Raw genomic sequence first — 70821 nt, 5'->3', positions numbered from 1 at the left:
CTTTTGGTTTGGTTCATACTTACCTAGTTGATGAAGAAACCATAATGGCAAAATGTGTGGTGATTATGTTTATATTAATTCGATGACCTGTAGAGAAACAAATTTTATATATAAGGTAGATGAAAAGGTTAAGGTGGCATTTCATGCTTCAAACGAGCAATTGAGCGTGAATCAACTAGTTAATCAAGCATCGTCGTTTTGTGGTAGACACGATTAGAGTACGCTGTTGACATGTTGCAACTCTCCATATAGAAAAAGCCTGTCAAAGTATTTAAAGTTATTGGAGTAGGATTATTGCCATACATGCGGAAAATTTGCGATGGGTTTTCCATAGAGAAAAAGCCTGTCAAAGTATTTAAAGTTTGTTTGTCATGCTCAAGATTCAAATTGCATTTCTAAAATCGGGGTCTCTTTGTTTCAGCTTTTCTGTTGTTTTCTGTGGATATAAGGAAGTAAATTATTTCAAGATTTAGAGTATTTGACGAAGTACAACAAGGTTATAGAGTTTTTAGTTTTGAAAAGCAACATTTTATATAGGTTTGCATATATAATAATATGCCTTTTGTTGTCATTTGCTCAGACTTACATGTGTGAATTTTCCAAAAGGAAAATGAGCTTTAATAAAGAATAACTCTCATGTGAAACTGTATTCTGCTTCACTTATATTTATAGTTGAGCATGCAAATTTGAATTTTTTAAAATATATATTATATACGTGTGCGTGCGTACATGTATGTATGTGTGTGTGTATGTATGTTTGTAAATTATCTAAATTCATGATTCCATCAGCTAATTATTATATTATTGTCTTTATGATGTGCTGTTTGTGGCACAGGGAATCACAAGCCTACAGTTTACCCAAAACATACATCACTTGTAATGGAGCATCAAGGAAATGAGCTACCCCTGGTGGGTAGCTCTGCTCAGATGGCATATGGTGCAAACTTATATCAAGGAAACCCAATGGCCATAACCTCTTCCCAGGTACCGACTGGTTCAACTGTGTCTGCTCAAACTGCCGGCCTTTCTCCCTCTCCGGCTCAGATGGCGCAACAACACCTTGCTTACCAGCAACTGCACCAGCAGCAGCAATTGCAACAACAACTCCAAAGTTTCTGGGCAAGCCAAATTGAAAATCTTGATCACATAACCGATTTTAAAAACCACAGCCTACCATTGGCCAGAATCAAGAAGATAATGAAAGCAGATGAAGATGTTAGAATGATATCAGCTGAAGCACCTGTACTTTTTGCTCGTGCCTGTGAGCTGTTCATACTAGAGTTGACTTTATGTGCTTGGAACCACACTGAAGAGAACAAAAGGAGAACACTGCAGAGAAATGACATTGCAGCAGCAATTACGAGGACTGACATTTTTGATTTCCTGATTGATATTGTACCAAGGGAGGACTTGAAAGATGAGGTTCTTGCGTCCATGTCCGCAGGACCTGTTCGTGTTGGAGCTCCTGCTGAAGGGGTTCCTTACTATTATATGCCGCCGGCCCCACCTGTTGGTGCTCCGGGAATGACAGTGGGGCAGCCTGTAGATCCAGCCCTTTATGGTCAACATCCTCATCCTTATATGGCTCAGCATATGTGGCCGCAGGAGCAAGCCCTGCCACCTACAGACTCCTAAGTGTTTTACCACCAAGTTTTACCAATGTGAGTGCTAGTAACTTAGTTCTGTTAGTTGATATGGTTATTTCTATAATTGGTATTTCTGAAAAAACTTAGACGTTAAAGTTTGAAACAATTTATATTTGAGATGGAGGAACAGGCTCCTTTGCGAACCTCCACTTAGTAGTCTAAACCACACCCCCAACCAATGGAAAGGTAAGCAAAAAGTTGGGTAAAAGTACTTGTTCCTTCCATTTCTAGTTTTGAGTAATAGTTGTAATACCTCGTTTTACGTTGGATTGCTGGACATCTGCTAATAAAGTTACAAGAACACTAATATGATTGTTCTGGTAACATGCGTAATTGAGGACGGATGTGAAATGGTTGCTAGCATAGGCTTATTATATGAAGTCTCGTTTGCTCAGGCTCGGGGTTTATCAATATTAACTGGTCTGGATTGCAGGCCTTTTTGTTACACCAACTGGTGACTACTGATTAATATCCTTAGACCCTATACCGTGCTTATTGTACAAGTTCTCTTTTATTCTGACAAATCACTCAGGATAAACCTTTCTCATTATTCTAACCTTGTGGGCACATGACATCCAACTTTTCTGCTATAATTGATCTTATACATGCTTCATTACATTAACTGGATCAGGAGATACACGTTAAATATCTGGTTGACGTGACAGAAAGATGCAACTCCAAGTGCCTTAGGCTTATTATTTTACGATTTACATGTTATGATTCTTGGAAGAACTGCCATTTGCAGTTGTTATTGCAGAGACTGTAGAGGAGTAAGCCAAGTTTGTGGTGAGGCAGATGCAAAGACCTAAAGTTCACAATATCATATGGAGTCTAGATCACTCCAAGGTTCAACTCCATTCTTGCGTTTACGGGTCTTGGCTCTTTTAAGATTAATATATAACTCTCATTTCTGAACTTTTATGGACAAATGAGTCTTGAGCTTAATTTTCTTTTCTTTTCTTTTATCGAACTGGAGGGATCCTGCAGACATCGACTCATATTTAACATCATGAGGAAATAGCAAAAACAAAAAAAAATGCGGTTTTTTTAATAACAGAGTAAGGGTATCGTGCTTTTTTATGTTTATAGAAGGGTAATACCTTTCTTCCAACATTTACCTTACTATCTGTCATGGAGGGAGCCACGTTAATTATGACCACCCTCAGTTCAATTTTACTACATCTATATAACTATATGAAATTTGAAAATAATGAGGAAAATTTGGGGTAAGTAAAATCAATTGGGAAATATATAACAAAATGAGCTTGGTTTCACCATAAAATTGAAATTTAATCATAATCTTATCAAGTCTGAACTTTTGTTTTGCCTTTGCTTTTCCTAAATGTTATGTTGTCAAAAAAATTTTTGTTGAAGGTCAATTTTGAAACTATCTCTAGAAATCAGCAATGGTCATGCTCACAATAAAAATATACAATATATTTTATGGAGGGGTCAAGTGTTTTTACAATTAGAATAGAATTTTCATACATGTATGTGTTAGGATCCGTTGAGTGCTTAGAAAAAGGTTGGATAAACATTCCAAATTTTTTTGCTTTCTTCTACTTCTGAAAAATGTTCTTCAAATCTTTTTAGGATTCAAAAGCTAATCCAAATATTTGAAAATGCAACGGGCTACTTAAAAGTGTGGAAACAGTCTACACCACTTGATGAAACTTAAAAACAATAGAAGATAAAATAGCATAAGATTTGTTTATGAAAGTTCGAAGGGCAAATTTTTTTTACGTCTCTCATTCTTCTGTTTCTAGAATGTATCACAAAAAGACTTTGACCAATACATATTTGTACAAACCCATTTTAATAGGACTTACCATTGTCTGCTGAAACTCTTGGTACTACAACTCAACAATTAACGAACAATGATTCTAAGAAAGATAATTTCCACATATTGCAAACACTCCCCACTTTTGAGTGGATAAATACAATGAAAGAGTGTGAACAAATGATAGCACATATGATTTTTCGAATCTGATAGAACTTTAAAGCGTGCTGGTTTTTGTGGACTTTCAGTATGATAAGCTGGAAAGTGAGAGTGACTTCGCAAGTTCACAAAAGGTCAGTTTATGTGAACGCATTATGAAGCCTTTTTTATAAACCATCTTCAACATATGAATGAGAACGACTCTTTTTTTCCATTGTGTGTTCCTAAATCCAAGAATGCTATTTGTTTTTGTACCCAAAAAGGTAGTGAACAATAAATGATCTGTACGGTTTATTTAATGGCTTAAATAAAATGTACTATTGTACGGAAGGACTACGATAAATATGAAAATCATCTGATAGATAGTACAAATCAAACTGGATGTCAATAGAGTATTCTGACATATTATCGTAAAAGACTATCTTTCTGACTATTGCTACTGGTTCTATATTATTTCTTTCTTAGTTCGGTCTACTGATATTTCTATTTAAGGGTGTGTTCTAGTTTTTCTTAATATGAATATTGTTTCTGGTTTTATTTAACTGTTTTTGGTTCTCCGTTATCCTTAAAAGTTTATCTTAAGCAGCACATCACAAGTATCATTATAATTTTCCTTTTTGTGGTGATGACAAAATCTTGAAGGCTATGAAGAAGACAACAAGATAAGAACACAAATAAGCAATGTGAGAACATCAAATAGTATAAACGATAAATGAAGTAATTGTAGAGAAAATCTTGAAAAAGATAAACAGAGAACGATAATTTTGTTGTCAGCGGTCTACTCCTCATCATCATTGATTCCTTCATCTTCACTAGCAACTGGATTTTGTTTTGGTTTTGCTCTTCTTCTTGCATCTTCTTCCCTTTTTTGGCAGCACATGTCTGTCTTAACCCAGTGAATGAATTTGAACAAGTGTCCAGAGATGCCACCAACTTTGTTATCCAATGTTTGAAGATATTGAGATTGGTCAGTCAATTTTGCATCTAAAGGTTCAACCTCGGAGTTCAAGTGTTTTAAGGGAATCAGTTTGAGCAGATGCAGAAGACGTGAGTCCGGTTTGAGCTAAAATGACGTCTGTCCGATTCTTGAGAAAACTTGATTTGAGACCAGAAAGCTGAATGAAATTCTGGCCACCTCGTTGCAAATAGATAAGATTTCTTTAGTTAGACATTCTTTAAAGAAATTAAATTCAGTTTGAGCATCAGCTTGTTCAAATAAAATGTGCTTGACCACGTCAATAATCTTGTTTCAGTTGCACTTAACTTCTTCCATCTCAATTTCTAGCACAGTTTGATGATCAGATGTAGGAGAATGGTTTGGATACGCTCTTTAAGTTCAATAAGACGAGCAACACGGTCAGATCGCTCATTTGATGTGCCAGCTTGATGTTCAGAAATGAGTATCAGAGCAGCTGATGAAGTAATAATGGGTTATAGTTTCGTGGACACTGAAATAATAGCAATAGACAGTGTTTCTCTCATTTCGTGCTGATGTTCAGAGGAGAACATTTTAAGATCAGGAAGTGCAAATACTTGGGCTGGAGAGAGAGCAGCAGTAACAGCATAGACATTTGGATCAACAATTGCAGTAGTGAGTGAGACAGTATGCAGAGTAGTAATAACTATCAGATCATCAACAGTAGATGAAATAGTGGTATGAGTGACATCTGCAACATCATATTGAACGATAGAATTAATCTTTTTCTTTACTGTGGAGAAATCACTAACAAAAAATAGTGAAGAAGATTGATGAACATTAACAACTGGGACTTGAGCTGGAGAATGTGCAGTAGTACTGGAGACTTCATCCCTGTGAGGGATGCTGGTCCTTTCCTCTACTAGCTTAACCATGAAAGGCTCTGGAATTCCAGCAAGAACATCTTCTTTTAAATTATTCTCAATGACTGAGAATATCATTTCTAAATTCTTGAGATCAGAATAAAGCTGATTAATCACTGCTTTATCATGAAAGGCAGTGTGAGTTTGATAATCATAATTGGAGTTTAGAATTGCAGTGTTTCTCGCAACTTCTTAATTTTGACTTGCAGAAGGACATAATTTTTTATGTTCATTGATTCAATGATATCTATTTTGGTGACAACAAATATCATTATTTCATTTTTTAAGGATTTTTTTTTTTGATCAGAAACAAGATTATTTAAATTATATTAAAGAAGTTTGAGTACAATATTGCGGATGAGTGATCCGCATTTATAGGAGCACTATAAAGATTTCCGGACATTCAAATCATTACAAACTTCCAATCCCTAACAATTTCATTAATCGATAAGTGATTAAATCCTTTAACACTTGAGATTGTAGTTGCCACTTTGAACTTAATGAGCTCCCATACCGCACTTGCTTCGGCCGGTGTGTCGTTGAAAATTCTGTTATTCCTCTCTAGCCATATGCTCCAAAATAAGACATGAATCAAAATGTACCATAAAATGTTAGCTCTGCTCCCCGAAGGTAAACCTGGATCGATGGTAAACAAATCTCTTGCCCTCTGTGGAAACACCCATTGGAATCGTAGCTCTGCCATGACCAAAGTCCATAAACTACGTGAGTACGAGCAGTGTAGTAGTAAATGATCCTGAGTCTCTTCATTTCCCTGACATAATGTGCACCACTGTGGACGCAAAGCACACGTTGGCCATCTTCTTTGCACCGAGTTCGCCGTAGGTAATTTTTCCAACGCCACAGTCCAAGAGAAAATCTGAACCTGAGATGTGTATAATTGTATATTTTATCAGATTTATACTTTTATACTGATATGTATAGGAGTTTGATTCCATTACCTTCCGCATTTAAAAAAAAATAGACCTTGTTTACTTAATTGATTAATTAGTCCCAATCACGATTAAGAAGATGATTAGCGTCCGGGTCCCCACATTCTTGATTCTTTTAATATTTATGTCAATAATAATTTTTATTAAAATAGAAATTTTGAAATAGTTGGTGAAACCAAACCCTATTTAAAATAAATGTCACGTTTCTTTTAAAAACTTGTAAATTATTTTTATAAAACTGTGGGGACCCGGGCTCTAACTCTTTTATTTGGGATTAAATGGATCATTAATATAAAAAGAGGGTCAAATTTTTGCTTTTCAACATTCATTCTAATGTTATATAAACAAGCACAAGTTCTTTATTTATATTACAATATACAAACATACCTTGTTCTAGTACATTCATCCAACTAGTGTTTAATACAATAAGGCAAATACAAATAGTCCAAGTCTACTAAAAATCATTAGTCATCTGCTGCGCCCGTAGTCTCCACGCTATATCAATCTCGTCTCTGTCTCGACCCAGATCCTGCCCCACCTGTTGTTATGCACACATACAGACATAACAACAGCCGGAAACTCCGGTGAGAACAAATCTCAGTATGAACATGTATACATGCATATATCAAACTAAACATGAAACATGCTATAATGAATGTCATCCATATAAACATGCAATGCAATGCGAATCAAACCATGTCTGGACTCGACTCGACTAGAACTCTAGGGATCCCGGTGTGAATAAGACGATCTATCACCTACCCTCCCAATCGAGGTGACGGTATGTCTTATTCCTAGACTTCGGCCTGATCTGTATCCACATCTACAATAGGAGAATGATCTTCCCTTAAGCTGTGATATCACCGAACATCTAGAAGTTTGACGGATCTGTCAAGACTCCTTATCTTAAATGCAATGCATAACAATCTGTAACAATGCATAATCATCTCAAAAGATTGGAATACAAGTCCATAAACAAATCACAATCATAATTCATGATACACAATAAATCTAGTATGTGATTTTGGTTGGGAAACTCAAATGAGATCTCATTTGAGTTGTATCTCCCCAAACAAAACATGTATTATACATTTCGTTGCACAACTCGGTCGTAGTCAAAGTCTCGAAGACGAATCTTACCGATATCAATCTGAAATGGCAATATTGATACATATTCTATCAATCTCTAACTCAACCAAGACATTTATACCATCTATATCTAGTCTTGATACAAGTTGACGGCATAACAACGTGTTCCCGTGATACTAACAAATTCGAATCTCAACATATAGCAACACATTATCAATCTAAACTCATCAACTTATAATCATCATTAGAAGCATATGATATTACTCAAAATCTGAATATCTTACTTCTAAAAATGCTAGAAAATAGCAACAATAGCATATGACATCCGTTCTTTGATCCGTTTGCGAATATATCATGTTCAATACATCAAGAACACAATATAACTATCATATTACAATTTCCCCCAACATCTCAATCTCAAATCATATAGAAACTGAGTAAAACTTACATCACCTTGTAGCTAATACAGAGGGGAGTTCAAAACTGAAATCGGAACTAAATTTGGGTGGCTAAATCTTGTACAAACCCAATTATGAGATGAAAGAAAGATTGAAGCTTTTTCTCTGGAAATCTCTCGGTTATCAGCTGAATAGGAGGGAAATGAAGACCTTCTATATATATATTGCATGATCTAGGACAAATGGCTTGTTCTTTGAAGTACACGTCTCGCGCATATGCGCGGCATCACTCGCGCATATGCGCGAGACCCACGGGTCTCGGCCATGCAGAATTTAACACTTCGCGCATATGCGCCACTTTTCTCGCGCATATGCGCCATTGTCACTGGAGGTGTCGCGCATATGCGCCGCTTCTTTCCGCGCATATGCGCCGATGCTACTGTAGGTGTCGCGCATATGCGCCAATGCTACTGGAATTGTCGCGCATATGCGCCACTTATCTTCGCGCATATGCGCCAACTGTTCTATCCTAATTTGAAGATTTTCTCCTCTTGTCCATGTATTTCCTATTCTCATCTCAATTAACACTCCTCATTATATATATATGCATACTCATATATTCCGAGTATTATGTTAATGAGAACTAATAATCTCGAGCCTTACAAAAATAGTATTATTTTCTGACAAAAACTTGTGTGAGACAGTCTCACGGGTCTTATTTTGTGAAACAGATATTTATTTAGGTCATCCATGAAAAATTGTTATTTTTTATGCTAACAATATTATTTTTTATTGTAAATATCAGTAAGGTTGACTCGTCTCACACTTAAAGATTTGTGAGACCGTCTCACAAGATATCTACTTTTATTTTCTTACATGGATTCATTATATGTAGGTTTATCTTATTATCATGTATTTTATAAAAGAAAATAATTCAATTTTATATTACTATTCATTAAATATATGGCCAAGAACTATTTTGAAATCAAATATAGTTTATATAAAAAAGCTCATATTTTTTCAAATCTAATATAATATTACTGACCTAAATAAAACTGTATAAGTTTTCCATTAAACAAAATATATATATTCCGAATTATAAATTCATTTATCTAAAACATTAGAAATTCATTTCATTTTCCAAAGTAAATCATATTTCTGTGATTTTTCCAAATTATTCGTACTGTTTATACCAAATTTAACACGTCAATTTGAAATTATAAACCAAAAAAATGGATATTCAGTGTAACGCTGCTTCGAATGATTAAAAAAATTTGTATCAAAATTATAATATATACTAGCAAAAGATGAACACGCGTTGCATGTGTTATTATTATTATTTTAATTTGATCAAATAATATTAAATAATTAACACAAAATTATTTTCAATTTATAAGAATTGTTCGACTTAAAAAGAAAAGTTTTGTTTAGATTTTTTTCGATGTAAAAAATGGAGTGACTTGACGAGATTTTTAATATCGTAAGAAAGGTAATTATGCAATTAAATATGTTAGTGTATTCTAAAATAGTTAATCTAAGGGTCTCACATTTATATATATATATAAATATATATATATATAATATAAATATATATATATATATATATATATATATATATATATATATATATATATGTCATCGATCCCAAATATATAGATTTTATTTTAGTTTGTTTTTATTTCAAATATATATTTTAATTTTAATATTTAATATCGTATTTTTTTGTTATTAATATACTATGTTAACTAAATTTTTGAAAAAACGTGAAATCATTTTTAGTATATTAAAAGTGGAATAAAAAACAAAAAAATTATATATTTGAGATATAAGTAACACACTTCAAAACAAAATGAAGTCGAGGACATCACGGTGCATTTAAGAAGAGGAAGATGAGAACCAACCATAACCATATATCTAACTTTCAATAATTTCATTCACAATATTTTTTCTACTTTTTCTTTCTATTGAAATAAAGAAAAGAAAAGGATATGCATTTATTAAAAAGAAATATTTGGTTTTAAAAAATCCATGATCCTAATTTTTAGCAGATTTTTTGTGAGACGATTTCACATATATGTATCCGTGAGAAGAGCCAACTACGTTCGTATTTACAATAATAAGTTATACTTTTGACATAAAAATTAATATTTTTTCATAGATTACCAAATAAAAGATCTGTCTCACAAAGTGACTCATGACACCGTCTCCCAACTACTGAGATTATTAATGAATATGAACATACCAAACTTATCTGTGTGGTTGTTTATGGAAATAGTAAAAGAAATATCTTGGTTTTTTTGTTATCTCCCAAAAGTAACAAATCTAAATTAGAGTTTAAAATTAAATTATTATTTTAATTTAGGAATTTCTTGGGCAAACTTAAATTATTAATTAAGGGTATTCGAACGATATTTAAAATAAATGTAAGAAATGTACATTTACGTCTTAAGATTTGCAGCAAATTTTAAAAACTATTTATACCTTTTTTGAGATTTTGTACCAATCTTACATTTAATATCATTAACTTAAATGTAATTTTTAAAGTAAAAAAATGAAAGGAAAAAAAAAAAGAAAAAAGAAAAAAGGGAAATCAATGGATTACAAGATGCAAGGTTTCCCTTTGAGTCTACGACGAAAGAAACATGGACTAAACTTGAAAATAAATTGAACTGATTAGAAAAAAATTAGTGCATTGTCTCAAACAATATTTATAAAAGAGACAATAATTTTAGTGGGGTGTATTCAATTCAGAGTTTTGATGACTTTTAATGACTTTTTTAAATGATAGATTTTTATGGATTTGATAAATTTTTATTGACTTTTATGGAATCTCACAGATTTATAAACAGATTTATGTGGATTTATGTAGACTTTTTTGCAAGATTTTTATAGACTTTTGTAGATTTTTTTTTATAGAATTTTGTAAATTTTGTACTTAACTATAACATGTGCTTTTTTATTAATTTCTTTGAACCAATAATTAATTGACATATATAACATATTCAATTTGAAATTATTTTTAATATTTATATTAATAAATAAATTTACTTATTTAAAAGTTAAATCGTTTAATCCTTACATGTATATATATGTGGGTTTATATGCATGTTTGTAAATTTTTTAAAATACATCAATTGATTAACATGTAATCTTATTTTTAAATTGATAATATAAATGTAAAAATAATATTATTTATTATTGTGTGAATATAATTTTGTATAAAAATATCATAGCTTACATATTAATTAAAAATACGAAAATGAATTTAAAAAATCATTGTTGTTAGGAAACTATTCAATTATTAAGAATTAAACAACATTTTTTTGATCATATTTTATTATTATTGAATATTACATTAATTTGTATAAATCATAAATTAAAAATCACAAAATCAATTCTATAATTCAAAATTTCCCTGTGTTATTAAAATAAAAAATTATTAAATGAACAATCAGCCAAAAAATGAAAAATTTGAAAAAGAAAGATGAAAATATATATAGAGATACACTTCGAAAATTTAAGAGAGCAATAGAAATAGATGAGAGGAGAGAATATATGAAGATATGTGATGTGAAGCGACAGAGAGAGAGTTAGAAGTTTTAAAAATCCATTCAAATCTTTGGGGTGAACCAAATACAATTTTTTACAATTTGTTGTTGTACCTTAGGCTTTAATGTTTGTATGTCAATGAATTCCATGGAGTTATTAAAAGTCCATGGATAATTTGAATACCTGTAGACTTTTATAGAGTTTATAAAAGTCAATGTTGAATGCCACTTGACTTTTTAAAACTCCATGAAAGTCTATTTTGAATACTACAAGACTTCTATAGAGTATGCAAAAGTCTTGATTGAATACTTTTAGATTTTTAAAATCTACAAAAGTCATTAAAAGTCAATAAATTTCCCACGTTGAATACACCCCCTTAAAGTCTTCAAACATAAAAAAAAAATCTTCAAATGATAAAATAAATTTAAACTCTTAATCCTCAACTCTTATAATCCAACAAGCCGTGAAATCATTTGGTTCGAATCCATGTAATTAAAACTCTTAATCTTCTATCTCGAAAAGTTTTGATAGAGTTAAATTTCAATATTATTTTTTAGGGAAAAAAACAGCAATATGCATCTGAATTTAGAGATAAGAAAATAATTAACTAAAAATGTAAATAACTTCCAGAGTGCATATTAGTTAGTGAATAGTTATAAAAAAATTGATATTATAATAAAAAAAATATTCGATTTAAATAAATCATAATTGAATTAAAATAATTGAGTTTATATTCATTTATTGAAATTCAAACATAAAGTTATAATATATAATTTGATGTATTAAGTACGTCATTCAAATACAATTTGAGCTATCATTATGTAAAGTACACTACTATCAATTTATAAAAAAAAAATACAATGGTTTATAAAATCATACATAAATTTATATAATAATATATACTTAACCCGTTACAAATATATATCGTAGGATCGAGCGTTTACCGATTTATCAAAAGTTATAATTAGTAGTAACAACGCAACTCAAATATTTTAAATTGTACAACAATTCAAACAACACACGTTTCGATTATTCTATAAAGCACGAACAATTATTGTATTCAGTAACCTACTTTTTAATAATTGGCGAACAATGAGAATCGAATCCGTGATAAAATATTAGTAAGGATTTTTTTTTATATTTAATCCATTATAAATTTGTTCTAACACCACTCGTCCATGATCCCATCATTACATATACCCACTCACACCCCTCAATTCGGTTCTTTCATTAACGGTAGTGTATGCCTTGCTTTTGCCACACATTTCTCTTCCCTTTTGTAATTAATGACTCTTGCAGAAGAAAAGAAAAAGTTTAACCAATTTTTTTTTTTATGAAGGCCGGCCATTACTCATTCAACAAGTAAAGAAGCCAAGCAAGAACAACCAAAAAGAAACCACACGCACTTCACTCTCAACTCTCGAACCGAACTTGTTATGATGATTTCAGTGGTTGTTTTGCTTGTATCCTACAGTTCTTGAGTCTGTCTGTCTTTAAATGTCGATGTATGCGTGGATGAGATGAAAAAGATTGAATCTTGGTTTATTTTTTATCTTCTCTTTTGAAATGTGGAGTAACCCATCTGGAGAACGCTCGGGAACGATGAATTTTATGGATTTTTTCAAGAAAGTGAAGCGTTTTAGAATGTTTGAACCGTCTGTTGGGTTTCTTGGGTTCTTTCTTGTTACGGTTCTTGTGATCTTTTGTTTCTTTTGGCTGGATTATGGAAGTTTAGGAGATGGGCTGTGGTTCCCTTCAAAGAACGAGAGGTTTTTGTGGTTGAGAATGGATGGTGAAAGTGGTGAGAGTAAAAGCATGGGGAAAAGGGCGGATTTTCTGAGTGAAAATATTGGTGGGTGTGATGTGTTTGAAGGTGATTGGGTGTGGGATGAGAATTATCCTTTGTATCAATCCAGGGATTGCAGGTTCTTGGATGAAGGATTCAGGTGTTCTGAAAATGGGAGGCCAGATTTTTTCTATACAAAATGGAGGTGGCAGCCTAAAAAGTGCGACTTGCCCAGGTCAATTTTTTTTTTTTTGGGTTATTTTCTTCTCCATTTTTATTGTTCAAGATCAGAAAAATTTGTCCTTGTCTATTTTCTTAAATTTTTGAAGAAAGACGTCAGATTGATATCTCGGAGGTTAAAAATTTGAAAAATCAATGAGAAAACTGTGAAATTGGTCTATTCTTTTTTATGTTTTTCATTGAAGAAAAGTTAATATTTTGAGCTAATGTTTGTATGTATTTGATTGCCTTTGGCTTCATCTTCTGTTTATTCCTCTTGTTTGCCGTGCTATTTTGTTGGACAGATTTGAATACTTAGCATATTCCATCCTCTCTCTTATTTTTGAAGCGTTAGTTTTTGTTGTTTATGAGTATATCACCATCACACTAGCTGTAACCAGCAAGTTATTGTTATTTTCTTGATTGCTTTCCATTGGACTTTGGATTGACAATTTTGATAGTGGCTTTTGTCATTAAGTATTTGTTCGTGCTGAAACATATATTTATTAATTGTGTTTTCATTTATGTATGTTTAATTCACAGATATCTGTTGTAATGAATCAGGATTCTGATTTACTGGGGACGAACGTATTCTACATGTAAAAATAATCCGACTGTTTTATAAATTACATGAATGGACGGTTTTGAGTGGTTATGTAATGTGTGATTTTGTATGTCATTAGGATGAAAGAAACCTTCACTCGACCTGATACAGTGCAGATCAAAGTTCTTCGTGCCGATATATTTTGGAGTTTGTTATTCAAATGAACTGGTTGATTATATTTCAAGTAGCACTTGTGTTGTTTGTGTAATGCTTTATCTATTAAAAACAGATTTGATGGTAGAATAATGCTAGAGAAACTGCGAAACAAACGTGTAGTGTTTGCTGGAGACTCAATTGGGAGAAACCAATGGGAATCTCTTCTCTGCATGCTATCTTCTGTGATATCTGAGAAGGGTTCGATATATGAAGTAAATGGGAATCCCATTACAAAGCACAAAGGATTCTTAGTCTTCAAGTTTAAAGATTATAACTGCTCAGTCGAGTACTACAGAGCGCCATTTCTTGTCCTGCAAAGTCGCCCCCCTGCCAATGTTTCATCGAAGGTTAAAACGACATTAAAGTTGGATCAAATGGATTGGACATCTCGCAAATGGAAAGATTCTGATTTGCTCGTTTTGAACACGGGACATTGGTGGAATTATGAGAAGACAGAAAGAGGGTAATATCATGCAGACCAATAGCCTCTTGAATGCTTAGTTTGGCCTAATTACTATTCATGCTTGGTTAACATTTTGAAGTTCCTAATCAATTATATATGTTGGATTTCAGAGGTTGTTACTTTCAAGAAGGTTCGGAGGTCAAGATGGATATGAAAGTTGAGAGTGCGTTCCGGAGGTCCTTAGAAACAGTCATGGAATGGATACGTCATGAAGTGGATTCTGCAAAGACACAAGTGTTTTTTCGGACATATGCTCCTGTACATTTCAGGTATCACTATAGCCCTTTTTAGGTGAGCCTGTACAATATCGGGAGTTTTAGTAGATTTGTATAATATGATCGGCCGATCATCTAACTGCAAAATTAGAAAGTATTGATGTATCTCACTTTGTTTTTATTTTCATGTAAGATGATTGGCCGATTATCTTTTACAAAACAAAAACCGAGATATCTATTCTTGGTATAGCAATAGCATAGATTCACCCACCTTTTTTTGCCATTTTCCATCTCATCGCCTTTATATTGTCACATGTGCATCAAGTTATTCTTGTTCAACTTGTAGTTAGTTGTCTTTGGAATGTCTGGTCTTGAATTTTCATGCACTTCCACGATGCTTGCACTCATAATCCGCCACTTTTACTGCCCCTGCCATCACCCACCCTGCTGTCGCTTCAACCACATTTCCATGCATTTTTACATCCCTTCATTTAAAACCGTCTTTTCAAATCCTCAGGGGCGGAGACTGGAGAAGCGGAGGATCATGTCACATGGAAACGCTCCCCGAGCTTGATTCATCACTAGTGCCCTCACACATCTGGACAAAATACAACATTTTCTCCCGATTAACATCTACGCAGCCGAACATATCAGCATTAACCATACTCAACATTACTCATCTGTCGTCCGGAAGGAAAGATGGGCACTCGTCTCTGTATTACTTGGGCCCAACTTTAAGTCCTGCACCTTTACATAGGCAAGATTGTAGCCATTGGTGTCTGCCTGGAGTGCCGGATACGTGGAACGAATTACTCTACGCTCTCTTCTTAAAGCACGAAGCCGTTAAAACGCCATCAACGCCAATAGCTCTCATTCAGTGGTATAATCCAGTTTCGTGCTCGTGTATATAGTTTATAGGGGAGTTGGTTACAATAATTTAGTTTTGACCGGAGTACATACTTCATTTGTAAAAAGAAACGCTGAGTTAAATTGAAACTGGGCAGTCTATTCATGCAAGAAACATTCTTGACATGCACACAAAATAAATTATTTTTCCCTCTCCTATTATGTTCTCTCTTTTTTATATATATATATATATATTTTATTAAATTAAAGCGTCAATTTTTAAACTATTAGGTAACGTTTGGTTGGGGTGATTGGGTAGGATAGATAATTTTATCCTACTCTATTCGACGTTTGGTTGGGGTGATTATTTAACCAAGTCAATCCCTCCTATGAATGATTAGGTTATATTAAGTAGGTTAAAATAATACCTCCTCACCCCCTATGATTATTTATCCCACTCTTAATACCTCCTATTTTTTCAATTTTACCCTTCTCCTAAATTCAAACTCACCACCACTTCCCGCATAAAATCAAACTTACCACCACTTCCCGCCACCGACTGCCGCCTCCACAACCGCCGCCGGCCGACCACCGGTCGACCGCCGACGGACCGCCAACCGCGGCCGAGCAAGACAGCTGTTTAGCGACGGTTTGTAAAAAACCGTCGCAAATAGCGACGGTTTTTTTTCAAACGGTCGCTAAATGTCAAATTTTTTAGTAACTAAAATAATTCAAAACCAGATCGGCGACGGTTTCTCAAAAACCGTCGCTAATAGCGACGGTTTTTAAAATCCGTCGCTAATTTAGGGGAAGGGCAATTTCGTCTTTTCATCCAAAAATTCAAAATTATCCTACACTTAAAAATCTTACCAAACATAATATTATTTTACACCATATATTACAATCCTACCAAAATCATTTTCTTTATCATTTACGTACTAATCATTAGTTTATCCTATCCTTCCAACCAAACGCAGCCTTACTGATAAAAAAAAATATGCTAAATATTCTATTTTGAACCCAAACGTATACAACTCTAAACAAATTAGGCAAAAACTTGTGTGAGATTGTCTCACGGGTTATATTTTGTGAGACGTGTCTTTTATTTGAGTAATCTATCAAAAATATTACTTTTTATGGTAAGAATATTATTTTTTATTGTGAATATCGGTAAGATTGACCTATCTCACAGATAAAGATTCATAAGAGCGTCTCACAGGGACGTACTCAACAAATTAATGTAATTTTTTTTAAAACGAGACGATCGATCGTGCTTGCTCGCTTCGGTTGCTCGAGTTTTATTACAAAATAAAAATAAAAAAACCTAAATTTTGTTTAAAGGTTTCTTGGAGTTTGATTACCAAAATGTTGCATTAAATAACCTCTATTTATGCCCAAACCATTATACTTTGATTATACACCCAAGCTCAAGGGACCAGACAGACGAGTCAATCCTTATTTCATATTTTATTTGGTGATTTCACAACTAACTCAGCTAAACCTGCAATGAATAAGGCAATAATGGAATACACGTCTTTGTTTCATCCAATTTTTGATTCAAATTTTACAAATGATTTGAGATTACACCGCATTTTTCTTCCTTAAAGTTTTGGTGTTTTTTGGATTAGTTCCCTTGTTTGTTAGATGCCAAAATAGTTCCTCAATATACATAATTTGACATGATAAATTCCTTGACATTACTGAAACGAGAGAAATTCGGTTTGGTAGACGCTGTGACAAGTGTGTTGAATGATGAATCATAGTCACTCGTTTATAGATCATAATTGAATGAATGACTATGATATATCCATTCAGCGCATGTGTCATGTGTTGAACATGTGGATAGCATGAACAAAACTTATACTGGATTAGAGCACATATTCACGGGGCAATTTTTTTTTTCTTTCTCCTAATCGGGGGCAATTTTTTTTTTCTTTCTCCTAATCGGTATATCCCTTGCCCAATTTTATTCTCTTCGTCTAAATTTTCCTCTTTCCCTCATTTTTTTGCAGCATGATCAAAGTAAAACAATGAAAGGAGAAAGTTCGATGTTAGCAATCGGGTACGATCGGGAAGCCAGCTTTCATATATAGGTCTTCTGACTACTCATGTGCTTGCATCGAACTAGTTAATGAAATCAGGCCAGATAATTCAACCAAACTGTCTCTAATAAAACTGAAACTGCATATTATCCGCGAGCATGCATAATATATGTTCAAGAATTAGTTGAGAAAAGATTAAGTTTATTTTGGATAAAAACTTGTGTGAGATGGTCTCACGGGTCGTATTTTGTGAGACGAGTCTCTTATTTGGGTCATTTATGAAAAATTATTACTTTTTATTGTGAATATCGATAGGGTTGACCCATCTCACAGATAAATATTCATTAGACCGTCTCACAAAATATCTACTATTATTTTGGTGTATAGGTTAAATTATTATGCATCCTCCTATTATTCAAAACTTTTTAAATATTAATTTTCAAATATATTTCATCTCAATTTCATATTAATCAAATCATTTGTATTAAATTTCAGTTTCCGAAATAAATTAGTTAGTATATTACACTATAATCTCACATATGATAATTTAAATTTTGAATTAAAAACACAAAATTGATTGACCATGTAAGATTGATGTTTGCATATTCTAGCATAATATAAACATAAACAAATTTACACCTTATTATTTTATGATTTTATCTCCAAAGTAGTACTCTATAAAATAAGATACATTACAATATTTCGTCTAAAATAATAATAATTACAAAGCATCATATATATATTTTTAAAAAATTTATTCTATGAATATATGTAATATTTTAAAGTAGTGTTTGCAAAAGTTTATTTTAAGTTGTTACAATCTTTTAATGAAATGTTTAAAAATTGTATGTACAAGCCAATAATCACTCGAAATAAGCTACTGTAAACACTGTATCATCAACTATCAATAATTATTATGAAAGTCATCTTTTAAATTCTAAATTTTGATATAAGTATTTGAATCACACAATATTGTCTTGACACAAAAATGATAATAATAAATATTTATTTATTAGGAAACGAAGTGTGCATGAGATTATTATTTATTAGTTCTAAATAACATTTGGGTGAAATCAAATATAAAAAAATAACATTATTTCATTGATAAGTTAAGGAGATATAATTATGCTTCATTTTGTATTATCTATATTATACTTCACGTATAAAATATATGTCAAATTAATTTACAAACGAAGTCCAAATAACAAAAAAATAGAGCGTAAATATCAATTCTCGATCAAGACAAAAACTTATCTGAGACGGTCTCACGGGTCGTATTTGTGAGACAGATCTCTTATTTGGATCACTCATACAAAAATATTACTTTTTATGCTAAGAGTATTATTTTTTATTGTGAATATGGGTAGGGTTGATCCGTATAACAGATTATGATCCGTGAGACGGTCTCACATAAAACCTACACTTCGATCAATTATTAAGTAAGTTTTTTGACAAATTTGAAAAGGAGAATATGCGCTCAGGTTTGTGCATGTTATTTATAATAATAGGATTATTATTATTATTATTATTATTATATTACAAATCACAACGGCTACTTTCTCAAAGCTTTCAAACATCTAGTGAGAATAAATTCCTGTTCACCATTGGTTTATTTTCGAATCTTGTTCACTTAGCACCCTCTTCTTCTCAGTTTTCACTCGAATGAACACACCCTGGACACTGTTACCAATCTCGGGAATCCCTGATTTGTAAAGTACGCTACAGAAACGTCAAAGATGAAAGATTTCATAGGCTCCTTACGCGGATCCCTGGTTTTCAAACCATCGGATGAGGAAACCGTTATATTTGGTGGGTTAGCGGAGAAATTCGGGTCGAGCATACGAAAATCGAGAATTGGGTTGTTTGGGAAGCCTCCAGTTCATGCACTGCCACCAATTTCGATGCCTCGAAGAAAGGTCTCGAGGGCGGCGCTGATGGAGGAGGAGATGGCACTGCCGCCGATGGAAGGATCCACGATGGAGTCTCCTCGAGTGAATAAAGTCAGGGAAGCTTCTCTAATGAAAGAAAAAGGTAAAAAATGTGAAGGCTCGGTGGTGAAGAAGAAGGATGTTGAACAGCCGCCGCAGATCCGTTGGAGGAAAGGGGAGTTGATTGGTTGCGGTGCATTTGGGAGGGTATACATGGGGATGAATATTGCTTCTGGCGAATTGCTCGCTGTTAAAGAGGTATTTTTGTTGCAATCAACTCAATGAGTTTTTTCCATGAGTTTGTTGATGGTTTTTACTCTATAGATGCGAGTATAGTGCACCAAATTGTGGGTTTCTTTAATTGTTCTTTTGTTGCTTGGATGCAGGTTGCAATTGGGACTAACAGTGCTTCGGAGAAAACTCAAGTAAGGGCATAGGTTTGAGCTGATTTGTCTCTATTCAATATGTGATACTAATAGTGCTTGAAGAAAACATAAAAAAAATTCATAATTTTCATGATTTACAAACATCTATCTCACCACCTATAAGGTGAGGTTTAGTCTATGACTGTTTCATCACCAGAACATAATGTCGTATAGACATTTGACAGTTTCATGGTGTGTTGCATTTGGCAGGAATATATTATGGAGGAGCTTGAGAAAGAGGTTGATCTATTGAAAAATCTCTCTCATCCAAACATTGTTGTGAGTACAGTGAAATTTCCTGTTGTTTGATACACCAAATTTGGTGTCAAATATTTACTACTAGCACTATTTTTATCATGTTGTTCAGAGATACTTGGGAACTGCTAGAGAGGAGGATTCTCTGAATATTTTATTGGAATTTGTGCCTGGTGGATCCATATCATCTCTGTTGGGAAAGTTTGGTTCTTTCCCAGAATCTGTGAGTGATTACTTTAATCTTATTCAGAAAGTGGAGATGGATAAAACTTCCTTGACATTGTCATCGAGTCCTTGAAGCTGAAAGTCTCCAATTCTTTAAGATGTTAATCTCTGAGAAATGGATCTTTTTGGGGTTTGGATATTGGAGCTTCTTGAAAGCCACTAATTTAACAAATGGACTGAACAGAAATGGGGCTATGAAAACTCAACTTTGATCTGGAATAGCATATTGATATTTAGACTTTTTAACTTGCATTCGAATTTGCCTTCCAGGTTATTAGAATGTACACAAAACAATTGTTGCTAGGACTAGAGTATCTTCACAAGAATAAAATTATGCACCGGGACATCAAGGTATTTATTATTTCTTCCTATTATTCTCATGATTTCCAATCATCATTTAATGATAATTTGGATTCTTCGTAGGGTGCAAATATTCTTGTTGATAATAAGGGGTGCATTAAACTTGCTGATTTTGGAGCATCCAAGAAAGTTGAAGCATTGGTATGTTTCTCGTTGCATTTTTAGCACTTTCCTTGATTCCTTCAACGAACACTGCCTCACAACAGTAATGGAAATCTGCAGCAGGCTACTGTAACTGGTTTCAAATCAATGAAGGGTACTCCATATTGGATGGCTCCTGAAGTAATTATGCAAAGTGGTCATAGCTAGTGAGTCGCGCAGCTTAGTTCTTTTACCCAGTATAGTTTAAATCTGTTTACTTGCTTACTTGCTAGATGAAGTTATTTATGCAACAAAATCCATTGTTACTTTTATCTATCCTTCTGCATTTATTTATGTTTTCTACTACTTCTCCAGTATCTAGTAAGTTCCAAAAAGTGTCATCCAAAACACTATTTTTTCTCAGATTGTTTTGATTTCATCAAGTCAATCTAGATAATATTTCTGTTAGCAACTTATTAACTCATGGCACTGGATAGGTATATATACGCTCCACTTCGACCACATCAGCACCAATAAGGTTTGTGATAAAAATCAAAGTATACTTGTCCATGCTAAATCAATGTTGATTAAAAGTATTTTTCTCGTAATAAGTTGAAGTTATTGAACTGTATTCGTCAATTTCTTTGTTCCCTTTAAAGTACTTTTCCCCCTTTAACATGTTGAACTGCAATATTCAATTTCTAGTCCTGGTTCTCTAAGTATCTCTACCCCATTACAAAAAAGAAACATATGTATTTTACTTTTCAGTCATGTGCTTCCCCACGTGAACTCAACCAATATTCTTGCGACTTTCTTTTTCTGATACAAAATCAACAGCTCTGTGGATATTTGGAGTGTTGGATGCACAGTCATTGAAATGGCTACCGGCAAGGCTCCCTGGAGTCAGCAGTATACGGAGGAGGTACTCGATTTAAATATCTTTATGAATTTGCTAGTTTCAGGATCGACTATTTTTAGTTTTTAATCATCATCATTAATTAATTTTGGTTGGCTTCATTTTAGGCTGCTGCTCTTTTTTACGTTGGGAGTACAAAATCACATCCACCAATACCAGAGCATCTTTCCACTGAGGCAAAAGCCTTCTTGTTAAAATGTTTACAAAAGTATGTTCTCTCTTATATCTGCATTTATTTGCCTGATATTATATTTGATCTGAGTGCTTAAAGTAGCTATATACACAGTAAGCTCTTCAAAGAAAACCCTTCGAATGCTTCTATATGTCTCTCTTCACCTCTCTCTCAGCCAACAAATTTGACTTCATGAAACTGTTGCAGGGAGCCTGACTTGAGATCTACTGCATCGGAGTTGTTAAAGGTGGTGCAAACTGTTCTCTCTTATTTGTTATAGCATAAAGGACTATTATATGGAATAACTGCGTTTGATGCTGTCTTGCTACAGTGTTTTCATATTTCGTCGGCGAGTTTCGATGTTTCTATGTTTTTTAGCAGAGATACGCTTTGCACTTTACTTGTGTTGTATCTTGTCATTGCTTCTTATCTTCAGCATCCATTTGTTACTGGAGAATGCCGAGAGTCCCATCTTGTTCTACGCACTTCAATTATGGTAAGCAAAGACATTTTTAGTGATCTATGTTTCTCAGTTTTACAGGCAGTATCTTTACCAAATTAAATAATCTGGACCAGGATGGAATGCGGATGGGAGCAAATGGGGTTGGCATTAAAAAGTCGTAAGCAATGAATGGATTTCAATATCTTTTGGCAATCTGATTGAATCAGTTATTTCGAATCTGGAGATTTTATTCATGCTGCAGAATGAGCCTCGAGGGAAAAATGTCCCGCAACGGACTGAAGGATATTGGTGACTTGGGTGGCAGCGTCAGATGCCCAGTTGTTCATTCCTATCAGTTCTCAGATAGAGGATCCCTTTGGCAACCAGCAAACTTTGATGATGGCATCTGTAGAATTGCAGATGAAGATGATGTCGCACTTGGTGCACCAACAAAATTCACATCTACATTGCTTTCTCACGACTGTAATCAGGTGAGGAGTAGACTGCATGGTCTTTGCAAATCTCATTGTCGTCCTTAAATATATCATCTTCGATCTCAGGATCTCAGCCAAAGGAATAATATTTATTCGAAGTTTTTCACTGTCATTGTTATCCAGAGTTTCAATCCTATGTGTGAGCCCAATGACGATTGGCAATGCAAGTTTGATGAAAGTTCAGAATTGAATAAAAGTGGAGCAGGGTTGTTTTCCCGTCAAATAGCTGAGCCTGTAAATAGATCTTTAGCTTCGGGTGTGGCGGATTATGGCTTTACATTCCCAGGGCATAGAGGAGCTGAAGATGAGGACGAAGTGACTGAATCAAAGATTAGAGAATTCCTTCATGTAAAGGTAGACTCAATGTCTCTTTTTTTGTTTGTGTCCGACAAGCATCATCCCGGTTTTAGAATTTTATGCATCTTTTTTCGCAAAGAATTCATCTTTCCACAGAAAAAAAGTTTCATCTCTTAGTCCTCTATTCTTTCCGTTGTATTTATGTAATATTTCACTAATTTTTTTAGGCTATTGAACTGACAAAGCTGCAAACGCCTCTTTATGAATTCTATAAATCCTTGAACGTTGCTGGTCCTCCAAGTCCAGTTGGGGTAGGGAACAAGGAAAATGTTTCAAATAATTACAATCTTCCACCTAAAAGTAGGTCACCAAGTAGACTCGGTAGCAGAAGACTTTCTACTGCCATCGATTTCGAGTGCAGCTCAAGTCCTGGGAGTTGTTCCAGACGCGTATCAAATGTTGTTGATTTAAACTTTCAAGCTTCTCAGGATGTTAAGGAGCTTCTTGATTCTCAGCGACAGCCACTTAGTCCAGGGTATGTAATTATCCTTGCATCATTATATGTTGGATGAGAAGACCTCCATTAAGTGAAACTGATCTTTTTTGCCCGTAGCTGTGATACTGAGACACAGAGGAAATGGAAAGAAGAACTTGTTGAAGAGCTCGAAAGGAACAGAGGTAAGTTTTATGAATTTTAGTATGTACAATTTGGATCTGTGTGACTGGGGCATATGATTTGTCTTTCCTTGGGCCATCCATATATTAGTTAGTGAAGCAATGGCCTCAAAATGAGAAGCAGTTTTTTCTTACTAAAGTAACTTTTTATTGGACCCGGGTTTAATCATGCTTAACATAACCGATTTATATATATATATTTTTGAATGAGTTCTCTCGTGTTCACTTAAAGCCTTCAAGGATATTTCACGTAAAGCCTTCAAGGCCTTTATCGTGCTTTTGGATGCAAGTATGCTACTTCAGAAAAAACAAGAAGCTGTTTAGAAGGCAACAAATCTAGTAACAAAGTAATGTTGAAAATGCATCCTTTTATGATGCATTATTTTATAAAAGTTAAATCATAAAGTAAATAGGGTAAAACAAAGGCCAGAGATTGAGAATCAGAATATCTCTTCTTCGTTGGAGCAGCAGCGAGAGGCATTTTTCAAGCAGACACATGCACATGTAGTTACTGAGTAACTCGTCGTCACCATGTAATTTTGGAGAATTCAAAGCTGCTGTTTCGGCATCTACTTGTATGTCAGATGCCATGGTTTGAACAGTCTTATTCGTCTTCGTCTTGATAGTTTGATGAGTTTCATTTAGGACGAATGGCTTTTTACATCAGGATTTTGTAATGAAAGGCTGTATAATTTATCTATTTCAGAGCTCAAGCGTCAGGCAGGGGTTGCAAAAACATCATCCCCAAAGGATCAAATTTTGAATCGAACAAGATTTCCTCCAACTCTAGGGAGATAAAGCAAGTATTTTACAGCTTCTCAAATGATCCAGAGGATTGATCCCTGTTGACATGAGTTAAAATTTACCAAGTGGAAGTATCATGCCTGTAAGTATAAATCAACATATTATTGTAATGCTTCAGGGGAGATATATCCATCCCGTTTTGTCATTTGAGTTGTGTATAGATCAGGTCTTGTTCAAAATTCTACTTTCATTTCAATATTCTAAGTGTGGCTACGAGGCAATATATGATGTATGAACGCAGCAACCACATATATACTGTTGTTGTTATTTACCTAAGATTGATATAAAACATTGTACTTCTAGACACTTCGCTCATATGAACCCACGTATTTTGAGCATTTTAAACCCTAATTTAATTTATTGTGTGATTTTAAGATTTTAAGCTTTTCAAACACCAATTTGAAAATTTGGAGATTTTAAACTTGAAACTTGATACTCAATTATTTTATTTAATCTTTGAGTAGTATTGAATAATTAAAGTAGTATAATTTTTATTACTAATTATTTAATTAAGCATTTTTAGCCCCTAATTATTAATTAATTAAGCAATTTTTTCACCTAAATCTACACTAACACACGCGCACACACACAACGTTTCGAGCAAGAATTTTGTAGCAAGCGTCCCCGGTCATCTCCCGTATTCCACCGCGCCGGTATTCGTCATTTTCGAGCGTCTAGACGCAAAGGCATGTATAATCTTTTATTCAATGCATCGATCTTGTAATAATAGATATTTTGATGTATGTTATGTGTGAAGATTCGGTTATTATGTGCAAAGTTTGAGCAAATACGTTTTGAAACGATTTCGAACAAATTTTTTATCTCAAAAATCATTTTTGCTATCATTTCGAGTATTGTGTAATTTCGATTGGTTTTCTGAAAATATTTTCAACACAAAAATTGTATTACGTTGCATTATTTTCGATTTGACAGTAAATTCGTAATTTTTGGACAAGAAACGAGTGAGATATGGTCTTTTTTCTGTGACTGCTCAAGGAAGATTTTTTTTTTTTAGAACGCAAGACAGTTGTTTGCTGTTAATTCGAGTGCTACGACTTTTTGGTCAATTTTCTAGAAATTCTTTCAACATATGAATTGTAGTACATCATGTTATCTTCGTTTGACACTAAATTCATATTTTTCTGATAAGAAATGAGGGAAATATGATTTTTATTGTGACATCGCTCAAGGAAAGATTTGTTTTTACATCACTGAACCGTGTTTGCTGTCAATTCAAGTACTGAGACTTTTCCGTCGATTTTCTGAACATACTTTCAACACGTGAATTGTAGTACATTGTGTTATCTTCGATTTGACAGTAAATTCGTATTTTTCTGATAAGAAATGAGGGAGATATGATTTTTATTGTGACATCGCTCAAGGAAAGATTTGTTTTTACATCACAGAATCGTGTTTGCTATCAATTCAAACACTGCGACTTTTTTGCCAGCTTTCTGAACATACTTTCAACATATGAACTGTATTACGTCGTGTTATCTTCGATTTGACAGTAAATTCGTATTTTTCTGGTAAGAAATGAAGGAGATATGATTTTTACCGTGATATCGTTCAAGCTTTGAAAATTTGTACATGTTTTTCACGTTTTCTCAAGTTTTGGTTGCAGGCTTCGTTGGGATCTTCTGAATCTTTGCTGTTGTGGTTAGGCAACAGTCCAGAGCATTGCAACGAATTCCTCGATGTTTTTAAGTATGTTCGACGTGCAAAAAAATATTTTTATGCTTTTGAGGTATGCTAATTGTCTTGTGACCAATTATGATCGGGTTTGGAAGTCGGTGAACGTGGCCGAGGACCTCTCCACCTCGGTAAAGCATGACCGAGTTTAGATCAGGATTGGAAATCGGTAAAGCATGGCCAGAGACCAATCCACCTAGTAAAGCATGACTGGGGATCTCATGTATGTGGTAGTGGACATCCCTAGCAGCCCAGTACTGTGGTTTAGTCTGATCAGGCGTATTTATGTTATAGGTCACTTGCTTTGAAACATATCTCTACACAAATGGTGATTTTATGTATGTCCAAGTATGTATGATGGAAGTATTCTTTATGAAAAGTTTTACGATATGATGACACATCTATGTTTACGCAAGTACGTTTAAGTTTAAGTATGTATGCTCTACTTTAAAATACAAGTGGTTTTATTATGTAGTACTTATTTCGAGTTTGTACATGTTGAGTCTTTAGACTAACTAGATTTGATCGATGCGGGTGAGGACGAGTATGAGGAGACGAGAGGTGGGGACCAATGAGCCGGCTTGGACTGCGCGGATGCTAAACTCGAGGACCGCCTACGTTTTTAAGAATTTTATGCATGTTTCAAATACTCTGATTTTCATGATGTTGTTTATGATGTTTAAACGATTACCTTTTTGCAAACTTCGTTTGTAATTGTTTTATTTCAAAATATTTTTAGACGAGCAGATTATTTTAACACAATTTGAAGGTTATTATTTATTTAAGAAAATTTTTATTTTTCCGCAAATTTCAAACAGTTTAAAAATTACGGTACAAAGCCTGTAAATTATCCTTTCTGACAATCGTAAACTATAGGTAATGTTCTTGGATTTCTGACAAATTAGAGATTGTTGGTATGAAAGACTTTATTCGATAATTCATCTTTTTAACTTTGAGTATTCTGACTGATTCTTCGTCTCATTTACTCAACTATCTTTTTGTTCACTTGGTCTTCAGCTATTAGTTCGGTAGACCTTGATATTAGCTAAACTCAATCAGATTGTCTTATATTAATTTCAGTTTAGCTCATTTTCAATTCAGTTTGATTTTGTTTATTAAATCACCAAAACTTAATTGATCCAATAATTTCTCCATTTTTGATGTTTGGAAAAATATGCATAAAGAACTGATTGCCATAGAACTAATTTCATAAGACTGAAATCTAAATTATGAATCATAAAAGATCATGATACACAACAATTATAGATAAACTAATAAGCTAGCATTATCTTTTATGAAAGACCTTGTGACTGTGTTTATCTCTTGGGGAGTTATTCTTTGTTGTCTTCTTTCTTCTTACTCACTTCCCATTTCTAATTAATTTTCCCTTTTTGTCAACAATAGTTTAGTTTGCTAGAGATTGTATCAATCTTTGAGAGATCTTTATAAACATTGTATACCTTAACTGCCAGCTCATGATTGAAGGTGGAAATTTGTCAGAGAGAGTTTGAGTATTAAGAATTTATCTTTTTTCAGTTTGTCCAGATTCCAATAACATTCTTGGATAGGCGTGTTACTTCTTTTAGCAGTTTGTCTGGAAAATTGTCCAGATAATTTTCAGTGTTGATATGTCTTCTCCACATAATGGTGAGACTCGAGGTAATGGAAGCCAGAATAGCAATGATATTATTCAAAATATGGTCTGCAAAGATGTTTAGTTCTGGAGACAGAGCAACACTTGAAATATCTTTGACTGAGATAAGTTGAGATACAACCATAGAGAGATTTGGATTTGAAATGGATGATGGTCCATGCTCAATTAGCAGAGTCGGTTGAGCTTGAAAAACTTGTTCAGTTTGCATAACAGACTGAGTGACCAAATCTCCAATCCCTATCTGATTCATTAAATCTTGAACGATCTCAGCCGGTAGTGAGTGTGTTTCACATCAAAACTTCAGCCTTGCTGAATGGTTCAGCAGAGGCCATATCTTTAACTCACTTATGTAATTCTGTAAGAATTTCATGATTTGATCTAGCAATGTTAAAACTTCATGGACCAGGACCTGTTTTTCAACTACTTCATGCAGATCCTCAATATGTTGTTGTTCAATAGAATGCACAACTTCGTCAATATTAGCAGGGGAAATTTCCCTAACTAAAGGAGAGGAGGCTGGACTTTGATGAAACTGACTGAATGAAGAGTCATCCTCATGCATGATGCCCTCAGTTGGGTTCGGGTTCGGGGATTTTTTTAAATCTCCGATGTAATTCGGGGCAGGTATGGGATTACTATCCCCATCCCCGAACCCGCCCCGAAAATAATATCAATAATAGTATTATTATTATTAATAATATAATAATCATATTATTTTTTAAAATATTAATAATCTTATTACTTTTAATATTGATATTGATATTAATATTAATATTGTCTCTAATAATAATAGATAATAATAATTTTTGGTTTGAGAAAATCTTCGAATTCGTCATCGTCATGTCATATTAATATTTTTGAAATGGGGATGAGAAGTTGATTCCCGAAGTTTCGGGTTTGGGGATTCCCCGAACCCGAAAAAGCGGGGATCGGGGCGGGTATGAGGGTGGGAATGTAATTCAGGATGGGGATGGTAATGGTAAACCCGTCCCCGTCCCGGCTCATTGCCATCCCTAGTCATAGAAAGCAGTTGGACTGGTTGGATTGGCTCTGAGTTCTGAACAGATTGTAGTTAGCTTCTTAATCCGCAAGAGATCCAGCAGATAGTCTTTGTATTGAAGTGCTTCAGCAATCCCATGGTCTTGATTTGTTTCAGAACTACCTTTTCAAGATAACTAAACTTATTCAGAGTAGTCCTCTTCTTCTTCAGTTTCTTGGCGAAGGTGATTTTTCTGAACTCAACCTTGTCCTCATCACACTCATTGACTTCATCCATTAGTAAGTCGATTTGAGTCTGAACTGTAGATGTAGACTCATTCTCTGGAGCTTCAATCACTTTTTCTTTTCCTTTCCCAGAAATTGGTTTTATGGTAAAAGTGGAATTCAGCCCTGACTTGTGTATTCAACTAGTTCTGTTATCACAACTCTTTCGAGTGGATTATGAGGTAGGAGAGCAGATGACATGGGAATAATCCTTGGAGGGGCAGCCACAACTATCAGTTTCAGTTTCTTTATTGGTTTGTCAGTTGTCTTGTCATCAGTTTTCTTGGTTCTTAGGAGGCAGCGAGGCTTTTGGGTGGTGTAGATGCAGGTCTGGCTTTCAAATTCCTTGGCTTCTTCGGAGGAGTAGGAGTGTGAGTCTTGGAGTAACTGGTTTGTAGGACCAGATTCTTATTTTGTCTTTGGAGCCTCAGCCTTACTGAATTTCTTCTTTGACGTCTTCTTGGTCTTAGCCAGGTCAGCTCCTATCTCTTTCTTAAAAAACAACATCCCAGCTATAGAGATGTTCAGGGCTTGTCCCTTAAGCTTGAGAGATACAATATTGGAGGCATTGGGAGCCTTGAACTCATGGAGAGTGACTGGGTTACTGAGATTTACTCATGCCTATTCAAATAGTCTTGAAAGTAGAAATGAAAAACCAAGAGACTGCTTCTCCGATTGAATCATAGCTTTCAGAGTTTGGAAGAGAATGACTGACCAATTGACTTTAGTTCCAGTTGTAATTGCATTCATGACCAGAAATTTCTCTGCTGTAATGGCAGCAAATGAACCTACCTTGTCTTGCAGACACTTGGCCACTATTTCAGCAAGCAACTGATATTCCAGCTTCATCTCTTTTTTCATTACTGATGTCTTGATTGCTTTTTTGGATGCCAAAAACATATCTTGCATTTTCTTAACTGCCTTTTGAGACAATTCAGAGAGAGCATAAATCCCTTCAGATGAAATATAGTAGAGAAAAATTCTTGGTCAATAAGGAGATTATGTTTTCCTAGAGGCATAATGATCTTTCCATCATCATTGAATACACCTATGTCATAGAAATTCTTCAACATATATTTCCAGAGAAGAGCTTAAGATTCGAAGTCTAGATGACTCAATTGACTTGAAAATATATTTAATAATAGAGTCTTCCATTGAGTAAATTTACTCAAAATCGATGGCTAGGGCATTCATAATATAAGCACGAGTACCGGGTGCATCCATTTTGCTGTATAATCTCGATAAGAAAATGGTTAGAGATTCGAAAGTCGAAAAGAATGCAAGAAACACACATAGATTTGAGAGAGTTTGAAGATGGTAAATAAAGAACATGAGACTAAATGATAATTATAATGTGACATTTTGAATTTCACAGAAAATATATGTGACATTATACTTACGGAGAATTTTTTTTAAAAAAATGTATAACTAATCAATTAATTTGATGAAATAAATAAGATATTTTTTAAAAAATTCAATCAAGCGGTTAGGTCACTTGAAAATATTTGTTAAGGAATAAACTAAGTCATTAAAGCCAACTATTAAATGATAAGATCAGTTAGACTAAGAGTATATCTATCAATTTGGCTATAGAACTAAACTGACATTTTGCAAGACTCAAGGAGTAACTGACTACGGTCTTATCAGTAGGGCTTTGAGAGTCACTTCCCCTTGAGCAAAATAATAACACAATTAATATAAATAATTAAGTTTTAAAACATTTTTAAAATAAGAAAACTTATTCTCTGCAAGTCGTTTGGTAAAGTTATATGCAGCTTGTTGCTCAATTGATACATATTTCAATTTAATCTCTTTCTTCAACACATGATCTCAGATGAAATAATGACGAATATCAATATGCTTAGTTCGAGAGTGTAAAATTAGATTGTATGTAATAACAATTGTACCGGTGTTGTCACAGAAAATTGGCGATTCTTGAGCATTGATCTCATAGTCACTTAGTTGTTGAATCCAAAGCAGTTGGGCACAACAAATTACAGCAGTAAATATTCAGTCTTTCTAGTTGATGTTGTAATAGATGTTTGTTTTTCGCTAAACTAAAAAATCATGTCAGTTTTAAATCAGTCTCTCTAAGAAACTGACATGATTCATCAGTATTTTTTCATTCAAGCTTACATCCTCCATAATATGCATAAGAGTATTCAACAAAATAGAAAGATGATTCATTAACATACCACAATCCAACATTTTGAGTTTCCTTTAGATATTTGAGAATACGTTTGGCTGGTAAGAAATGAGACTGTTTAGGATCATATTGAAATTTAGCACACATACATACAATAAACATGATATCAAGTCGACTGGAAGTTAGGTACAATAGTGAGCTTATCAAACCTCGATACTTGTTATCTAAACTGATATTCCCTCTTCGTTTTTATCAAGCTTAGCTGATGAATACATAGGGTTGTTGCAGCATAACATGTTTCCATGTCAAATCTTTTCATCAACTCTTTGGTGTACTTAGTATGACTAATGAAAATTCTATTGTCTAACTGTTTGATTTGCAGACCAACAAAGAATACCAGTTCTTCTATCATGTTCATCTCGAATTTTTTCTATATCAATTTAGTTAAATTCTCGCAGAATTTAGAACCAAATAAAATCATCAACTTAAATCCGAATTAGTAGAGTATGATCATCTTTAATAAAAATGAATAAGGTCTTATCAACCGAACCTATTGTAAACTCATGATCCAGCAAAAATTGTGATAATGTCATATAAGGCTCATGGTGCTTGTTTTAATCTATATAAAACTATTTAATCTAAATACATAATCATGTAAAACATGATTAACAAACCTTATTGTTGTTTCACATACATTTCTTCTTGCAGATGACCATTTAGGAATATACTCTTTATATCCATTTGGTAAATTTTGAAGTTCTTGTAGCCAGCATATGCAAGAAAAATTATGATTACTTCTAGTGTGCCTAATGGTGCAAATGTCTCATCAAAATCGATGTCTTTTTTTTTTTTTTGTCTATAGCCTTGTGCAACCAATCTAGATTTGTTTTTTCACAGTCTCCTCTTGTTTCAGTTTGTTTCTATAAACCCATCAAATTCCAATGAATGACTTATGTGTTGATCTTAGAACCAAATGGCATAATTTGTTTCTGCCAAAGTGATTTGTTGTTGGTCATGAGTTCGATTCGTATTGATTTTAAGGAGTACAATTATTGTGAGAAAAATTATTAATGTGCAATAATTAATCATGTTGGGTAAAACGATCGAACTATAGCCCTTGGTTTGCTATGCGATTTTAAAGATTTTTGATCAAGCAAAAAGTGTGATAAAATGTCATACAAAGCTCATGGTGCTTGTTTTAATCTATATAAAACTTTATTTAATCTAAATAAATAATAATGTAAAACATGATTAACAAACTTTGTGGTTGTTTCACATACATTTTTTCTTGCAGTTGATCATTTAAGAATATATTTTTTATATCAATTTGGTAAATTTTGAAGTTCTTGTAGCCGACATATGCAAGAAAAATTCAGATTGCTTCTAGTCTGCTTAATGGTGCAAATGTCTCATCAAAATCTATGTCTTCTTTTTGTCTAAAGCCTTGTGCAACCAATTTAGCTTTGTTTTTTCATAGTCTCATCTTCATTCAGTTTGTTTCTATAAACCCATCAAGTTCTAATGACTGACTTATGCGTTGATCTTGAAACCAAATTCCATACTTTGTTTCTGTCAAAGTGATTTGTTGTTGGTCATGAGTTCGATTCGTATTGATTTTAAGGAATGCAATTAATGGAATGAAGATTGTTTCTGTGCAATAATTGTCCATGCTGGATAAAACGATCGAACTATAGTGCTTGGTTTGCTATGCGATTTTAAATATTTGAGTTATACTATTACTATCAGCTATAACTTTTGGTAAAACGACAAATACTCGATCTTTTATAATTTTGTTAGAAAGATTGTACATACATACGAATGAAACAAAAATATTAAGACTTCAAAACAATTTTTTTTTTTATGTCTGCATAGTTGGCAAGTCGCAAGAAAAAACAATGAGACTTCCCCGAGAAAAATAAATTATATGTACGATAGATGTTTTCTATCTTCTACAATGTTATAATAGAAGCGAAATGGATAAAAGCATTATTTTTTTTATAAAAAAAAAAAGTGGATAAAAGTAGATTTTGTTTTCTTAAAGTCTCACCATTTTTTTTCGAAAATGCTCCCTCAAATCCAAAAAATCTATCACTGCTAACAAAAATAAAAATTTAAAATACTGGAAAAATATAAATAATACGTTAATATTTAATACACGAGAAAATCATAAATGGAAACAATATATACTAATAATGAACTAGTGTAAATAATATTTAATTTAATTTTTACGGGGGGTCCTAATTCAAAGCCAAGTTAACACGAAAAAATCATAAATTGTCTTAATTTTTAGGCAAAATAAAGGGTGTTAACTACTACTTAAGAATCGTGGACATTTTGCATTAGATTTGGAGCAAAATAAGCAAAGTCAGTTCAAGCTTGACAGCATACATATACTAAACTTGGCTTGTGTACACTCTTATGATGTCCCATTCTTGGTACATTAAATTTCAGAAAAGAATAATCCCTTCTCCCTGTTTTCCATTCTTTTAATATCATAAAAAAGGAACAAAATTTGTACATTGAAACCAATTGAAGAACATTTTATGTATCAAGTTTGCAAGAAAGCTTCCTTGGAATGCTGTTGAAGTCCAAGAAAATTATGGAGGTGTTATCCTTAGTTCGCCTCGTTCTTGCCTCAACAAAATATTAGCTTCCCTTTCTGCAGAAGTGTGTCCATCCGTGGCCATTTCCTCAGTTCTCGGTGTTCCTGGCAATGCTGTTTTCCGTCGAGACGAAAAGTTTGATTTAGAAACTGGGCACCAACTTCTTGAGTATAAATTATAATTGTTACAAGATAATTAGGTGTCTGATTAATTTCAGTTATTTATGATTGAATTTTACTAAATTTAATTAAAATTTAAATTTTCAAACATTTGAGTCTATCAACTGATTTGAAGCTCAATCCGAGTTATCATTGATATTATCAATCCTTCATAGGCACATTAACAGATTATCTTACTCATTTGATAACAAATTACAAGAAAAGAGTAAAAGTTCCCACTACATTGAATAAGATCATAGAGAACATCATCAATTGATAAAAATGATAAGAAAATCATTAAAAAAATCCTAAAAATGTTCTCCAACATGGTACCAAGAAGCAACAAGTCTGAACGCAAAAGGATTGTTAATAGTCTAATCTGATAAAGAAGATGCTCAATCCTAATTCCAAACTAAGATCAAGTTGAAAAAAAAATTCCAATGCAAAGGCAATGAAAAAAAAATCCGGATTAGCTTCAGTGTTGCTATGAGTCATGAGAAAGTTTACCAAGATCCAACAAAGCTAGCAACTTAAGAATTTGAAAGAACAAAAACATAACACATTTCAGAAGAAGTGGTCGAGATGTTCACTTTTCTTGATTAACGTCAAGATTTTTGAGTTTCGCTTCTAAATCATCTGGACCATCTCCATCGGTGTCTCCGTCTCCGTCTCTGTCATCAAAATCTTCTCCATTTGGATCATTCTCATCCAAGGGGCCGAGTTTATCAGGATGTTTTTTAAACATGTCCTTCAGTTCATCACTCCCTTCATCAGAAATGAAGTTTCCATTGATATTAAGTAACTTGAACCTTGGCTTATCAGCCAAATCCTGAGCCAGTGTTCTCGATCCAGCCCTTCTCAGAGAATTCTGGCTCAATCGACTTCCTTTAACTTGTTACACTCTTCTCCAAATGTTTTTCTTATCAGAAGTGCACCATTGTCTTTGAGGTCGTTTTCTGACAGGTTCAACTTCACAAAAGCCTTCTTTCTAGCAATGCAAGCAGCTAAGCTTTGAGCGGCTTTGGCTGATATGTCATTTCCAGCCATTTCCAAGACCTCAAGGGAAGGAGCGGCCACTTCAAGAGCCTTGGCTAAGCCGCTTGCTCCATCATCTTCAAGATTCAGGCAGCTCAAATAAATCTCAGTGAGATTCTCCTTATTTTTAATAGCCTCAGTCAGCTTGATACTAACCTCCACGTCAAACATGTTGTCCCGAATATCAAATTTCTTCAGATTATTACATTTTGCAAGTGCTTCGGTCAACACAACCCCACCTTCAGAGCCAACATGAGTGGATGAGCATCGGAAATCCTCTAATAAAGGACAACGCTTTAGAATCTCAGAAATTGCAATAGACCCTTCATCTCCTGTCATATTGTTGTGGAAATGAAGAACCCTGAGCTTCTCTGTGGAAGGAAGCAATTCACAAACAGCTCGTGCTGCTTCCTCTGAAATCCCATCATTTATCAGATATAGTTCCTCCAAGAAAGTTTGAGACTGCAGGAGCAAACTGAATGCCCGGACTCCCTTCTCACCTAAGGCATTGTCTTAGAGATTAAGATACGTCAACTGAGAACCTTCAAGAGCTTCGGAGAAGATTTGCATAACATCAAGTGCTTCTGCCTCTGCTCTTCCAGCAACAAAGTCTGAGAGATCGACTTCCTTCAATTGATTCTTTATCGAAGCTAAGATGGGCCCAGCAACATGGGCTGCACCAAGACCAAAGCTTCGATTGCTGCAACGTATTCTGGTATAAAAATTGTTGGGCTCTTTTAAGGGACTCAAAAGTGCGTGTGCCTCGTCTTCTTCAATAAATGCCCCGCTTACCTTTAGAAATATCAAAAAAGGTTTCATGAAAAGCATAATCAACCTTGGAATCCACTGTGTCCTGTTCCTCAATCATCGTGATACAGGAACCTCCCTTAAGAACTTCCAAACACAGGTTACTGCATTCTCTGACGTACAACTTCACAACAGAAGTCCCATCACCTTCAGGTTCTTGTTCATCAAGTTTACTTGCACTTCCAATGCAAATTTTTCAATTTGTTTCGCATATTTTACAGCCACAATCTCATTGAGACAACCATACTTTGCGAGTGAAACTGGTTGGAGTTGAGATATTATTGGTCAATCGGTCCACTAGCATCTGACGTGTGTTTTGGCTAGGGGACAGAGCTTGACGGCTATGTATCCATGTTCTCCATTTGATGTTACAACATCCATTTAGAACAAATCTAAAGTTCACAAGCATGCGTACTATTAATAGCAATTGCCAACAAGTGACACAAAATTGGATATTCAATAGCAGAAACAGCCAAAGAGATTACTAATAAAAATAAGAGATCGTTACAATTCAAATATCAACTCAGAAAGCATTACACTGCACAAGATTACGCAGAAGGGTAAATGATAACCAACCGTTCTGGCCATGCAAAATATACCCTCAAATGTACATCATATAATTTAAAGAGGTAAAGACCAATTTTTTTTTTAAAAAAAGTTATAATGATAAATGCAATGAATCAATTCATGGTTCACCGGAACGGTTGCGGTGCTTGGAACGGCAGCTACCGTTCTAGTTCCAATGTTATGTTGCGGAACGGTTGTATAAAAAAATTAATAAATTCAAAAAATTGGTAAAAAAAAATTAAAATATAAATTACATCATACTAAAAAATAAAATATATGAAGTTATTACAAATTAATCTTTCAATACAAAACTATTTACAATAAGAAATACACACTAAAAATTATAACATATCAAAGCCAATATCATGAAGAGTGACGCGGAGGAGCGAGATCATTGTTATATTCTTCATCACTATGTCGTAGATTAAATTAATTTCGAACATTTGGATATTGATGTGATTGTCCATAGAGATATAGATTGAGATGACGAAAGATCATTAGAATGGGATGACTGATTTTGTAATAGTGTTTCGTCACGACGATTATAGTATCCGAATCCCTAATGATTTGAACAAAACTCAAAACATGAAAGTTATAGCTTTATCTTATCTTTCTAATGGAGGTGGCCTCACAACAATTGGATCAATATACACCTATAAGCCACAACTACTGCCACATTTTTCATACCGTTTATGCACTTCCATTTCCTATTTGGCTCAAGATCAACTTTCTATTTTACACATTCATTTTCATAATCATCAACAACAATGAAATATAATACCAATAACATAAACATTCTATTACCATACACCGTAATGAACCATGAATATCTCATAACCATATTTTTTAAACACCAAAACTGTTCCGTTCCGCCCGCTCCGTTCCGCTTTCCCGTTAAATCGTCGATAAAACGTCGAAGAACAGCGCTACAAAACAATCACCGATTTGCCCTGGAACTTTGGAACGGTTGTCACCGTTCCCGTTCCGTTCCGGCGAACCATGAATCAATTTGTCCCGTTATTTGGAAGATTCAACCTGACTCCAAAAATATGGAATCCATTATTTCAGGCATGAACAATTAGGCACCTGGCTGCAGGAAGTAGCGCAAAATTAAAAGGTCACAAATAAGCTCTTGAGATAGATTAATTTGGATTCTTCAAATTAGATGTTACACACTTAACATTTACTGTAATTAATTTCAAGCATGAACAAATAGGCCTGGCTATAGAAGTATAGTTGCACCTAAAATCACACTCACAAAAGAGAGAGAGAGTGTGTGTGTGTGTGTTTGTGTTGGAGTCCACTGTCCAAGGAAGACCAAGAAGGAACTTCAAAATAAAATTTGTCGAGGTCCATTCCAAAAATTTAAGCTGCTCCAACACACCAAAATTCATCAATCCTTGACTTAATTCATGTTCGTGCCAGTGTATCAAAGCACAAAATGTAAAGACCAATGAAAGACCAGGAAAATAAACCACAGCCCAGAACAACCGAGAAGGTGAGTGCCTGCTTCACATTACACAGAAACCTTAAAAACCCGAAAACGCAACAAAAAGAATAGCTCTAGTTGAATCGACTGTGATTCTTCTTATTTCAGCTAATGTGTTATGAAAAAAAGCTTCTCTTTTTATTGTCAGTCAGGCTACGCTATGAATATTGGCTAATTAAATAATCAAATGCTCGTGTTTTTTTTTTTACTTTCTATTATTTATTTATTTTATTAAAAAATTGTCTATTTATCAAATAATTATTTTGTTATACGAAATAATAAATTCAAATTTTAATACATAAATTTAATCAAATAATGAATTCGAATAATTATATGCAAAATTGAATCTTTCAGTAGGGAATATACCAAGTCATTTAAACTCCAATATGGAAGAAATGTTTATTAGTTTGATTCATCGTCAATCTTTTGTCTCTCGATCTATCTTTTCAGAATAAATTTTAAAAAAAGATAAGATTTGAAAAAGATTCTCCGATTATTTGGATTTCAAATCCTTTGCCCAAATAGGCTGTCCTATGGATTTGACGCGTATGCTTCTTTCGTCTGAAACTTTGATTAAGATTCTTGTTTCTTGTGGAGTTCGAATTAACGGGAAGCTTTTATTCCTTTCATGTTGTGGCCACTCGAAATTGAGGGAATAAATATTACCGATTTCATATTTCAATAATATAATACTAAATGTATATCCATATATCAATCATTACATCATCAGTATTTATTATCATTATATCGCAAGATTTTATTCAATAAATCGCGAGATTTTGATCAAGAAGAACAAGTTTCAAACTTTGTTTCTCAGTTTGGACTCTGATGAGGTGAAATTAGGGGTGCAAGGAAATCGATTCAAATTCGAGTTCGATTGAATATAAAGTTTCAAGATCGATCTCGACTTGTGAAAATATCGAGTTACTCGAGCTCAAAAATATCGAAATCGAAAGTTTTTATAGCACAATTTTAAGTTTTAATTAATTTCCAAAATTCAGCTAAGACATTTGAATAATGGAATACCCTTCCATGGGTAAATTCAAATTCTTCCAAAATAAAGTGGTTCAGTTGCAAATACTCGTCATCGGTCCCTTCCATCCGAACACAATCTGGATTCCCTCTTTTGTCCTTTTGATTAACTTCTCATACGAACCCTAGCTAAGTCAAAAAATTCCCTTAATTTTCTACCAGGAGCGTTCTTTTCCAGCGAGATCGGAGTTCTTAGATCTTCAGGTGAATAGATCCTCTTCTCCCCCTGATTTTACATGGAATAAATTATTCTTGCCCTTGTATATATGTGTTTACGCGATTCACGGAAGGTTTTCTTTATGATCACGAAACGTTATGTATTGATTTGTATAGCTTGCTTGTTTTCTGACTTTCGTATGCCTTCTGCCGGATGTTTTTAAAATTATCCGTTAAGTAATTTATTAAAAACTGTCAGATATGTTGATGGACCTGTAAAAACCCTTGCTTTTAGACAAGGAGCTAGTGAGATCCGATTTAGTTTTTTCTTTTGATCTGTTGGATTGAAATCATGATTCCTTGTGTTTTGAAATTATTGTTGGTGATATGACAGTAGTACCATTATATCCTTTCCGAGAACTACTGAATTTCACTATTTGGATTTATCTTTATAAATGCACGGTCGCCAGTGGAGTTGACGGCTCCTCTCGTCCAAGCCATAATGAACATTCTACCACTGGCATAATAATGGAGGATTGAAGGTGAGTTATGACGTAAAAGGAAGGATTTAGTTAGGCGCTGAACTTTAATTTGTGCAGTTATCTTGGAAATTCAAATACATCTTTTGGTTTTTTGGTAGTTGCTAAATGGTTTTTTAGGGTGCCTAGGCCCTAGCTCATGATAATATTGTCTGAGAACATCAATTTTTAGTTGATATAAAATTATGATGTTTTGCAGCTTCCTTTTATGTTTGTAAATCACTAAGTATTCTTTTGTGAATTCAACAGGAATAATGTCTCTTGTTCAATCTGTCAGGCAGCAAGGCGGCCATTTTCACAATTATTATACGCCATCTATTGGTGTAAACCGCACCATGAACACTAGGGAAATTGCTGGTGCTTGTAACTACGACCATAACAACGATAGTCATGCATACAATGCCAATTTTTATACGAAGAATTATAATTATTCCCATGATTACTCTCTCAATATTAGGCTGGATGGACCTAATTATAGCTGTGCTTGGCCTGATGCTGCACCTTCTTCAAAAAGAAGAAAGATCTCAAATTTCCCTTGTAAAAGCACTGGTAGACCTTATCAGGAACAAAATCAATATGAAAATCATATTGTAAATAATACGAATCAGTGTGAATATGCACCGTTTGAGTACCCTTTTGCTGACCGCAATACCCGTCCAGTATTTGATGACAGTTCAACTGTCATTGCTGCTAATAGACATGATGGTGTCAGTGTTTATACTTCTTCTACATCTAAACGAGATCGATCGAAGCTTGAGGATGAAGAACTCGTTCTTATGTCAAAAGATGAGATAGAGAGGTGCTCTCCCTCAAGAAAAGATGGTATTGATGTTGTACAGGAGGCACATCTGCGATACTCATATTGTGATTTCCTTCAGAATCTTGGAGCTCGGCTTGATCTGTAAGTCTCTCAGCTTGCTTGATAATTTCATGTTGTCTGCTAAAAGATTCTTCAGTGTGCAACTATAAGATTTATCTTATCACTGATTGAATATTCTGGTTTGACAATCATTGTTTAAGGAGTGTTCTCAAAATCGGATCGGATTGGCTGGCTCGACCGAGAACCGGTCGCAGGTCCGGTCCGGGAAGCACTCAAAACCATTTCTAGCAGTCAAACCGGTTCTACCGATTTTCGATTGTTTTGGAAAATAATTTTCTTATTTTAAAACCTTAAATTTAATATTTGATTATGTGTACACATGATTATTTGGAATTTGGACTTCGTTAAAAATATTATTTTAGTAGGACTATTTTTTATTTAATCTATTTTTTTGTTTTAAAAAAATATATAAGTATAATTGGTATTTTGAATATACGTATATGGTTTAGTTTTTAAACTTTGGTAAATATATATTTTTTGTCTTATTATATATATCTTTTAGGAATTTTAAAATTTAAAATATATTATTCATTATATTATATTATATTATATTTTTATAATATAACCTGCTCCAACCATCCGGTTAAACCGGTACCAGTTGTGCCGTTTTTTTAAGGTAGACCGGTTTGATCATCGGTCCGATTATGAAAACATTGGTTTTAAGAACTGATAATTTTGTGTTTTTGCAGCCCACAAACCACGATTGGAACTGCTATGATTCTGTGTCATCGGTTTTTTGTTCGCCGCTCTCATGCCTCTCATGATAGATTCGTGAGTTTCCTCTCTTTTCTATTTGAATCTACCATGTTTCTTTTGAAATCGAATGGACCATGTTCAAACCGTTAAACTGATCCGATGATAAGATCTTGCATGATTCAAAGAGACTATTCTTATTTTCTAGCATTTGTTGAAATTGTTGGCATGTCGTTGCTAAATCTAATTCACGAATATGTAAATGTTGCAGTTGATTGCTACATCTGTGCTCTTCCTTGCCTCGAAGTCTGAGGAAACGCCTCGCTCTCTCAACGACGTGCTAAGAGCATCATGCGAAATCTTCCACAATCAGGATTTCACTCTTCTTTCATATATGCTCCCAATTGTGAGTAACCTTTCCTGTCTCCCTCATTTTTGCTTTAAGTGTCTGCTAATCAACCTTTTTGAGGCAACCTGGCAATGCCATTTTCACTTTATAAAATCACTTAAAATGCTCATTGTTTTTATAGTCGTTACCCTAATGTTGATGGTTCTAGAAACTGGAAATATTGTCCTGCGGCTCCTGCCAAACATGCTAATGCGCTAGGGTCTGAGATTGAATTCAATATGACCTAATTTTCAAAATATTGGCCCCACATTCAATCGCTCGAGTCAGTTCTTGTGAACCCATTTTCAAGGAATTCGTTCTAAAATAAGATCTTGTGAAGCTTGCATAGGCAGCTTAGGTTACACTATTCTTTTCCATGTGTATTAAAATCTAGTCCTATACATTATAATGTGAGAATAATCTATGAAGTGTTCAATTACCTGGCCTTTCAGAATTCACTTGTAGAAAAGTAGAGCTATCATTCATTGAAGCAATTGCTAAAATATTATGTAGATTTTGGGGTAAATTGCTCGTTATGTTCATGTTCATGTTCTGAGGAGCTCTTAAGTGATCGAGCAGGAAATGATAAACAAATCTGTTACAGTAAGATATTTTTTGATGAAATGACAATTTGTTAGCACAGAAGTTTTACTGAAGTCAAACTTAATAATAATCAGTATGACTTTGCAGGTTTTGTTTGTCAAACAGAGGTTGTACTTTCCTTGTGCAGACTTCATGCCCATATACATTTGCCATGCTGACCTTTGAGAATTTTGTTAATTTTTATTTTTTTAATTTTAATTTGATGTTTATTATTTCATAAACTCAGATTATGAGTCACATTGTTGATATGTAAATCCTTTGCTGTCTGTAGGATTGGTTCGAGCAGTATCGTGAAAGGATAACCGAGGCCGAGCATTTGATATTGACAACCTTAAATTTTGAACTAAATGTGCAGCATCCCTATGAATCCCTTACCTCCACACTTCAAAAGTTGGGCTTTTCACAATCAATGCTGGTGAATCTGGCGTTTTGTTTGGTCGGTGAAGGGTAAGTGTACCACATCCATTGTTTTTCCATATTGGTGCTGATTCATTGATTATCATTTGAATAATATTTGTGTTAAATCATGGCTCTTCAGCTTGAAACTTATAGGATTTAGCTACCTTGCTGTTGAAACTGCCATATGTACTCGAGATTCGGAAACCTCGATTTTGTAAAAGGAACCCATTGGTCCAGTCATTTGAGGCGGGATAACTCTGAATTAGTGTTATTTTTTATTTATCGAGTTGCCTGTTAAAATGGTGCTGTATTTCTTCTCTTAACTTTGTAAATTTTTAGGGTGTGATATTGATGTTTTGGATTGCCATATAATTGCAGGGTCTGTAAAGGATTAGCATGCTGACCTTATGATATTAGTAGCTGGAGGTTCATGTGCTGTTCATGAAATGTTTTTTTCCATCTGAAGTTGAACTAGGGATAGTGACTGCTTTTTCCTTGATGACACACTTATGATACATGCGCATCAGCTATAGAAGACAGTTCATGGATGAGTCAACTAATTGGCCATTTGACATTCTGATATTTGTCTTATGGAATTAGTTGTACGGTATATGCCTTTGCCTATTTTCACTGGAAACCATGTAGGATACCTACGAACAGGTTGATGAATTTCTGAAGAAATTTGTGCATAATTTCCCGTTGTTGCTTATAGTTCCATGGGCTATCCATGGTTACTGAACCAAAATTTTCTTCCTTGCATTCTAGAAATGATTTTGAAAAATTCTGAGATTAAATTAACACTGCTCCTCCACATTCAAACCTCCTGCACAAAGAAGGCCTGGTTTTTAAGTCCTTTTGAAGAATCTTGTTATTAATTAAACCTTCTACTGGCCTCATATTTCATTTTCCAAAGTTTTATAATGAAATTGGATTTTTTTATCATAAGCTCGTAGTTTGTGCAAAAATTTGGTAAAGCTTAAACCTTATCTATCTTGGATTCCAATAGAAAGTTCTTCCGATTTATGCACTGGGGAGAAGCTTTTGTCCACGCGAAATGCCCCTATACCCAGAAACCCAGTATGGCAGGCAGTATACCAATTAATCGTTATTTTTTTTCGCAGTTTATCTACCGTGTCAAAGAATAAAAATCCAGGATTGTCGAATTTCAAGTTTTATCATATGTAAGTGGTAAAATATTAAGGTGGGGGAAATAGGCACTTTTCACAGCTTTTGTTGTGGACAGCAAGCATCTTCTCGAAGTTCAAGGCAATGATTTTTATTTTCTGTTGTCATTGGGTTTGGTTTTGTAAATTTCATCTCTTTCTTTTGGTTTCTATCATCACAATTGCGTATGATTCAGATAGATACTTGAAAGTTATAGCAAGAAATCATGTTTGGTTGGGATGTTGCCTGTGCTACCCCCTCCCAGATAAAAGAGAATATGTAAAAAATGGATAAGTAAAATACGGTTAAAATGAATAACAAAATATTTTTGACAGTAATAAAGGTAAATATTTTTTTATCTTGTAGTATTTTTACCCTCGCTTTGCCAGTGAAAGGAGTAGTTTTATAGAATCTTCCGAATATATTTCTGTATAGTGGTAGACTGGTAGGATTTTGTTTTTAGGTATTGGTAACACATTGTATGGATTAGTATCATATGTAGTTTTCTATATGACTAGTGCTGTTTTATTGCATGACTCCCTTCAGTTTGGTCCGTTGAGGAAAATGTGTATTTGCTTACTTTTTAACCTTGTCATAGAACATAAACTTTATTTGGTTATCTACCATTGCCACATGGTTATGGCCTAGCTAGAAATTTTAACTGGAAAGGATTCCGATTTCTGGATGCACCAACTTTGTTGGTGGTTACTCCGTAAAGATTGTGAGATGAGTGAAGCTACCATGAAATTTGCTTGCTGTATGGTCCACAAAGGAATTATTAACTATGCTCAGAAATAGGTTGTTCAGGCATTCGAGAAGCTGACCAATTGTTATGATGTAGTGCACAGATTAAGGGTTATGGACTGAATGACGAATTTGATTGTGTCTTGATCAAGCCTTCTTTCTCACGAGGATTTTTTTTGAAGTTAAAGAATCTATGATAATCATGGCTTGTTACTTGTGGTTTCACGCTGTGATAGATTTGTTTTCATAGATTAGTTGAAAAAAGTAGCATTTGAGGTATTGTCTAATATCGGGAAAATTTCTATGCTAATTTTTTTTTTTATTGTGCAAGGTTTTTTGTGTCATTTATTTGTTTTAGATTAGACTTGGTCTATATCCAGCATATGCTGTTACATATTTTGGTAGCGTTGGTTTTTTCTTGTCCCAATAGATATGGATGTGTATGAAAATTCTCCCAAGTATGTTAGGTACTTCTATCGCTGATTATTATTTATTTTTAACGAATCTATAAATAAGATTTTCTTGGTAATAGTTATCATATGAACTCAGTATTGGATTCATGATTTTTGGACCCATAATTTGATGTTTGTTTCTTGCAATTCTATTGATTTGGGCATCCAAGGAACTTCAATATTTTAACTATACATGCTTCCATTGGACTATTGAGATGTGCATACTACATTCTTGTCGAGATAGCTCTCATCCTTCTTTTCTCAGGAAGCGTAGAAATATTTTTTTCCCTTTCATTATACAAGTTATCATGTCCTTGGTTGTTTTCTATTTCAGAAATATTTCAAAATCAAAACTCAACTGACTAATTATATTTTCCCACCTAAAATATATAGATAAATGCTATTGCATGATCCATTCATTTCTTCCTGATCAATGAAGGAATTTCAATTCAATTGACGTATCCCTACCCGACGTTTAAATAAAACTTGACATATTTATAGTACCATCTGCATGTTTGCCAGCCTATTCTTGATCATATAATTAATTCAGCGAATATGTATTTTATGTCTCAAAGGGGTGTGGTAATTCTGTTTGAACAATTTTTTCAATACACAAAGGCCATTTAAGGTCGCATTGTTCGTTCCTTCCTCCATTAAAATTTGTGGAGATTTTGGTCATGGCAAGGGAGTTTTAGCTTCCTGCAGCATATGGTGCTGCTTCTTGTATGCCAAATCATTATGTGTCAGTATAACAAAGCTGCAGAGGTGGAACAGGAGTTGATAGTTCTGTAGATGGTGTGACATGTTTTCTAATTTAAGATACTCAATCAACTGTCTGCAGAAGAATCTTGGATTTTTCCGACTCTGTTGCTGATTTTTTAGTTGGTAAGGGAATGCTGCTTTGGTTCACTATTGGCTTTTTAGAAATGGAATTTGTTTTTAATGTCTTCTCGCACTTCTACTTTGTTGATTGTGAATATGTTCATCAGCTAGGGCGACAATTTCAGTTCAATTGTTATCATTGCTCCAGATGGTTTGTTTTATTCATTAGTCCTCTTATCTAGATACGGGAATGATTGTTCTTTTTAATTCTTTTATTCGCTGGGGATTTGTTTTGACGTGGTATTTTGTTTTTTGCAGGCTTCGAAGCTCACTGTGGCTTCAGTTTAAACCACACCAGATTGCTGCTGGTGCTGCATATCTTGCTGCCAAGTTTTTAAATATGAATCTTGCCTCCTGCCACAATGTTTGGGAGGAATTCCATACATCACCATCCGTGCTCAAAGGTAAAGAGTTTTAATGCTTGCATCTGATTGTGCTTCCATCTATTTTAAACTTGTTTACTTGATGTATTTCTAGCAAATATCCGCTGCTCTGTAACTTAGGCAAACAGAAAAACTGTAACGAGGCAAACAGAAAAAAAACTGGCTTTAATGATGGGATAGCTTTATAGGATTCCTGATGTGAGGAAGTTTCATGGGTATATTATAGTCATTTGTTAGGATTAACTATTTATTTTTTTGTCTTTGTTTCAGTTCGATTTAGTTGTGGTCATCTGTATAAGCAAGCCTTATTGTTAAAGTAATTCACACCAGCTACATCTATCTTTTATCTCAGCTACCAAATTTTTTTTGGAACTAGAGTGATTGCCAATCACTGAATCCATGTTTAAAAGTTAATTTTAGCTTCTCTATCCTCCAGCTTGAATTTTCTATACTTATCTCAGTCATATGTGTCTCTAAAATTATAACTATACCATATTGAATGCATGGTCTATCAATTTCCTCTTCCCATACTTTTATGTAGTATGTTTGTCTCTAGTTCGATTAAATCTTGTATGACCACTTATGCTCCTCAACATTTACTTCCTGCTAAAATTATCATCAAAATATGTCGTCTGGTCTCAGCGGAGACGAAAGGTTTCATGAAAGAATACCCAATGATATATATATATATATATATATATATATATATATATATATATATATATATACATATATATTCTGAATACTTGGCTCATTCGTTTAAATTTCTCTATGCCCTTTCTTTTAGATATCTGGTTTTCGACTCTTACACATTGAGGTTCTTTGTTGCAGATGTTGCCTATCAGTTGATGGAACTCTTATAGAATATCAAGTGAAGTACATTGTGAGAAGCAGCAGTTAATGTAGTTGCCTGTGTCATTAGCACGGCGAGTTGCTCTATACCATTTGACATTTGTTGTCATTTTACTGACTCTAAACCATTTTGGGATTCAGGAAATTGTTTTTCTGGCTTTTTTTTTTGGGTGATAACCTAAGTTCAGTAAAATTTTACAAACCTCCCGTTGTTTGTGGCGAGGTGTTTAGGAGTAATTTCCACGACCAACTTGATCGGGGAGTTCTAATATATATGAACATTGAATGTTTATTTTCATGGGAGTTGGTAAAATATTGCTTATTAGATTACATAAACACTTGTCTTTTTATTTTCCTTCACCTTTAAGCTTCCTGGTTTGTGTCGTCCCTTCGGATATCCTAATGTTTCCTCTTTGTCTAACCATCTCTTTGTGCAGCATGGGTTTACCAGTCATTTCATCCACAACCTTCAATCTCGAACAATCGTGTGAGATGTGTGAAGATATAGAAAACCCTCATATATTATAACATTCCAATTTGCATTGTGCTCCTTGGCCCTTTGTCGTAAAAATAATTTATTAGTTTTTATACTTGATTGCGATATATTGAATGATATAAATGAATGCTAATTCTTATTGAAAGGAGATAACATACCTCGGGAGCTGATAAAAAAAATGTATGCATGTCTTGTGAATTCAATTGTTTATAAGTCGATACAAAATATGACACATAGATATTTTGTGATGGAGACAAGTCACAAGCTTGTAGAACTAGAAAGGTTAAGAAGCAGAAATACATTTTGACAGTTTATTAGTTAATAATTCTAACATTTTATATTGATTATAAATTCATAACAATTTCAAAGTTATTACCTATGCATGACATGGGTGCAAAAATAATTTCACAAATAAACATATCATTAATATAAGAATGTCAATAACAACAATAAATAATAACATGTCACTGATTAGAACATATGCTAAGAGCATGTATAATGATGCCAGGATGTTGGGGAGATATAATTGATAATTTTATTGCATACTGATGTCGACGTTGATAACTTCTTCTCGGAGACTACTTTTTCTCCTCTGGTCGATTTCTTAATTCTTTCTAATTTATTCACTTCAAGACTGGTTCTGTCTTAAGATATTTCTTTCTAGTTAGAGAAACAGAAGATGACGAATACAAGATTTTTACGTTTGATCTTATGTGTCTAGAGAATGCTATTCTCAGCCTAAAAAGACTCATTCTACCAGAAACCCTTCCCCCGGTCGAGGAAAGGAATGTCGATAGATTCAAGGGGTGGTCAGAGCCGAGTCTTTACTTCAAAAGTTGCACTAGCATTAGCTGGAGGAAGAATTATAAAAAAAATGTGAAAGTGACTCTTCGAGAATGTGGGTTGAGCCCTTGTTTTCGCGAAGGTGACAAGAAAGGCGGCACCAGGTTTGGACCGCAAGGAACCATAGCTTCTTTTTTTTGGAGCCCTAACTCGAAAATGATTCTGCGAGAGTTGGTTTATGTTGCAGAGAAATGACGTTGAAATATTCATTTTTTATTTCATAAATAAAATTACACATAACTGAAAAAAAAATAAATTTACACATAATTAAAATTTAAAAGGTTATACATAATTTAAAAAATATAATTAAAAAATAGCACACATAATCTGGCCGTTTGAAATGTTTTATTTTTTTTATTTTTTAAAAAAAGAAGCAGGTGAGAAAATATCGAAACCATTATATTATATAGATCCCTGCATAATTTCAGGTGAGATTCACTTTATCCTGAGATCCAATAATTTTGGTGTACTATAGCATTCCAATTGAATAGGGAAATTTTGTCGCAAGATAAGCTTATTTTTCTATAATATAACTCAAAAACATTACACAATAACCCGGAAAAAAAGAAGAAGAAGATTCAAACAATAAATTTAAATAACTTTTACAAGACAACAAAAATAAAATGACTTCAACCCCAGATAATTTGAAATTAATCCCAGATATTTCCTTCATGCCATTTCAAGACTCTTTGGCTTTTCATCGTCGAAGAACTTCTTCCACACAGGATGCTGCTTCCAAACCCTTTCTTCGACCAAATCGATCGGCACGCCCTTCGTTTCGGGCACAAGGAACAAAACGAAGAGGCCCATCACCACAATCCAGGCAGAGAAGAAGAAGAAAATGAAGGACCTCATGTGGCACAACATGGACAAGAAAGCTTGAGCAATGATGAAAGTGCACAACATATTTGAGCTAACCGCGAACGCAAACCCGGCAGTTCTGGTCTCGACAGGGAAGATTTCGCTCGGGATCAGCCACCCCATTGGGCCCCAAGACCAGGCAAAACCCATCACATATGTGCACACAAGAAACACCACCACAGCTGCTAGGCCTTTGTCTAGTGAGCCTGTTTCCTTCAAGTGAATTTGTAAGATAGACCCGATTGCAATCTGAAACATAGAAATGAATAGATTTTCTTCCATCAATCAAACGTAAACCAGTCAAGTCATATTACGTCAGATCATAAGGTATATATATGAATGGACAACCCAACAATCCAGGCATTGAGCCTGCACAACCGTACAACAATTCAAACACAAGTTTCCGCACAGATTTAACCCTTTCCCGGGCTTCCAACCCAAGGTGAATTCATGTTTATGGTATATATAAGAATCATACTACCGCAGCATTTGTTGATCAACTCATTTCTTGGCACAGTAATGAAACGAATGCACATTCCATCCGTGACGAATTACGCCATATATGGTAAGATGGAATAATAAAACTTACTTGGCAAATCAACATTTGGACGCAGGCTTCCAGAAGCAACTTCCTCCTTCCAATCTTGTCGACAGCATAGATAGACACGAACGTTGAGCCAACATTCACCAAACCCGTGATCACGGACGACAACAAGGAAGCATCGGTCTTGAATCCCAAAGTCTGGAACAGGACAGGAGCGTAGAACATGATCGCGTTGATACCTGTGAACTGCTGGAAAATCTGAATGAAAATGGCAATGGTCAGAGGAGGTATTCCAGATCTCTTGAAAAGCTTCTGGAATGGCTTCTTCACTAGTCGAGCCTGTTCGCAGGCAACGACAATCTGCTGAAACTCGGCATCGACATCATCTACACCCCGAATCCTTTTCAACGCAGATTTTCCTTTATCTTCTTGGCCTCTTTCAACAAGGCTCGAGGGGGTTTCTGTTATAACCAACGAGCCAAACAATAGTATAACAGCCGGAATCGCGGCCAGTCCTAACGAAATTCTCCAGCCATGAGGATGCACAGTTGAGGTGCCATAATTGATAAGGTTTGCTATGAAAATTCCAATGGTCACAAAGAGTTGGAAGAGGATGTTGACTGCTCCTCTGTGCTGTGCAGGGGCTACTTCTGTCAAGAATAAAGGAACAGCCTGCCAAAAGATTAAGCTTTATCATCACACAATCCCATTATTGGCCAGCTAAAATCTTGAAATCTTCGACAAATCACTTAAAAAAAATAAATGAAAACATGTGTATACCTCATTCCCGAAGCCAACTCCGATACCGAAGAGGATCCTTCCAAGAATGAGCACCCACAAGACGTTCGCCGAAGCACTGAAAACTGCGCCGAGGATGAAGAAGGAGGATGCCATGAGAATGGTAAGCTTGCGCCCTAGAACTGTACAGGCTCTGGAAGCAAAGAAACTGGCTACGAGTGCGGCTAGATACAATGAGGATGTGAAGAGTTGGAGCAGCTGATCATCATATTTACAGTAGTTGTTCTCATTGGCATGCATCTTTCTCTCATGAACCTTGGGGAAGAATTTTATCAAGAAATCATCCATTCCACTTACACCACCTAACATAAAATAAGTAAATTTTCAATCAGATAAATCCCACAAATAGTATTTATATATTCATCAACAAAGCCAAGGAATACAATCAAATAAACAAAGTTGAGCTAGCCTTCATTTGATAACAGTACATGATTTATGATATTAATTAAGGCAGTTGCAGTCAAAATAAAAGCACTTGAAAATTTTTATAGGTTCCATTTTTAAACCAATAACATGAAATTTTGATCTCGAGTATATTTCACTTTTTGTCGAATGTTTTAACGCGACTTTGAACTCAACTTGGTTTTTGATCATGAAATACAACGTATATTTACCTGAAATACCAATGTCATAACCAAACATTAAGCCACCAAAGGCAGCAAGAATCCAGCATGCCATCACATAGCCTGTGACCTTAGACTTGAAAACGATCTGCTCTTCGCTTGCCATTATCTTCTTATTTCTTTTGCTTCCACGAGAATTCTCAAAAGGGTTGGAAAGATTGGAAATTTTTTCTACAAAATATAAACACAGATGCAGGAGGGGAGACAAAGAACCAAAGAAATACTATATTTCATGTATCTTTGTCCTTTCTTCTCCTGCCTTATTATCTCCAAGACCAAGATTATGTGCACTATATTGTAATAGAAAATGACTCTTTTATAGTAAAATATATTTCCTAAATTTACGGTATTACGTTTGAAAACAATGGGATTTTGTGATGGATAGGAAATATAGTTTCTACTACTAAGGAAAATGGATGGTCTAAATTTTGGTTTGACGTGGGAAAGTAATTAATTACCTTTGATTGTCATTGGAATTCATGGTTGACCGTAATTGATTTCTCTTCCTACACAAAATATTATGGATAATGTTTCGATGACTAAAAATAAATGTTCATCGATCATGACTGGACGGACTTTCTAATTTTTGGATTTGGATTGGTGGATTAAATGTACAAGTTACAATATGTGATTGAAATAAAGTATTAAGGTTATGTTTGATAGACATGATAAGGGAATAATTATTAGATAATCATTCCTTATTTTGTATTTGGTTCATTTTTTATTTAGTCTTCAAGCCATTGATTATGATTAAAGTCCTCACTAATCATGTTATTTGTGTGATTTGATTAAATATCCATAATTTATAATTCTTGAATAGTGATCATGATAAGATTATATATTAACCATAATACCCTTGAATTTTATTTTTCAATATAATATGAAAATTAAATTAGTGAAATTTTAATAATTAATATAATATTTAAATTTTTATTATTTTTGTTAATAAATAATTTCATATATTTTTATTATTTTCAATTATTTTAAAAAAACAATAATATTGTAATTATCACTAAAATTTATTTAACAATAAAATTAATATTTAAAATATTATTACTATTTTATTATTAAAGTAAATGCATATTTACAAATTTATTTCTAATAAATATATTTCAATTAATTTTAATAAATATAAATTATAATTATAAATATTTAATTATTTATCCAATTATTTTAAGAATATATATGTAATTAGCATTTTGGTCAGTATAATAAAATTTACAAAATTAATCCATCATTTTAAAATCATACCAAATATCATGTTATATATCCCACCATACTATTAATCTATATATTTCATTTTTTAATCACTTTAATTATTAATCATTTACTTATCCTATCACACGTATCAAACGGAGCCTAAATGGATTAAAATAAAACGAAAAATAATTATAGAGGCTAAGTTAGCAATTAAGCTTAGCTGACGGAATAAGTCTCGAGATAGAGTCATGTTTTAGGGATAATTCGATCCTACCCCTGCAGGCACTGTCTGTAGAGGTACATCCAAGGGTCAGAATTTTTTATGGCCCAATTTTTTTTTTTAAAAAAATTTTTTTCCCCATGAAGTAGAATCTCAACCACTCATATGGGGTGTGGGCACTACCCCCACACCCAGGATCGAACCTACCATGTTTTAGGTCTTCCCCCTTGTTTGCCGGTAATTTATGGTCTGAATTAATTTTACTCATTTTTTTATTGGAATATTGAAAGTTCAAAAATGATAACGTGATACCGAAATTTGTTTACATGACCAGACATTGTTAACATGTTCGGTGGCACGTCAAAATTGGAAGGAAAAAAATTAGTGAATTAAGACCGTGAATTGATCGAGTTTGACTAATTGGTTACAAATCAAATATGGAAAAAAAAAAAGAGAAGAGAAAACTGTATTATTGGTCATATATGTTTGTTATTTTGCGATTTGATATTTTATATTATGAAATTTCAGTTTTAGTCGTATATTTTTTGATTTTTAATAATTTTTCATTGAGAGTGTTGATGTGACATTACACATATCAGAACTATATTGGTGTCACATCGAAAAAATGGCTAAAATTGTCCAACAAACAAAGATGTCGGACTAACAATGATGAGGATCAAAATCCCAACGAACCAATACTATTTACAAGAATGCTGCAATGGTGGAGGTGATTGCCAAAACATAGATCCCAAATTTTAGAATATTTGCTCTCTTGTTTAAGAATGATGATTCGAGAATTTCTAAGGAAAAAAAGTCTACAATTTGATTAGATGCGACTGATACTTTGAAAGAAGCATAAGCGAAACATCGACTTACATTGCCAAAAAAATAGTACTGGTTTCCAATGATCATGTCCAAGTGTTACAATGACCTCTACACAACAAAAAAGAGTAAATTGTTGTCTTTCTGTACGAGTTTCACATTAAAAGTAACTACCTCAAATTCCAGGTACTAATTCTTATAATCATTTTTCATTACTTTTTTTAAAAAAAAAAACAAAGAGGAAAAATGGAAAGAAAATTTTCATCAAGATGAATGACTAGTCATCAGAAGGTTGTGATAGCTTGGTTTGCAATGAAGCAGTTTCCATGTCTTGCTCTTTCTTTAGATACCCTTGCGCGGTCTCATTCATAATCTTAACAAAAAAGTTCATCAACACGAACCAAACCATGGTATTCCAAATGAACGCGAGCGAGAAATCCCATTTCTTTGCCTGAAAATATGTTTATCAAGTTAGACAAGTGAAGACAAAAATATATTTTTTCGTTCATCTAACGACAAATACCTCTCGATCATACCACCTATACAATAATCCATAAATCATGCGCACAACTTAAGGTAATTGGAAAAGGCGGTTGTGCCACTCACCAGTTAGTTTGATCGAGATCAAGTTTAGCTATGAGCACATTTTACTTAGATTTGAGTGCTCCTCCGGTTACGGTACCTTTTTTCTTGAGTTTTAGAAATTAGTCTATCACGCTCTTAATTTTTTTTTACAATAGTTACATGTCACTGTCAATGACTTGTTCACGCTTCAATCTTAGAAAGCTCAGTTGATGATTGAAAGAATATCGAGTTTGTCGACCTTAAACTACAACTCAATACGATTCAAATCGAGTTCAGGTGGGGGGTAACAGTGAGAAATAGAAGTACCTCAATATTTAAAGGAGCATGAGGTTTGGTGGCCGAATACTTGTCTTTCATTGAATGAAGGATGGCGACGATGTTAGGTAAGACGGAGTCAAAACCAGGTACAAGCCTAAGCACCCAAATTAGCTCGTTTTCAATCCAGTCAAGAAGTTGATTGTTGCATACCGAAATGATGAGTAGAGTCTGTAGAAGATCGACACGTTTTAATTTAAAATTAAAAAAATTGCACCTCGTATGAATTTCAATGAAACAGAATCAACATATAAACCTGTATATGAGTCTTGATTATAGCTTTTCCTATCATTGTAGCCAAGAAAAATTCCCAAAATGGAATTCCAAATTGTCCACAGATGATACCAGCGAAATCAAATAAAGGATTAGGAACCTACAAAAAAATCCCCATGGACATGATACAATAGCAGCTAAAACGAGACGAAATTAATAATTCATTTGTAGAAAATTTTGACAGAAACAGGAAGTACATAAAAGTGAAAATTGAAAACCACGTAAAGAAATCATCATGGAACAATATGAAATAAAACTAACCGAAGCAAGAACTAAAATAGAGAAGAAGTTCATATTATGAGCATGTGAGAAGAACCAGTTCTTCATCCGATTTAGACGAGTAGTGATAAATCCATTGTCTTCCATAAAGGAGGAAGCATCTAATTCTTTCACGGCACTAACCGTTTCACCTGACATGCTTGCTGGAAAAGGAAGAGGTTATATATGAGGTCTTTAACAGGTTAATACACAGAGTTGCTACTTTATGTAAAGTGGGAGCATACGTTTCAGCTTTTGATCGATCAGTTAAAAGTTCAAAAAACAAATTTCAGAGTTCATAAGTGAATACCTATTAGAATATCAACGATAAAAGTCAAGGCAGCTAATATCACAATTTTTGGGTTAGGATTGGAAGCTTTACCAGTAGATAGACAATGTTTTCTGATTCCCACTTAATCACATAAAGATTTTTTTTCACAAAACAAGGCCAAAATATCATACTTCTAAAGTTACATAAATTTCTGAACTCTACACAAAGTCTGAACTACCAACAAGTAATAGAAATGAATACCTGCCCTTGAAATGAAGTACGGGGGAAGTTCACCAAGTGCAGTTCCAAGGCCCCACAGAATTGCCTCAATCTGGACCTGAGGCAATATGCTACTAAGAGGAACACGTATACCATGTGTGGATGAAAACATTGAAGGCCCAAATTCGGAACAATTCTTGCCTAGCCATGAAGGGCCATGTTTCATCTGTATAGTATCATATGGTGCACTTTTGATGTCTACCCGGCCACATTGCATTGCTTTTATAGTGAAGAAGGCTATATGAGGACCCAGATAAAGAACAAAAGTATGTAATCCTGATCCTGTAAAGGAAACATATCAACTTAAGTAATCGTCAACAAGATGTTGCATTTGTCATCAACTATACCCCGTCGTACTCTTAAAAACGTTTGGATAATTAGCATGCATAAAAGATAATGGTCTTAATGCAAAATAACTTAGAATGCCTCACATTGAAGCCAACCTGAAATCATAGGAGGATATCTTTCAAAACCAATATCATGGGAGAGTATACCCAGTCAAAGAGCCAATTGGATGTCAGTCACACCATTCAAACAAAAAACAAATCGAGATTTTGTGTAATTTTAAGGTTTCACCCTATAATACCAATCGAATTGCCCCCTACCCCGTAATTCTGGATCTCGCTCTGAGTATACTGCTCATTTTCTAAAAAGTGTTTAATAAATTAAGATGTCCACCCATGATAGGTCGTATATGAGAGTAAGAGCTCATTTCAGTAAATGTGTTACAAGGCTCAACCTTGCCCTGTGAGCCAAAGTTGCTAAAGTCATTGAACTGTTAGCACGCAAGCTAAGTTAACAATATTGATTACACCCTGATTATGCAGTTCCTAAGATTCAGCTCGTAAAAAACATATTACGGATAATAAATTAAATTTTCATAAACGCCACAAAGATATTCCAGAAGGTAATCTACTGTTATTTTAAAAAAAAAATGGGCTTTCTCAATTAAGTGTTGTTTGCTTTACCGAGTCCAATGGATGATGCAACACCTAGAGCTATCCACCAAAATCCAAACTGCAAATAACGTAGAACTTCCTCGACATGCTGCATCAAATTAGAAATGTACGTTGAAAAGCAAAAAAAATTGTTGACCATTGGCAAAAGCAACAGCAACTAAATTGGCATAAGAAAACCACCCTTTTCTCAATAGATAATGGTGAAAATTCATATTTTCATTTGAAAGGAATGTTCCATCCAAGAATAATCATCAACCATCTACAAATGATAGAAACTTTTGGCCTATCAAGAACACCATAATAAACCATTTGATTACCTTTTCATGGGGGCCGTCAACAATCACAAGTAGTGCCCCAGGTATAAAGAAAATGATAGAAAACAGCATAAGCCAACCACTATGCAACAAAAGATAAGATACTGTTTTTCTCAGATAGAGTATGATGGCCAGTATGAAGAACTTTATCGTCTTGAGAGGTTGTGAGGTTAGTGTCAAATTTTCTAAGTCCTGTTGATGCTTTGCATGAAGTCCTGCAAAATCATAAATGCATTCGAATTCAAGGTACATGCGGTTGTAACCAATATGAAAATCAGGAATATTTGATGGTTTGACAAATCATGCTGTGGGATGCACTACACAAACATTTAGGATTCAAATAGAAGCATCAACCCGTCGAGATCCTGTAGACCTGATGTTGTATAGGCCGCACACTAGAATATCTAAATCGACCAATAGTAACCAGGGATTTCTCCCTTAAATTCGTAAAAGGTTCGAAAGTCCTGCCCGATACACATTCATGCAGAAATTATTGTTACTCGATTAATCAAGTGAAAGCATTTTCGATTTATCCAACGCTGGGACATCAGTTTCTTGACGAAGTTCACGCAAACACTACTAATCTTCTCTCTATCGTGTAAACTCAATGTTCTCTACAGAGAAATTAATCCCTTGTGATATAAAAGAATGTGTTTCCTTCTAAGATCATTTCATTCCATTGTATCGCTCCTACATCTAGCCTGGAGGAAACTGTATTCCTTAGAGAAGAAATATAAAGTATCTTCTTCACCTTAACCGTAATAAAATATGTGCCACATAGAAACTAAACATCCCAACCATAAGAGCAGGCATATTATTGAAACATCATTCACCACTATTACCTTAAGACTACAATCAATGTGGACTGATCAATAGCATTTACGACAGCACAAAAAATTGCAAATTTTCATCCCTAAACCTACAAAGCCATGTTCATATCAACTGAATAAACAGAGTCAAAATGGACTAAATAATTTATCAAATCAAGCACAAGGTCGTTTACAAAAAGGAAAGGCAAAAAAACTAATCTACCCCTAGTTCGATTTCCAGCTCCACAAATTAGTCAACACCCATTTCATCTATCCACAAAGAACACACTCCTCCTCCATTAACTTGAAAAAAAAACATGCTTTCAAGTTCAAACGAAATTCAAGGCATCCCAACAAAAAACAGACAAAAAAAAAGCCTGATCTAAGCCTTAAACAGAAAACCCGCCTACATATAAAATATACCAAATGCATTAAAGCGAAAAAATCCCTAGTAAAGAAAACAAAAACAAAAACCAAAAACCTGCCTGAGATCGACATGTCCATATCTTGAGAAGGCGGGCTAAAAATTTTCTGGGAATATTATTCACTCTTTAAATCCGTCTCCTACGAGCTCTCACATGCCACTTCACGCACACTCACACATTACTTGTGCGTGGAGGATTATTATACATATACCAACCACAACAAGCTTTATAAATCAAAGACAATTGGGAAAAAAAATAAGAGAAGGAATATTTGAAGTTCAGTAAAAACTAAATCAATCAAATAATAAAGGTGTGATCTCTGAGAGGTTTTATGATGATTGTGCCGCGAATTTGCGAGGAAAACCCAAAGAAAATTGGTTTTGCTGAGCTTTTCGCCCTCTCCTTGCTACTTCCCTCCACCTTACGGCACACTCAACCAGTAATAAATTTCATCTATAACTAGTTAACCACCACCCCACACGCATTGTATCATAATATCATAAAGACTTTCCTAGTAAGATTACTTTTCTCTCAAGAATAAATATCCGTAAAATTATCTCAGTAAAATTATCTAACAAGAGACATACTCAACAATATAATTTATCATAATAACTAAACACGCAAACAATGTACGTGTATATATTCTATTTTATTAAAGTTGGGGATACGATAGTAACAGTGTGTTTGGTAACCAGGATTTGAGAGGATTTCGTGGGATTTAGAATTGGATTTGGAAATTCAAGTATTTGAAATTCCATTTGGTGTTTGGTTTAAAATTTAAAAATGGTATTTACAAATTCATTTTTTGTTTGGAGAAAAAAGGATTCGAATTTGGAATTTTTAAAATTTTACTAAACTACCCTTAGAAATTCCAACTTTATCTTTATATAATACTAATATTATAATATTTTTTGTTTTTTTTTTTAAATTTCAACACACACTTTTTTTTCTTTCGACAATTCAAATATCAATTTAGTCGCTCCATAATTTGTCAAATTTCACTTTAGTTCATCGATAATGATAAAAAAAGAGTTATACACACATTATTATCCTTGGCTATGATATAATACTAGTTCATCCCTCGTATTCATTCAAGCCAATATGTATTTTCACACATTTGAAAAGTGTTCGAAAAGGTAAATTTTATAAAGTAGTTTATCATTTATTCTTATATTTAATAAAAATTTGACAAGTAATTTTTTGCAAATAACTGATTTTGAAAAAGAAAGTAATACTAAATGAATGGGATGCAGGAAGTTGCATTTTGGCATGCGATATATGCATACACGAAAAAATATAAAAGTTTTAAAATTAATAAAAATAAAATATTATATAGTTTTTTTATTTTATTTGATTTATTTTTTTGTGATGATACAGTGTTGATAAATATATAATAATAAATTATTGTTTTTTAATAATGAAAGTTAAATGAAATAAGGAAAAATTTGGTAATGAGTAAAATGACAGGATCATGATATCGAAGTTTTTTTAGAACACGGGTCTCAAGTTTAAAAATATAATATATAAATATTAGTTATATAAAACATGTATTTTTATTTTTAAAATAATTAATCAAAAAACTTTTAAAAAAATGATGGTTAAGATTTATTGAATTTAGAAAGATGGATTTATTTTTAAGATTTGATTAGATTTCTAATGGGCTTTACCTTCCCGGACTTTGATTTCTGTGGGCTACGCTCTCAATGTCTGAGTAAGAGCTCTCGTAGGTATGAGCCCGCCTGAAGCTAGGACCTTATGGGAGCTCGGCCGCGGAGCCCCCAATCGTCCTGATATCCCCGTCTTTGAGGTCGGCTCGGCTTGGGAGGTCGGCCAGGGAGCTCGGCTCGGGAACTCGGCTGACCTCTCCGATCGTCGTAACTGCTGATATGGGAGGTCAGCTGGGATAACCTCCCAGGTGACCTCCCGGGCTTCTTAGAATGCTAGGCTTCCAACAAGATGGGCTACCGAGAGCGGGCCGAGCCCATCTTCCATCCGGGGATATCATATATATTTTATAAATACATATATTATGTATATACTAGGTATCATCACCTCAATGCTTGAGGTGTTTGCCCAGGTTCGCGCAGCTACTCTAAAACAATCAGCATAGTAACTATCTTTTAGTATTATTGATATGAGAGATAGATACGGATCATCCAATATGATTTCATACACACATAAGGAGATTTCCCCAACAAAAACAATTTTTTTGCCAAAAACTTTCACCAAGAGCAATACAGTTTTGCCTTCCTATCAGTCACACATAATCAAAACTTAGTGATAATTTTAAAACCAGAGCATTATCACAAACGTAGAACAGTGACAGAAAAAATATAAAAAAAAATCACCACAAACCCACAACAATCAATCAAACAAATAAAACATTCTAAAAATTCCGAAAAATCAAGTAGAAAGCACAATTTCAATCCCCAGCCAATCACAACCCATTCAAGAACACCAAGCCTTACAAACGTTTGAGTCGATCCAAAAAAACCACCACTATCACGTCGATCGCGTAAACAACCTTCTTCCTCTACGTTCTCCTGTGATTTTTCCTTTTAAAAATTTTTTTTGCTATATTTTTTTAAAGCGAGAGAAATGCAAGAATAGCCTTACAAAGCATGTTCTACAATCAAAAAGGAGCAAAGAATATTAAATTCATTTCACGATGAAATTGGATAGTTTTACATATGATATATAAGGTTTTTTTTAGGACATGTTCCCTAACTGTGAGAAATAACATGAATATTTTCTATGGTTGTGCAAAGATGATCTTCGAAGAAAAAAGATACAAAACACAAAAGAAAATGTTGTATAAGTTGAAAACATATCTCTTTCTAGTGTCTCTAAATTCCAGAGCAAAGTCCAACTATTTCTCAACAATCCATAAACACCACAACTTCATAAATTTTCAAAAAGCCTAATTTATTCATCTTAATTTTGAAGAGTATCCCAATATACTTTAATAATCAAAATACCATTTGAATTCCAGCCTGATGGTCAATTCTGATCTTGCCATAGAACTTTGATTCAACTCACAATCACAGAATATGCTAGTTCATCAAGTTTCAATATCTTTACGTTGAGTAAATATCAACATATAACAAAAAAATCAGAAGAGCTGATAAAGTAACAAAACTTTCAAGTTAATCGGAATTATAAATGACTCTAGCTCTAAGAATTAGTTTCAAAAATTGAAAAGAGACCTAAAAATGTTACAAGAACCCCATAGTTAAATGTCAAACCTTGACAAAAATACTTAATAGATTTCATCTTCAAATTTGTGAAGGTAATGAATGACTTAAGGATTGATCTTTGTGCTTATAGTTACAGCAACACCACAAATAACTAAACATTCAATCCCAACACCACAATTTTATAAAAGAAAATTTCATAATTATATTTCTTAACTATTTCCAAATACTAAATATATCAATACAAAATTTTGAGTTATTAATTTTAAAAATATATAATGACATTGTATCAAAATCAATTTAAATTTTTGAAAAAAATTAATAATTTATGGTATAACAATAATTTTATATAAAATTGAAATCAACAATTTAATATATTCAAAGGTGGAATTCATATTTTATTCCCAAAAAATGATATTTAAAATTCGGGAAAAGGGATAGTTGAAGAATCCCTAGTGGATTGAATACAATACACTATAATAGTCTTACATAAAAATTAAGGTTGCGTTTGATCGTTAGTCCTGCCATTTCTCAATGGAGTCTTGGGCCCGTCATTTTGCTTTTTATTGTTCTTTACTCTTTTTATAGCTATATATTTTTATGACGTTGTCAAATTAATGTTGACACTATAAAATTACTCACATGTTTTGCACCATGCCTATACTTCATGGAAGGAAGAGTAAAAACAAATCAAAAGAAATTTAAAGGATGAAAATAAAATAAACTTATAAGATAGTTTTACGGTGTTACCACCATATAATTATATATTAATAATGCCGAGGATTTGAGTTTTATAATCTATATCATCTCTTTCAAGGATTCTAATGTCATACTTAATTTTCATTTTTTATAAAATTTACGTTTGGCAATAACTATATAATAACTAAAAATTGGCCCTAAAAGTATATCGCTGGCAAGACATAATATCATTGGATATGATAAAAAAAAATATGATCACCACCACATTTGATCTGACGAATATCTCTATTTTTGCATGTACAAGGTTTCGATATGTATTTATCAAATATCAATATGCAGGACGCCAGGACGTATCTGACAAATTATGATAACGAGTACACCATTCTAGTAGAATTCGTGCATGATAGCTACTCACTCATAGCATATCAACAATTAAATCGTATGCCTATTGGTACCGCCAGTCCAACTAATTTTTCCAAAAGACTTCATCCTAATCGAACAAAAAATAATCTTTGCTGTGATTTTCATCTCCATATCAATTATAAAAATCGCCAATGTCATGTTCATCTCCATATTGACCATAGAAATCACCACTATGAAGGGCAGATGTTTCATTCTCTTCGTCGTAACTCATCTCTGGCTGGAAACCACTGTCATTACTTTCATTAGATCCATTCATTTCAAGGCTTGGCGTGTGGTCATTTCTAAGAGCACAAGAATCTGCAGTGATGATATGAGATTGAGATGCCTTGGAACCGTGTTCCTACAATTTTATCAGTTGTGTATGAATAAATGATCGTTCCTTTTTTAAAACGTCCAACGATATGTTTACTCAAGCATGTTGCATGTGCATTCTTTGTTTAAGACTCATAGACATGCCGACTAGCTTTACTGGTATACAAATTAAATAAATAACGTAATGCATTACCAGAATTACTTGGCGATTGAAGACTATCTTGGAAATAAAAAAGCATGCTTACCAATTCTTCATTTAGAATTTTCAAAGCTTCATAGTTAATTCTGGAACTTCGCCTCTGAAGAAAAGAATTCTGTCATACTCGTCACATAATAAAAACTGGCAAAAAACACAATCCACATTCAACCGCAATCTAAGTAAAAATATATAAGCATCATGATATTTAATACCACTAATTCCATGAATATATTATAAGATTGCAACTTCTTTAGATTCCATTTTTTTTATTCATAGAGCATTTATCATGAATTACAGAGCAATCATAGAATGGAGCTCCAAACTATGAAAAATATCATCGTTAAGCATAAACTAACTGTTGACTTCACTTTCTCCATGGTTTTAGCAGCTTTCTTGAGGGGGGCACCTTTCTTTCTTTCAGCTGCCTTCTCCTGTTTCTTTGGGAGAAATTTATCAGATGTCTAAATTGGCAATGAAAAAGAATAGAGGCAGAGAAGAAGGAATGAGAAATTACATTTACATATTTTCCATTGATAGCTTCCCATAACATCCTTTTATAAAGCATCTCCTCCTTGGTGTTGAGATATCTACTAACCTAAACAACATTAAATGTAAGGACCAGTCAAATGCTGACAGTATTCCAGAAATAGGCACCAATAGAACTTGAATTTAATGATTTATTGGAAAGAAACTTTAAAAAGGCTTAGATATAAAAGAAGAATTTATCAAAGAGCCAAAATGCACTTGAACATGAGCAATTGTAAAAATGGATGCATACATTAAACTAAAGTGGTAGAACGTAAGTAAAATGGATGGGTATGAATTAATGAAGCATATACCTCAGCATCATCAATATCAGAAAGGCTGTCTGACGCATGGTTATTGGTTCGACTTCTCCTCTGCTTGAACCTTTTTACAAACCCAGAAATGTCTTTATTGATTTCAGGATGTCCAGTTGAAGCACCTGGAAGATTTAACTTGGAATGTAAGTGAAGAAGTTCTCAAGTCAGCAACTATATTTCTAACAAAAATCTTTTGCACAACAGCTAACATGAGCACATCATTGTTGAAAAAGCAGCTACATTTACCATTAGGTTCCCTCAGATTGAGGGATCCACATGAAACAGCATCCACAACTTCTCCACATGAAGGTTTACTTCTTCCTAACTAAATTTTTTTATTCAAACAAAGTTAAGATAAACAAGCATTTTCTAACATTTTTAGCATTACACTGGAAGAAATAGAGCAATAATTTTTCATACATGCAAGGGAATAACACTTAAGGACATATCAGCTCTGGCCACAAATCTCATCTTCTAATTATCTCTTTGATGTTCCTTAAGGACAGGTAAGATAGCTCAAGCTAGCATACCTAGATAACCATGACTATTTAAAGAGAGAAGGAAATCATTATATGAAATAGCAGGTCTAGATGCCGAAATTCATACATACAGTTTGACAACCAAAAAAGAGTTAATTTGAGAGCTCTGAGCGCACAACAAAAGAAATTACTTCTGAGAATGCTTATTTCTACAATCTCGTAATAATGCATTATTCTAACAAACAACTACTAACATTCTCACGAGCTTATTAAGAATAGAAGCAATTGACTGCAGAAACTCTTTTACAGCAAGTTACTGAATAAAGTATTGTTATACCTTCTTGCTTCAAACATATAATAGTACAAAATTACACATATAAGCAATTCCATATCACATCGTCTATCACGACCAAACTTTATTGAATCTTATCAGATTTGATCAAAGAAACCGAAAATATATGCGATATTGGAAACACAAACCGCTTGAAAAATCAGAACATTGAATCGAGCTATTCGTTACAAAAATTTTATCGAATAAAAAGCACATTGTGAAAATCAAACGATGAATTTCTCAAGCAGAAAGGAATTTGGCGTATCGGAGATTCCGATTTGTGCGTAATAGCCATTGGATTAGCGCTTCCACAAACTTCGTACGAAAGAATGGACCCTGGATGGCGGTGTAGTTGGGCTTGACATATATATATAAATCTGGTCCCAGTAACTAACCTAGAGCTTAATCCAGAAACAACCGGCAAATACTAAACACACAGGGGGGAAGAAAAAGAAGTTTACGGGAAAGAGAAGACCAAAAAGATGAATTCCTCGGGATTGCGAGTAGTTGATTTTGGTATTGATTCTGAACTCAAGAAATAATAATCAAGTGAAGAGAATGTTAGAAAGAAGGAAAAGAAAAAAGAGGAGCTCAGCCTTAGCAACCGGGCCCACAAGTTTCTTTATTTTGTTTGTTGCGGTGGAGGGCCCAGAATCTAACACGTGTCTTTTGGGTTACCGGCTAGGAACAAAAACAGGCCCAAAAAAAATTATTCGCTCTTTCATATAAGTAGATAATACATATTTGTAATAATTTTATGTTAGCACACATAAATAATGTATAATATAATCATTTATATAGTTCATAATATATGTATATATTTATAAATAGGTATTTGAAAACAAAGTAATTCGATATTATGTTATCATAAAAGAAAAAATCAAACATCTATTCTATTGTTATATAAGATTTTAAATTTGAGCTCATGAAAACTATTCATTTTCGAATATTAATTTAAACTTTATTGAATTTAATATTTTGAATCAATTAAAATTTGAATTCATAATTGAAAATGAATGATTTCACGAGCTCGACTTTAAACTCATCTTTATAACAGAACATGTTTGCTTTTTTTAAAAAAATTAAAAAATTTATGTTAACATACTTTCGAATTCTTTACTTTCAAATACATATTTATAAATAAATACATGTATTTATAAATACATAAATGATTATATCATACATTATTTATGTGTGCATACATAAAATTACCAAAAAAAAAATTGAAAACTGCTCACAAAATTTGGAAATATACTTTTATAATTAATTAAAATAACCTTTTCATACAACCATCTCAAACAACTTACAAATATTTTTAAAGAAAAAAGTGAAGGAAAACACAAAAGGGAAAAAAAATAATGTCATCCACTGAAAAATATTATATAATTGACAAAAAAATATCATACATAAAAAACAGTTACATTAGCACACAACATGTGCATAGCATCGCAAATATATATATATATATATATATATATATATATATATATATATATATATATATATATATATATATATATATATATTGTGTGAAGACCGTGCAAATGGAAGGCACCAATTTTGGGAGAAATTCTTGCAACCGTTACCTTGCAATTTAAGGAAATCAAAAATCACTCCATTGCAAGCACAAGTCTGGGACGTAAACTTGAACCAAGAAAAGGGCCACATTCAACTTGGAAGAGGGAAGTGTAATCACCGTTGACTAAGCTATCAGCAGAAATCTTGGAGTGATAGGAGCTTGCCTTGGAGCTGATCATTCAAGCCTATAAATATAGGTGAACCGAAGGGATACTACATACTGTTAGCTCCATCCCCGTACCTACAGAATTCGGTAATATAGCTGCTGGAAAAATAGCTTTCTCGAGTCAATTTCTTGGCCAAATTCGAAGTCTTGTATTAGTGTTTCGATGCCCAGTTGCTATCTTTGTTAATACCCCAGCCGTAACCGAGTTCCTGCTCATTCTTTCGAGCCGAGTTGCTGCCCGAAGTTGGTCCAGAAATAGCCGAGGATTTTGATCAAACAAGCCATCCAAAATCTCGAGAATTCCGCAACGGTTCGAAGCAAAGTTGCTGCCCTTCTTCCAGACTTAGTTTCGGTCCATTTCCAAAGGTGATAACAACCTATCTCGATCAAGATTCAAGCCGGAATTCAGCCCCAAGTTCGAAGCTTTGCCGCAGCGGTTTGAATTATTGATCTTCCCCACTTCCGAAGCCTTCCACAGCAAGTGTTTGTCCCTGGTCCAGTAGCCATTTGGAGCCACAAAATCTTCCCCACAAGCTCATCATTTCTCGGTCATCTTAATTGGAGTGGAGCCAACCGAGAGTGAGACTAGGAGCCAACCATATTTCTCGGTCATCTTATTGATTTCCTACACCCTCTATCACGTTTTAAGCCAAACAAAATCTGTAAGTGGGTTTCTTTTATTTATTTTATAAAAATTTGCACAAATATGATTATTTTAAGCAATTATTAGTATTGATAAATATGATTCATTATTTAATTGTTTTAAGGTAGACTTTTGAAAATATATAGTATTATATAAAAGATTTGGGCACAATAAATCCTTTTATTTTTGTGAGCATGATATATGTAGGAAATAATTTAAATACAACTTTAAAAATTCGATCGGCATAATTTATTCATTTCCACTCGGTATAAAATCCCTTGAACTATTCGTTATCGGTTATAATATTTGAAAGCATGTTGAATTATTTAAATGCACTGAAATGATTTGATTTAGAAATGGTAAAGGAAATTCCGAACTTTGATATGCTTTGTTTAGGCCCTGATGCGGTGGGTTATAATAACCGTTCCTTTGGCCTCGCCCCTTAGAGGAGTAACATATAGGGGACTGATCAGTAAAAACCATAGAAAATTAGATGATTTTCAGTGCTATATTCGTATTTTTTATTATTATTTGATTCAACATGCTTCATAATCAAATTACGATAATTTAATTGTATGTATATCCTCGATATTTGTTATGCACGATCGGCCCCCATTTACTGAGTATTTCCCCAAAATACTCACCCCTTACATTCCCACCCAGATAAGAACGAGGAACAAATCGAGGGTGAAGAGCAAGATTACTTTTGGGGATGGTGATGAAGCAGATCCCATTTGAGACTAGTCGAATTTATTCTATCTTTAATTTTATTATCATGTATTCCGCTTCCGCATTTTATTTCTATCGCATTGTAAAGACGATTATTTGTTATGAAAAAAGACTGGTTATTTTGATTTACTACGAGGCTTGTTGTTTTGCAATTATGTGATTGTGAGACAACGCCGGTGTCAACTAACCCCGGTCCCGGGGCGTGACATTTAAGTGGTATCAGAGCACACCAGGTTCATAATCCGGATGGGAGATTGCCATAGGAAATTTGACGAAGTCAAATTTTGGCAAAAGCTTAATCATTTTCCTAACCAACTTTGTCATCAATATCCTTATGACTCATTCTTTAGAACCCTTGGAAAATATTCCTTGTTTTGTATCATGTTCCTTGACCGCTTTTCCGATACTTGTTAAACATTTCCTCTCGTTATTTCAGGAAATGGCTCGCATACGTTTAACTGCCCGTAAGAGTGTAGCTTTGATTCCTCCTAGAGAGACGTTTCAACTAGACAGTCCCCTACCTCGCACGCGCGCTCAGTCTCTTATGCGTTTAGATGATTTAGCTCTAGCACGCCACGATAGGACGGCTAGGAGACTAAGAGCTAGCAACCTGGAGAGGAGGAAGCAAGTGGAGGATCTGACTGCCAAGCTATTGGCAGCAGAAAAGAGGATCGATCAGGTATATGAGATGTTCCAACTCGTTAATGAAGATAACGGCGAACTGCGAGAGTCGTTACAACTGACGAGGGGCCAGACCAAACGAACTATGGACGAATTGGACCGACGTACCGTAGAATTGGCTGAAGCTCGTCACGCACGGGTAAGAGATAAGGAGAGAATGGAAGAGTCGTGGAAGGTGGTCATGCAATTGTCAGAAAATAACCAAAGGCTATCAAGGGAGATAGACGAAAGGAAGGCAAGGGAGAAGGCACTCATCCAAAAGGATCAAGCAAACTGCGCACGTGCAAAGAATGAGTTGGACGATGCGATAGGGAAGATTCTGACTCATAGGGAACAGATTGCTGAATTAGAATCGGAGAATCAAAGTCTGCAGATGCAGCTGGCCGAGTTTTTAGACCCGGAGATGCCGGAGGAGGATTCCGACGAGGAAGAAGCCCCACCTGACGTAGCTGTGGGGAATGGAGAGATATCAGATTAGAATATTTTAGTGAACCATTTTTAGTTTATTTCCGTTGTCGCCATTTTCCATTCCAATAAATTCTCATTCAGTTGTTTATGTTTATTTGAGAAATCAATAAAAGTTGTTATTTCGATTACTTGTTGGCATCAATTTATTTTCGCACAAATTATTCAATGCATTCTATCAAATTTGTGCAACAAGTATCTTAGAAACTTGTATACTTGTAGGAAATGGCCGGAAGACCTCCACGAGCCAATCGCAACCCACGGTACGCCAACAACCACAATGACAATAATGAGAATCCGAATCCTGACGGAAATCCACCGCCACCACCTCCCAGAGTGGGCCTGAGCCAAGCAGATTTGATGGCTATAGCCACCATAGTGGCAACAACTATCCAGGGTTTGGGAAACCCCAATGGTAATCAGCAGCCACAACCACCACCGGCACAGAATGGGATCAAGTATCATTATGAATCCCTTCGTAAGAACCGTTGCCCAGTGTTCAAGGGAGACGCAGACCCTGAAAGTAGCCAGAGTTGGTTGAAAAGCGTGGAAACCCAACTGCGACTGCTAGAAATACCTGAGGCACTTAAAGTAGAGGTGATAGTGCCATTCCTGGAGGATAAGGCAAGCAAGTGGTGGGAAACAGTCTCACCTGCCCTGACAGCCGCCGGAGTAATCACCTGGCAACAATTCAGAGATGTCTTTCTCAAACAGTATTTCCCAACAGAAGTCAGACTACAGAAATTGAGCGAGTTTGAGAACTTCTCGCAAACTCCAGACATGTCAGTGGTAGATTACACCTCCCGATTCAATGACCTTGGAACTTATGCCCCGACAATCATGGCAGATGGAGTTCTGAAAATGCACAGATACAAAAAGGGATTGAGCAGCCGCATTCAGTCATCCTTAGCAGTTTATCAACCTACAAACTTTGCTGATTTAATGGGAGCAGCAATAAGAGCTGAGACAGACATCAAGCGTCGTGAGGACGAGAACAAGAATAAGCGGCACCTTACTGGACAATCATCTCAAGGGAAACAACCATTCAAGAGACCCAATCAGTCCAATGGGTCGTTCAAAGGCGCTTCGTCCCACCCAACCTACCAAGAACTAAAGACGTGCCCCAAATGTAATAATCGTCATTCTGGAGAATGCCACCGACAGACGGTAGCATGTTTCAATTGTGGGAAATTAGGGCATCGAATTGCTAATTGCCCCGAGCCATTGAAAAGAGGTACCAAGCCTAATGCTGATGCTAACCCCAACAAGCCGAGGGAGAATAAGCCCAACGCTCGTGTGTTTGCAATAACCCAAGAAGAAGCAGATGAGGCAAACGATGTCGTGGCAGGTACTATTTTTGTCAATGAAATGCCAGCTTATGTGTTGTTTGACAGTGGTGCTACTCATTCATTTATATCTAAAAGGTTCACTAAGAAACTAGGGCTTACACCTGAAATACTAGTCGAACCATTTAGAGTAGCAACTCCTACTAGTAAGACAATCGAAACACATAGAGTGCACCGACAGTGTAAAATCTGTATCCATGAGCACCTATTCCAAGCAGAATTGATACAACTGAACATGGTAGAATTCGACATCATCTTAGGAATGGATTGGTTAGCAAGAAACAATGCGATGGTAGATTGCAAGGAAAAGAGTGTTAGGCTCCGAACCCCGAGCCAAAAAGAAGTCGTGTATCATGGCAAATCCAAGGAACGGAAGTCACTTCTTTCCGCATCCCAAGCATGGAAAGCCATGAAATCTGGAGAAGATATCTATCTAGCAATGG

The 70821-nt window shown here is 34.3% G+C and overlaps 7 protein-coding genes and 1 pseudogene across 20 annotated transcripts in view; 4 read left to right on the top strand and 4 right to left on the bottom strand.

The window, feature by feature from the left end:
- The window catches only part of LOC140832919 (nuclear transcription factor Y subunit C-3-like), a 3899-nt gene extending 1265 nt beyond the window's left edge, over positions 1 to 2634 (top strand). For 2 of the 4 annotated variants that reach the window (XM_073197217.1, XM_073197221.1), the window contains 2 exons: positions 836 to 1661; positions 2404 to 2634. In XM_073197217.1, coding sequence (XP_073053318.1) covers positions 880 to 1635 — 756 coding nt within the window. In that variant the 5' untranslated portion in view covers positions 836 to 879 and the 3' untranslated portion in view covers positions 1636 to 1661; positions 2404 to 2634. Of the gene's footprint in view, positions 1 to 835; positions 1662 to 2391 lie in introns of all 4 variants that reach the window. The other 2 variants (XM_073197220.1, XM_073197218.1) reach the window with 2 other exon arrangements.
- Positions 2635 to 12618: 9984 nt separating this feature from the next.
- Positions 12619 to 15912, top strand: LOC140832918 (protein trichome birefringence-like 11). 2 transcript variants are annotated; one of them, XM_073197216.1, is made up of 5 exons: positions 12631 to 12646; positions 12750 to 13431; positions 14249 to 14638; positions 14749 to 14907; positions 15371 to 15912. In XM_073197216.1, the coding sequence occupies exons 2-5, from the start codon at positions 12977 to 12979 to the stop codon at positions 15762 to 15764; spliced, it is 1398 nt and encodes a 465-aa protein (XP_073053317.1). In that variant the 5' UTR covers positions 12631 to 12646; positions 12750 to 12976; the 3' UTR covers positions 15765 to 15912. The 2 variants fall into 2 exon arrangements, with proteins under 2 accessions (XP_073053316.1, XP_073053317.1); XM_073197215.1 differs by having other exon boundaries at positions 12619 to 13431.
- Positions 15913 to 19407: 3495 nt separating this feature from the next.
- Positions 19408 to 25143, top strand: LOC140832916 (mitogen-activated protein kinase kinase kinase NPK1-like). The gene is given in 17 exon segments (XM_073197214.1): positions 19408 to 19927; positions 20056 to 20106; positions 20320 to 20373; positions 20462 to 20572; positions 20845 to 20925; positions 20998 to 21075; positions 21160 to 21242; positions 21853 to 21937; positions 22039 to 22139; positions 22311 to 22350; positions 22540 to 22599; positions 22680 to 22723; positions 22808 to 23036; positions 23163 to 23393; positions 23564 to 23871; positions 23950 to 24014; positions 24718 to 25143. Coding segments are annotated over 17 exon segments (2163 nt in total). The 5' UTR covers positions 19408 to 19477; the 3' UTR covers positions 24810 to 25143.
- A 9405-nt stretch (positions 25144 to 34548) lies between these two features.
- On the bottom strand, positions 34549 to 36853 carry LOC140832915 (RAN GTPase-activating protein 2-like; annotated as a pseudogene).
- Positions 36854 to 39254: 2401 nt separating this feature from the next.
- Positions 39255 to 47686, top strand: LOC140832914 (cyclin-T1-5-like). Of its 6 annotated transcripts, XR_012118197.1 has the most exons (9): positions 39275 to 39465; positions 39812 to 39959; positions 40206 to 40857; positions 41526 to 41607; positions 41801 to 41935; positions 42792 to 42967; positions 43298 to 46164; positions 46420 to 46565; positions 47376 to 47686. XR_012118197.1 is itself a non-coding variant. In XM_073197210.1 (8 exons), exons 3-8 carry the CDS (start codon positions 40211 to 40213, stop codon positions 47405 to 47407), a joined length of 1218 nt encoding a protein of 405 aa, XP_073053311.1. In that variant the 5' UTR covers positions 39275 to 39465; positions 39812 to 39959; positions 40206 to 40210; the 3' UTR covers positions 47408 to 47686. The 6 variants fall into 6 exon arrangements, 4 of the variants coding, with proteins under 4 accessions (XP_073053313.1, XP_073053311.1, XP_073053312.1 ...); XR_012118196.1 differs by having other exon boundaries at positions 43298 to 46565; XM_073197210.1 differs by lacking the exon at positions 43298 to 46164.
- A 1560-nt stretch (positions 47687 to 49246) lies between these two features.
- LOC140832913 (sugar transport protein 8-like) lies at positions 49247 to 51849 on the bottom strand. Its single transcript, XM_073197209.1, has 4 exons — positions 51553 to 51849; positions 50921 to 51240; positions 50186 to 50812; positions 49247 to 49845 (listed from the first exon to the last, which is right to left on the bottom strand). Exons 1-4 carry the CDS (start codon positions 51665 to 51667, stop codon positions 49405 to 49407), a joined length of 1503 nt encoding a protein of 500 aa, XP_073053310.1. The 5' UTR covers positions 51668 to 51849; the 3' UTR covers positions 49247 to 49404.
- A 1988-nt stretch (positions 51850 to 53837) lies between these two features.
- LOC140832912 (vacuole membrane protein KMS1-like) lies at positions 53838 to 58580 on the bottom strand. Its single transcript, XM_073197207.1, has 8 exons — positions 58352 to 58580; positions 57061 to 57272; positions 56753 to 56831; positions 55767 to 56066; positions 55238 to 55398; positions 54960 to 55076; positions 54695 to 54874; positions 53838 to 54254 (listed from the first exon to the last, which is right to left on the bottom strand). Exons 1-8 carry the CDS (start codon positions 58368 to 58370, stop codon positions 54081 to 54083), a joined length of 1242 nt encoding a protein of 413 aa, XP_073053308.1. The 5' UTR covers positions 58371 to 58580; the 3' UTR covers positions 53838 to 54080.
- Positions 58581 to 62418: 3838 nt separating this feature from the next.
- Positions 62419 to 65325, bottom strand: LOC140832910 (uncharacterized). Of its 5 annotated transcripts, none has more exons than XM_073197205.1 (7): positions 64381 to 65325; positions 64207 to 64285; positions 63958 to 64082; positions 63633 to 63713; positions 63475 to 63555; positions 63165 to 63218; positions 62419 to 62904 (listed from the first exon to the last, which is right to left on the bottom strand). In XM_073197205.1, the coding sequence occupies exons 1-7, from the start codon at positions 64429 to 64431 to the stop codon at positions 62860 to 62862; spliced, it is 516 nt and encodes a 171-aa protein (XP_073053306.1). In that variant the 5' UTR covers positions 64432 to 65325; the 3' UTR covers positions 62419 to 62859. The 5 variants fall into 5 exon arrangements, with proteins under 5 accessions (XP_073053306.1, XP_073053305.1, XP_073053307.1 ...); XM_073197206.1 differs by having other exon boundaries at positions 62422 to 62904; positions 63475 to 63549; positions 64381 to 65324; XM_073197202.1 differs by having other exon boundaries at positions 62425 to 62947; positions 64381 to 65324.
- Between the last annotated feature and the right edge of the window lie 5496 nt (positions 65326 to 70821).

The sequence above is a fragment of the Primulina eburnea genome, chromosome 5, assembly GCF_022965805.1.
Source record: "Primulina eburnea isolate SZY01 chromosome 5, ASM2296580v1, whole genome shotgun sequence".
NCBI classification, from domain to species: domain Eukaryota; kingdom Viridiplantae; phylum Streptophyta; class Magnoliopsida; order Lamiales; family Gesneriaceae; genus Primulina; species Primulina eburnea.
This window is presented reverse-complemented; position numbering and strand designations above follow the sequence as displayed.

Coding starts and splice junctions, on each gene's coding strand:
- LOC140832918 (XM_073197215.1), top strand. CDS start 12,977: ATGTGGAGTAACCCATCTGGAGAACGCTCGGGAACGATGAATTTTATG. Junction 14,639..14,748: donor TATGAGAAGACAGAAAGAGG/GTAATATCATGC, acceptor GTTGGATTTCAG/AGGTTGTTACTTTCAAGAAG. Junction 14,908..15,370: donor TATGCTCCTGTACATTTCAG/GTATCACTATAG, acceptor TCAAATCCTCAG/GGGCGGAGACTGGAGAAGCG.
- LOC140832914 (XM_073197212.1), top strand. CDS start 40,211: ATGTCTCTTGTTCAATCTGTCAGGCAGCAAGGCGGCCATTTTCACAAT. Junction 41,936..42,791: donor TTTCATATATGCTCCCAATT/GTGAGTAACCTT, acceptor TGCTGTCTGTAG/GATTGGTTCGAGCAGTATCG. Junction 46,566..47,375: donor ATCACCATCCGTGCTCAAAG/GTAAAGAGTTTT, acceptor TCTTTGTTGCAG/ATGTTGCCTATCAGTTGATG.
- LOC140832913 (XM_073197209.1), bottom strand. CDS start 51,667: ATGGCAAGCGAAGAGCAGATCGTTTTCAAGTCTAAGGTCACAGGCTAT. Junction 50,813..50,920: donor GAGTTGGCTTCGGGAATGAG/GTATACACATGT, acceptor ATCTTTTGGCAG/GCTGTTCCTTTATTCTTGAC. Junction 49,846..50,185: donor TCCAAATGTTGATTTGCCAA/GTAAGTTTTATT, acceptor TCTATGTTTCAG/ATTGCAATCGGGTCTATCTT.
- LOC140832912 (XM_073197207.1), bottom strand. Junction 56,067..56,752: donor TGCATCATCCATTGGACTCG/GTAAAGCAAACA, acceptor TTTCCTTTACAG/GATCAGGATTACATACTTTT. Junction 55,077..55,237: donor CTATTTTAGTTCTTGCTTCG/GTTAGTTTTATT, acceptor ATTTTTTTGTAG/GTTCCTAATCCTTTATTTGA.
- LOC140832910 (XM_073197202.1), bottom strand. CDS start 64,431: ATGAGATTTGTGGCCAGAGCTGATATGTCCTTAAGTGTTATTCCCTTG. Junction 64,286..64,380: donor TAAGTGTTATTCCCTTGCAT/GTATGAAAAATT, acceptor AAAAAAATTTAG/TTAGGAAGAAGTAAACCTTC. Junction 63,219..63,474: donor TGGAGAAAGTGAAGTCAACA/GTTAGTTTATGC, acceptor TCTTTTCTTCAG/AGGCGAAGTTCCAGAATTAA.